The following is a 71307-nucleotide window of genomic DNA, read 5'->3' as shown; positions in this document are numbered from 1 at the left end:
TCTTCCCAAATAGAAACAGTGTGGTCTACCTCAGCAATACAGTGTTCTGGCACCATTTTCTGTCTTTGTTTGGATGTCAATTGCTCTAATAATATAAAACCATAAAACAAAATAAACTTTGAGATTACAGGATTTCTTTGATATTACATGTCTGGCTAACAGTCTATTACTGTTGGAAATCTGAGCAGGAACTCAAGAAGGGAAGAAACCTAGAGGCAGCAGCACAAACAGAAGCCATTGACTAAAGCTACTACTGGATTGTGCCTCATGGCATGCTTATCCTGCTGCATTATAAACACCAGGACCACCTGCCAAGGGGTAGTATTATGCACAATGATTTGAGCACTTCTATAACCATCCTCACTTATGATAATGCCCCACAGTCTTCCTTACAGTTCAGTCTTATCGAGCCACTTTCTCATTGGTTAGTCTCTCTTTCCTGGAAGCAGCCATACACCCACACATTAAGGTAATGAAGAATACAGAAAGCATTAGTGAACCCTCTAATGGCCTCTTCCTCAAAGGGGGCACAGACTATTTTTATGGGTTTTTTTTGAGGAACAGTAGTCAGGAGCTACCAGCAAATTTGTTTCATGAGACAGACAAAAAGCTGTACGTATTGGAAGAAGACAAATTGAGACAGATATTGGCTGACATGGCCATTGACAGGCAGACTTGAAGATATGATATTTAGAACGGGAATACAACAGCTACAGGAGAGAGAATAGGGGCATCCTAAGGCTCCTTGAAAGAACATGACAGTGGAAGACCCTAAGGGCAGCTGAGAGTGAAAGTAAATGACAGATTGATATAGGAGCAAAGAAGCAGTAATCACAGAGATAAACTACAAAAGCAAGAACTTTATAAGAACAGACAAACAGCTGCCATCAAGGGCATGGGAAGGCATCCCAGAGGTTGAAGTCTGCCCTAGGGCTCTAGATAAGACTTTTTATAGGCTCTCCAGGCTCTTTCCCTCCGGAAGTCATCTCCTCCATGATTGGTCCTTCCCCAGGAAGGACCAAGAGGCTGTTTTCCCCCTTTATTATCCACTAGCACTTTCTGAGTGTGACAGTCTCCTGTGGAAGGGAACATCAAGGACAAGCAACATCCCTTATTGATGGGATCTTTTTCCTTTTCTAACCATCACAAGTTCCCCTGAACCCTCTCATAACATCCCTGTTAGAGATGAAGATTGAGTGTCATTATGTTTTTCTAGGTATTTCCTCCTGATAGGAGATGAAGTTTTAAGCATAGACCAGAGAAAGGAAGGCCATCCAAGGATAGTTCTTAGTTACAATCCAGAGTGATACAATAAAATTCTTTGGTTTGCATAGATCCATGGCTCCAGACAGTTATTTGATGACAGTACATTATTTGATATAGGTAACAGTTCTCACCTAGAAATAGTACAAGCATTAGAATAACTATCAGTCCCGTGATTAAAAAAAAAAAACACAAAAAAAACAGTTTTATCTTCCTTAGAGGAAGAATAAAGAATACAGGCTAGAAAATCATCCCAAACCCTCTACAACAGTGGTTCTCAACCTGGGAGTTGGGACCCCCTTGGGGGATGCATATCAGATATTTATGTTATGATTCAGAAAAGTAGAACAATTACAGTTATAAAGTAGTGATGGTATAATGTTATGGATGGTGGTCACCAGAATATGAAGAAATTTATTAAAGGGTCAAAGTGTTAGGAAGGTGAAAGTAGGTTTAGATGTTTAGAGCCACTGCTCCAAAGGTTTCACAGAAATCAAAGATGACTTTGAAGATTTCTTGTGGATTTCATCTGTTGCAAGATGTGCATGAGGAAGAGAGCACAGGTTTGATTCAAGAGGTAAAAACCTACTCATCTCCCAAGTCAAGTTGAAATTTTATCCATCCTATTGTCTGACAGCTATAAATTTCCATAGACGAACACATGCCCACACCACGATTAATGTCATGGAGAATTTAAACATTCAAATGCTTTCCTAGAATCAATGTGTATGCTTGAAGGATCAGATTTCCTGCTGCTGCAATTCCATTCCAGTATTTTACCTACACTAAGATGTTAAATGTAGCTCTTTGCCAAAATGTCTCATCAACTGTGTTGTTGATCCTATTGTTTGTGTTAGGACAATCAAGATAAAGTGCTATACTTTGAATTCCATGAACAAAAATTGAGGTTGAATTGGCAGCCCCAAAGCAGGGAAGGTGCCTGAGTGAGTACATTCGTGAGTCGATGTGAAGAGATTTAAGGCTCTATTCCCTCTCCAGAGTGAACGGGAGAACATTTATGGTTATGTAAAAGATGTCGGTAGAGTGACTACCAGTTCTGAAAATCTAGGACTCCAGATTCTGAAGAAACCATCACCATAAATAAAGCCTCAGTTGATTGACAGTCTAGGAAAGTGGATGTTAGTACAGGCTGAATTTATTCAGAACTCGGGTATATTTTCTCTTCTACCCTTCCCTAGTAAGTAACTCAAGACTAACACAGGTAGGCCTTTCACTAAGATTCCTTTTATCCACTCTTGAGATCATCAATCTGTATTCTGCTTTTACATTACACTTTTCCTCTCTGAGACACATAAAGGAGCTGAATGGACAGTTAGACTTATTGTATTTTTACCCCCATCACTCTTCACAATTAGATTCCTCAGGGGCTCATTTCTGGTATCTTTTCCCTTTGTTTTAGAGTTTATACAGTGGAAGATGTACATTAGCCTTATTCTTGGTTTTGAATGAGTATGAGCAGCAAAAATAGATATGTGGCAGATACATAGCAAAACCTCCTTTAATCTATGCTTATAACCTTCTGGATAAAGTTACAACAAATAATTCTAAATAAAAACAGGCTTCTGTATTTACTGACTGAGAAACTTCTAGGTTGAAGGCCCTCTATGCTTTCTCCACAGATTATGATCCCAGGACCTTTTATTAATGATGAATGATTTTTTGTCAGAAGATAAACAAGAGTAGTTTTTATTTGCAATAAGTTATCCCTTAGCTGTCTTTAGGGGTCATAGTGTCTAGGCTCTTACACTGTTTGTAGTTCTCCTCTTTCCTTGTCACAGTGTCATGCTATGAACTTTGCAGGATATTTTGAGACAGACATGCTTGGACCTGAAATGGGAATGTCAACTCCCATTTTCAGATCCATCTTCTCCCTGAGATTAATTAGCATCAGACAATTCACTAACATTTCCCACGTACAAAGGCATTTGCTTCTCTATAAATCAGAACTCCAAAATGTATTAGAACAAGAAAACTGGCTGTTGATTATGGTGACAATTGGCTGAACACAAAGGGCATCTCTTCTTATGACTTTCCTACCTAGAATTATATACAAGATTATCTGTATGACCAGGCATTGATAAAGGAGGCAGACAAGAGGAAGACAATTTTTCCTTCCCTTCTACAATGCTTCAAGGAATGGAACATTTTTACCTCAATAGGTCAAAATCTTATCCATTCAAAGTTCTTAAGTCAATGTGTGCTTGGCATCTGGGGAAATAATCAGAAGAAGAAATCAGGGGTGTCATAGGGAAAGATGCTCAGCCTTTTCACAAGAAAGTCTCATCTCACAGACAAAATCTAGGACAACAGCATTTAACTGGCATATCTTATTTAACTCAGAGTGATTCTTAAGGTAGATGGCACACAAGACAACTCTAACATCTTTACTTTTCCTTTTCAGTTTCAGGATGGTATATTATAATATTTAGGCTCCCTGTGCAGAGCCTTTCATTTATTTGATACATTTCTTTTTGCTTCTATAGATTAAACAGCCACTTAGTAGCTTCTTATCTATATCATGTCTGGAAATACCATGATGGATTAGCCAGAAGCAAACGTCCAGAACAATCATGCCACCTTAAAATTCACCTTTCCTTTGCTGACGATTATAGTCCAGGAAGTTATGAACATTGCTTTGGCTATACTGCCCAATACAGAATGTACAATCACTTTGCCTTTGGCAATACAGTACTGGTGTGTGATGCCATCTACTCTGGTGCCCCCAAAAAAGCATTACATTTAATTTATGCAACTGAGCAGCAGAGTCTCCAACCCTAAATGTCTAGCATAAGAAAAATAAAGACAACAAACATCAAATGTGCTAATGCCCCTCTCACAATTTTGTGTTACATAGGATTAGTGAAGGGTGGTTAACAGTGAGCAGGCAGGGCTCCTGTGTGAAAGCTCCCAATTCACCAAGACCCATCAGGAGACCCTGCAATCTAACACTCTGCCCTCATACCCATCTGCCAAAGATCCTAGCCACTTCCTGAGGCTTAGAAACCAACCCCCAGCTCTCATCAGGCTTAGTGAGAGAGCTCTCATTAGTCAAAGAGCTGTCATTGGATCAAGAGTAATCTCAGGAGACAGGGAATCTGCCAGCCCTCATTAGTCCAAGAGTGGCTTTCTGAGAAGTAGTATCTGCCACCTCTCATTGGACCAAGATACACTTACTGAAAGATAGAATCTATTGGCTCTGACTGGACCAAGAGCCCTGATAAGGCCAAGAATGGATCCATGAATCACAGAATCAACTAGCTTGGGTCAAGCCAAGAGCAGCTCCCTAAGACACAGAATCTGCCTGTTCCAATTAGATCAAGAGCTAAGGTTAGACTCAGAAGGGCCCCCTGTGAAACAGACACAATAAGCACAAGGGAACCAACAGCAACTCACTCAGACACCGGCACCTCTTATACCTTTTAGAGGAGGAGAAGGGCAGACATCAAAGCAGAAGTACATAAAATAAAACAAACAACAATACTGCATCACCAGAGTCTAGGCCTCCTCCAACAGAAGGACCTGAATATCACAATGTATCAGTAGCAGAAGAGAGCAAACTTAAGAATAGCATCATGAAGATGCTAAAGGCATTTCAAGAAAAAAAATGAAAAATGTAATTGAGGAAAAGACAAACAAAAAAGTGGAAGAAATCAATAAAGAAATTGAGAAAAGGACAAACAAAAAAATTGGAAGAAATGTATAATGAATAATAGGAAAGAAAAATAAAAATTGGAAGAAAGCAATAAATCCCTTTTAAAAAAACCAAGAAAAATCTATTAAACAGGTGAAGGAAATAGTTCAAGACCAGAAAAGGGAAATACAAACAATGAAGAAGACACAAACAGAGTGAAAGCTGGAAATAGAAAATCTGAGTAAACAAACAGGAAACACAGATGCAAGCATAACCAACAGAATACAAGAGATGTACATGAGGATCTCTGGTGTAGAAGATAGAATAGAGGAAATGGATTAGTCAGTCAGAGAAAATACCAAAGCCAAAAAAAGACATAACACAAAATGTCCAAGAAATCTGGGATAACATGAAAAGACCAAACCTAAGAATAATAAGGATAGAGGAAGGAGAACAATAGAAACGCAAAGGCACAGAAAATATATTGAACAAGATCACTGAAGAAAACGTTCCCAACTTAAAGAAATACCTATGAAGATACAAGAAGCCTATATTTGAGCAAAACTGAATACCCCCCCCCCAAAAAAGTCCCCTGGCCACATAATAATTAAGCAACTAAACCTACAGAATAAAGAAAGAATACTAAGAGCAGCAAAGGAAAAAGGCCAAGTGACTTATACAGGCAAACCTATCAGAATAACACCCAGTTTCTCAATGGAGATTTTGACAGCTAGAAGGACGTGAACACATGTAATGCAGATACTAATAGACCATGGATGCCAGCCTAGACTAATATACCCAACAAAGATTTCCATCACCATAGACAGAGTGAACAAGTCATTCTAGGTCAAAACCAGATTTAAACCATACCTATCTACAAATCCAGCCCTACAGAAAGCACCAGAAGGAAAATTCGAATCTAAGGAAGTCAGGTACATCCATGAAAAAACATGCAATAGATAACACCACAACAATAAACCCCAAAGAAGAGAAGTACACATTCACACTACAACCAAAAGATAACAGGAACTAATAATCATTGGTCATTAATGTCCCTTAATATCAATGGACTTAATTCACCCATAAAAAGACAAAGGCTGACAGAATGGATATGAAAGCAGGACTCAACTTTCTGCTGCATACAAGAAACACACCTCAATTTCAAATTTAGATACTACCTCAGAATAAAAGGGTGGGAAAAGTCTTTCCAATTAAATGGTCTTTTTTTTCTTTCATTTTTCTTTATTAGGAAATTTTCTACTCACTCCAAGTGTTATCCACAGACCCCTCCTCCTCCCTCCTCACACCCCCAGCCCTATTTCCCAAGCCACCTCTCCTCCTCACATGTCCCAAATCGAGGTCTCCTATGCATAGTCAACAGAGCCCAGCACACTGAGCCTAGGCAGGTCCAGGACCTTCCCACTGCACCAAGGCTGTGCAGGGTGTCACACCACAGGACCTGGTTCCAGAAGCCTGCCCATGCTCCTGGGACAGATCCTGATCCCCCTGCCTGGGTGCCCCCCAAACAGTTTGAATCAAACAACCGTCGAAAGAAATTTTCAAAGGGCCTAGTCCAGTCCCATGGGTGCTCCACAGACACCAGTCCACAGTTCATGGGCTTGCCCTAGTGTGGCCAGTCATCTCTGCACATCCTCCCTTCATGATCTCGATGTCCCTTGCCTGCAGTATCTCTCCTCTCTCTCACCAATTAGATTACCGGGACTCAGCCTGGTGCCTGGATGTGGATCTTTGCATCTGCCTCCATCAGTCACTAGAAAAAGGCTCTATGATGACATCTAGGTTATGCAACCACTCTGGAAATCAGTATGGTGGTTTCTCAGAAAATTGGGAATAAGTCTTCCTAAAGACCATGTTATACCACTCTTGGTCCAAGAAATGCTCAATCTTACCACAAGAACACATGCTCAACTATGTTCATATCAGCATTATTCATAATAGCAAGAACCTAGAAACAACCTAGATGCCCTTCAACTGAAGAATGAATAAAGAATATATGGCACATATACACAATGGAGTACTACTCTGCAGTAAAAAAAAATGATATCCTGAAATATGCAGGCAAAAGGATGGATCAAGAAAACGTCATCTTGAGTGAGGTAACCCAGACTCAGAAGGACAAACATAGTATGCACTCACTCAAAAGTGGATAGTAGATGTGAGTGAAGGGATGTCCAGACTACAACCCACATCTCCAGAGAGGCTAGCTAACAAGAAAAGACCCTAGGAGGGACACATGGATGACCCTGTGAAGGAGAAGTGGATGAGATCTACATGACTGAAATGGATGAGGGGGTGCCAGAGGGCAAGTAGTGGGTGATGAGAACATAGAGAAATGGGAGGGGAAAGCTGGAACAGGGACAGAGTTGGAGAGTAGGGAGGAAGATAACATGATAGATGAGGATATCACGGCAATAGTAAGAGGCTGGGTGCTGAGGAGGCTCTCAGGATTCGATAAGGATGACCCCACTTGGGAGGCTGGCAGTGGTCTAGAGGGTGTCTGGACTGGTCTATTCTGGTGAATTCCCCAACAGTCATCATAATTCCTATGTCCAGTGATTGGTGGAGGCAGATGCATATATCCATGGACTGGCAACTGGCTAAGCTCTGGGAATCTAATCAATAAGGGAGAGGAGGGATTCTGCATGCAGAGGACATTGGGATCATGATAGGAAGACATGGAGAGATGACTGGTCACACAGGTGGAAGCCCAAGAACTGTAGACTGGTGGCTGTGGAGCCCCCATGGGACTGGACAAGGTCCTCTGGATAGAGAAGGAAGGGGGACATAACCACAGACATTGAGGAAATCCAGAGAATTATAAGGTCATATTTTAAAAACCTCTACTCCACAAAACTGGAAAACCTAAAAGAAATGAACATTTTTCTAGATATGTACCACATACCTAAGTTAACTCAGGACCAGATAAACTATTTAAATAGTCCAATAACCCCTAAGGAAATAGAAACAATCATTAAAAGTCTCTCAACCAAACAAAGCCCAGGACCATATGGTGTCAGCGCAGAATTCTACCAGACCTTCAAAGAAGAGTTAATACCAATTCTCTCTAAATTGTTCCACATAATAGAAACAGAAGGAACATTACCAAACTCCTTCTATGAGGCTACAATTACCCTGATTCCTAAACCAAACAAGGATGCAACAAAGAAAGAGAACTACAGACTGATCTCCCTCATGAATATTGATGCAAAAATACTCAATAAAATACTGGCAAAAAAACTCCAAGAACACATTAGAACAATTATCCACCCTGATCAAGTAGGCTTCATCCCAGGGATGCAAGGGTGGTTCAACATACAAAAGTCCATCAATGTAATACACCATATAAACAAACTCAAAGAAAAAACCACATGATCATCTCACTAGATGCAGAAAAGGCATTTGAAAAAATCCAACACCCCATCATGATAAAAGTCTTGCAGCGATCAGGAATACAGGGAACTTACCTAAACATAATAAAGGGAATTTACAGCAAGCCAACAGCCAACATCAAATTAAATGGAGAGAAACTCAAAGCAATTCCAATAAAATCAGGAACAAGGCAAGGCTGGCCATTCTCTCCATACTTATTCAATATAGTACTTGATGTTCTAGCCAGAGCAATAAGACAACATAAGGAGATTAAGGGCATACAAGTTGGAAAGGAAGAAGTCAAGCTTTCCCTATTTGCAGATGACATGATAGTATATTTGAGTGACCCCAAAGATTCCACCCAGGAACTGGTAAAGCTTATAAACACCTTCAGCAACATAGCAGGATACAAGATCAACTCAAAAAAATCGGTAGCCCTCCTATATTCAATGGACAAAAAAACTAAGAAGGCAATTAGAGATACATCACCCTTTGAGATAGCCACAAATGACATAAAATACCTTGGGCTAAGACTAACCAAGAAATTGAAGGACCTATATGACAAGAATTTTAAGTCCCTGAAAAAAGAAATTGAAGACGATGTCAGAAAATGGAAAGATCTCCCATGCTCATGGATAGGCAGGGTTAACATAGTAAAACTGGCAATCTTACCAAAAGCAATCTACAGATTCAATGCAATCCCCATCAAAATACCAACACAATTCTTCACAGACCTAGAAAGAGTAATACTCAACTTTATATGGAAAAACAAAAAACCCAGGATAGCCAAAAGAATCTTGTACAATAAAACAACCTCTGGAGGCATCACAATCCCTGACTTCAAGCTCTACTATAGAGCTACAGTAATAAAAACAGCTTGGTATTGGTATAAAAACCGACATGTGGACCACTGCTATCGAATTGAAGACCCTTGACATTAACCCACACACCTATGAACATATAATTTTTGACAAAGAAGCCAAAAGTGTACAATGGAAAAAGAAAGCATCTTCAACAAATGGTGCTGGCATAACTGGATATCAACGTGTAGAAGGTTGCAAATAAATTCATATCTGTCACCATACTCAAAACTTAAGTCCAAGTAGGTCAAGGACCTCAACATAAATCCAGCTACTCTGATCCTGATAGAAGAAAAAATAGGAAGGAGTCTTGAAAGCATTGGCATAGGAGATCACTTCCTAAATATAACACCAGTAGCACAGACACTGGGAGAAACAATCAATCAATGGGACCTCTTGAAACTGAGAAGCTTTTGTAGAGGAACGAATATGGTCAACAAGGCAAAGCGACAGCCTACAGAATGGGAAAAGATCTTCACCAACCCCACATGTGACAGAGGACTGATATGCAGAATATATAAGGAAATCAATAAATTAGACATAAAAATGACCAACAGTCCAATTGAGAAATGGGCTTTAGAACTAAACAGAGAATTTTCAACAGAGGAAACTCAAATGGCTGAAAGACATTTAAGGAATTGTTCAACATCCCTAATCATCAGGGAAATGCAAATCAAAACAACTCTGAGATACCACCTTATGCCTGTCAGAATGGCTAAGATTAAAAACACTGAAGACACTTTATGCTGCAGAAGATGTGGAACTAAGGGAACTCTCTTCCACTGCTGGTGGGAATGCAAGCTTGTACAACCACTTTGGAAATCAAAATGGTGCTTTCTTAGAAAATTGGGAATCAATATCCCCCAAGATCCAGCTATACCACACTTGGGCATATACCCAAGAAATGCTCAATCATACCACAGGAACACTTGCTCAGCTATGTTCATATCAGCATTGTTTGTAATAGTCAAAACCTGGAAACAACCTAGATGCCATTCAACTGAAGAATGGATAAACAAATTGTGGCACATATACACAATGGAATACTACTCAGCAGAGAAAAACAATGACATCATGACGTTTGCAGGCAAATGGATGGATCTAGAAAAAAATCATCCTGAGTGAGGTATCCCAGACTCAGAAAGACAAATATGGTGCGTACTCACTCATAGGAGGATGCTAGATGTGGAACAAGGATGACTGGACTGCTACTCACATCACCAATGAGGCTACCTGGAAAACAGGACTCCAAGAAAGACTCGGAGAAATGGACGAGCTCTACATGAACAGCCTGGACATGAGTGGGAGCAATGAAGGGCAAGGGTCAAGGGAAAGAGAGCAGGAGATCCTAGCTGGATCAAGAAAAGAGAGGGAGAACAAAGAATAGGAGACCATGGTATATGAAGACCACATGAGAAAAGGAAGAAACAAAGAGTTAAAGAGGCCCACAGATATCCACAAAGATACCCCCACAAAGACTGCTGGCAATGGTTGAGAGACAGCCAGGACTGACCTACTCTGGTGATGGGATGGCCAAACACCCTAATAGTTGTGCCAGAAACCCCATCCAAAGACTTAGGAATCAGGATGCAGACATCCACAGCTAGGCCCCTGGTGGAGCACTGGGAGTCTAATTAGTGAGAAAGAGGATGGTTTATATGAGCGAGAATTGTTGAAACCAAGGTTGGATAAAGCACAGGGATAAATTGCCAAACGAATTGAAACAAATGAACTATGAACCAAAGGCTGAGGGTCCCCCAACTGGATCAGGCCCTCTGAATAGGTGAGACAGTTGATTGTCTTGATCTGTTTGGGAGGCATCTAGGCAGTGGTACCAGGTCCTGGGCTCATTACATGAGTTAGCTGTTTGAATCCTGGGACTTATGCAGTGATGCTTGGCTTAATATGGGAGGAAGGGACTGGACCTGCCTGGACTGAGTCTATCACGTTGATCCCAGTCCTTGGGGGAGACCTTGATCTGGAGGAGGTTTGAATGTGGAGTGGGCTGGGGGGAAGGGGAGGGGGGCAGGAAGGGAGAGAACAAGGGAATCTGTGGCTATTATGTTGAACTGAATGGTATTGTAAAATAAATAAAAAAAATCACCACAGAAAGCTGTTGTAAGAGTTGAATGACCTGAGCTAGGGCTGAGAGACCAGATGACTCTGTTAAGCAAGCTTCCAGGGAATGCCAACAAGCACACCCATTCTTTGATCTATGCAACCAGATATATGCCTTATGACTCTGAACATGGTGCATGGGTGCTTGGTTGTGGCATAACTATGAAGGAAAGCTATTACCAGAACTTCATGACACAAGGTAGATATTGGAGAAAGTAGATGTCTCTGGAAGGTGAGATATTGGAGAACTCAACAACCCAAATCTGGGTGCATACAGAACTTGGTATGTAGTATGTTCATCACCCAGGTTGGAAGGCTTCTTGAAGAACTAACCAAGATAAGACAGTTCAGGAGCTATACCACCACAGATAGCTATGGGAGTGTGGTGATGTCACTGGTGGGCGAGGTTCCAGGGACTTTCCCAGGTAAGATCAGTGCAACACCTGTAAGTTCAAATCAAGAATTCACAGATGGGCTTGCTCAAGAGAGAACTCACCAGTGAAATCTGGTGTGGCATTTTTTGGCCAGAGCTGGACTGGGATATGAAGTGATGTTGATTGCAGGAAAGGCTATGGGGAGATGACCAGAAAAAGGGGGTGCACAACGTAGACATGCAGAGTTAGGCCTAGGAGAGTGCAGACAGCAGGAGTGAGCTTGGTTCTGGGAGTACAATAGGGAAATCCAGGGTGACCTGTTCAAGGGAGTTGGATATAGTGCTGACAGGGGAGGCTCAGACTTCCTCACAATGTAAACACTTTGCTTGATCTACACATACTTAGCTATCTAGGCCTCTTAGGCATATTGCACATTTGGGCTTACTACAGGGGTAACTCATCAGGAAATTTGGTGAAAGAGCTGTCTGATTAGGACCAGGCTTGAAAGGGTAAACATTGCACAAGCAAGGGAATATCTGTGGACCATTCAAGCAAAGTTGGTACAAGATCTGTGCATAGGAGTTAGGCCTGGCATGTACAGCTTGCATAGGCAGGCTGGGATGTAGGGGAACTACACAGAAATAGCAAGTGCAGGAGCTGCATTATGTGACTTAGGTCTGGGATTTCATAGATGGTTCTGGCAGGAGAAGTTCAGGGAAATTCTATGAGCAAACCTGATGTATAGACTTCATCTAGAGTGTAGGGGTGGTACTGGCTCTTAGGGAATTCACCAGCTACAGTTAAATTATAGATGTAACCAACCATTTTATTAAATAAGAAACACAGAAATAATGCAAAAGAGAAAGCCGAGAGGTCAGAGCACAGAGCCAAAATCTCACCCTTCCGCCTGCGGTGTCCCAGCTTCCCGAATGAGGGCTCCTTTTCCTGTCTGTTAGTCTATTTAAAGAGACAGAACAAGCCACAGCTATCTCGCCTCACCAGTTCCTCAGCTGGTCCTGTTTCCTCAGACTGGAAGCTTCTGTGTCCTCATCCCAATAGCTCTCACCTGAACTGTGTTGCTCCAAAGCCTGAAAGCTTAACCAGCCAAATGCTTCTAGTTTCTGGTCCTCACGCCTTATATATCTTTTTGCTTTCTACCACCACTCCCTGGGATTAAAGGCTGGCTTTCTGGGATTAAAGGCGTGTGCCACCACCGCCACACTTTTGCTATGGCTCTAATAGCTCTGACCCCCGGACAACTTTATTTATTAACATACAATCAAAATCACATTTCAGTATAATTAGATTACCACCACAAAATGAAGAGTCCATGTGACCAGCTCTGGGCCTGGTACAGTGTGGATTGGGCTGGCAGGAGAGATTCTGGAAATCTCACCAGGTAAAGACCGTATCTGAGCTAAGCATCTCAAGGTAGGCCTTTTAGGATAGAGATATTGCAGTTGGGTTTGATTCTGGGGAAGTTCACCTTAGAGAAAGCCACAGCAAGAGATTCACAGTCCATTACTGACAGAACACATAGGTAAGGAACCAAGGCAGAAACTTGGAGACAGGAACTGAAGCACATACCATGAAGGAACACTAAGTTGCTCTCCATGGCTACCTCAGCTTGCTTCCTTATGCAACTCTCGAACACATGTATCACACACAGTGAACTAGATCCTCCCAGGATAATCATTCCTCAAGAGAATGATCCACACACTTTCTATTTTTCTTTGTTTTGCTTTTTTGAGACAGGGTTTTTCTGTGTGCCCTGCCTGTCCTGGAACTTGCTCTGTAGGACAGGCTGGCCTCGAATCCATAGAGAACCACTGCCTCTGCCTTCTAAGTGCTGAGATCAATGGTGTGAACCACCACACCCAGCTTCCACACACTCTCTTAAAGGCCAGTTTCCTGAAGGCATTCACTCAACTAAAGTTTACTCTTTCAGATGAATCAAGACTGCATCAAGGTGACAAAAACCCCAAAAACAAAAAACAAAACAAAAAAACCCTATCCAGCATAGCCAGGTTCCATCCCATTCCATCATAACCTGCCAAAGAATTGGGGAGAATATTCCATGTGGTACTGAATTTTCATTAAGCACAAACTCAAGATTATATGGTAAATAGAATCTTGATTCACAGTTTCAGAACCCCTAAGTTCATGTAATGTATATCATGGCTTGAGACCCATGAAGGCCATCCAGTAATACTAGAAGACCCCTTCATGAAACTGAATATGAACTTGATGCTTCAATGGAGACAGTAGAATGTTGGAAGACAGGCCCTTGATGTGCTTGGCATGGAAAGCTACATGTATATATTGTAGAGAGCTCAAGAAAGAGGCTTCAAGCCGGGCAATGGTGGCACACACCTTTAATCCTCGCTCTCAGGAGGCACAGGCAGGTGAATCTCTATATGTTTGAGGCAAGCCAGTTCTACAGAGTAAGTTCAAGCACACCCGTGACTCTGTTTCACAGAAAAACCCTGTCTCAAAAATCCAAGAAATGAGAGAGAGGGAGAAAGACAGATAGAGACAGAGAGAAAGGAAGGAAGGAAGGAAGGAAGGAAGAAAGAGAGAGAGAGAGAAAGAGAGAAAGAAAGAAAGAAAGAAAGAAAGAAAGAAAGAAAGAAAGAAAGAAAGAAAGAAAGAAAGAAAGAAAGAAAGAAGGAAAGAAAGAAGGAAAGAAGGAAGGAAAGAAGGAAAGAGAGAAAGAAAAAAGGAAAGAGAGAAAGAAGTAAAGGTTATAGTGCTACAGCCAGTAAAACTGGAAGGCCAGGGTTCCTTCAGGCCCTTGACTCCAAAATGATACATACCATCATATCACTAGATGACAGGTATAATATAGAGCTTCGGGATTCAGATTTTTCTCTCTTGGGTGTAGGTCTTCATTCAAGACACTCTTCCCTTACCATGTCCGCACTCCTCCCTTTTATAATGGTAATATTTATTCTGTACCATTTTATTTTTTTTCAACTTTAATAGATAAGACTTTGTATTTATAAAGCGCCTTCTTCAAGAACCTTAAATGCGTTACAGACAGGATCTCGAATTCATCCCCACAATAACCCTGTGAGGTAGGTATTACTCCCATTTACAGGAGGGAACTGAAGCACAGAGAGGGTAAGTGACTTGCCCAAGGTCACACAGTTGAGTTTACCAGAGAGCTAGGACTCCAGCACCTTGCCTCCCAGCTCCCAGCCACATCCCTCATGAAGAGAATCTTTAAGGAAAAGCATCGTTACAGAAAGTATCAGGAGGATTTGAAAGTGAGGTCTTCCTATGGCCATCAAGTTAAGGAAAACCCTCCACTGATGGCTGAGGCCGGAAGGCCACTACAGCACATTTCCTTGCCCCCTTCCTAAGCCACATGGCTCCTGTCTTCAGTGACCTTCTAAAGGTAAAATTCCTTTGACAGAAGCCACATGACCCAGAAGTGGGGCTTAACTTAGAATATTTACTTTTAGTTATGATAATTCATAGAAACTTTTGTTCTAATATACAAAATTTGGGACAGCTGCCCCAGCAAACATGTACATAATTACACAGCAACTAGCCTTGTTCACACCTGCATCTGCCCTCATCATCATCATTGCAGGCAAAGAACGATCACCTTGAAACGTGTGCTGGGGGCGGGTCACCTTCTTTACTTCCTATACCTGATATTCCCAGTCCCCAACCCAAACCCTGTATGTTTTTAAAGTTTACTGATAAAGTTTCTGATAAAATTCAAAATGTTTTACTTAGGTCCTTCTGCACTAAGAATAAAACAGAGTTAGAGCCAACAGCTAGTAAGTGGTCCTCACCCGCAGACTGCCCCGGGCAGACCTGAGCAGGGCGTGGCTGGCTGCCAGGAGCTTAGCAAACTTGCTAGAACTTGCCACCATCCAGAACTTAACTATGTCTTTTCCTGCATATGCCTTAAATTCAAAAAGTGTGTGCAAGCAAACAAGACCGTACTTCAGGGCTGCATGAGGCAGCCTCGAGAACTCAGCCATACTTTATGCTTTTTCTTTGAACACAAAGCTGCAAAAAACGCAGTTCTGGATTCCAACACAATTTTGTTTAAGCCCTCAACATCACGTGCTCTCAATGGCCCTGACCCCCCAACGCTCCTACTTGTGTTCTCTGGGTTAAGCCTGCAGATCACAAACCCCAGCCAGGGTAAGGCTTCAGACACCATAAAATGAGTCTGTCAAAAGGTCATCTTCTTCTCCCAGCACATCTGTCTACGAAGTCCGATTAGCTAAGTGACACTTTTACAATCATGCTTATTGGACGAACAGATGAAGTCATTTACTGAGCTAAAAGGTACAGAAAGTAAATGTTAATAATAGCAGCACAAAACATTTCTTTTTGCTGTTTGCTTCTCAGTCAACAGTTTTAGTAAAATTACCTTAGAAAATTAGGGGCTTATCAGCAGGCCACCACCACCGCATGAAGAATGCAGTGAGATGGACTATCCAGAGCCTGGCTGCTGTGACTTGGACTATAATCCTCAGTTGCTTTCTACAAGTTATATTCAGCCACTGCCAAGCTACTTGATGCTCAGACATACAGGAGACTCCTGTCAGAAGCTTCTGAACACCGTTCTAACAGATGTGCCAGTCAGGAGGGGAGGGGCTTCTTTTCTGGATTACTGGTCTACCTCCCCAAAGTGTCATCTTGCAAAGGGCTCTAGCTGCTCCCGGCTGCTGGGATTCTGAAGAATCTAGCAGTCCATCCCAAGGCTAGAGATCAAAACAACACAGCTGTGAGGAGTTTGGTGTTCTGGCCGACAACATGCCAGCATCACACGGGGTTCCTTGATCATTCTGAAATTAAAGCTTAAAAAAAAGCAAGTGACAAACTATGACAAAGAGCAAACATTCAGCCAGGGACAGCTCCTCCTGACCGTGTCAGCCCGCTCACTGCAATCATCTCATGATTATCTTAGTGATTTCAGCTAGAATTTTCAGTTCACCTTAAAAACAGAAACAAACAACAGACTACTTCTGCCAAAAAACTAATAAAATATGCTGAGATTTGCTGACAGAATCACCAGCACTTCATGTAATGCTCAGACTCCACCAGGTTAATAAAATAAATAAGGAAAATGATCATTACAAAGCCAGTCTTTCCCCTTGGGGAACCAAGAAGCCACTTCTGACCAACTGTTCCCTCTGTGTACACACACTGTACATTATCACACACTTCTCCAGAGAAGCAGAGTATCTTTGACTTCCTGACACCGGGCTCCGTGTCTGCAAGTTCTGTGTATCAGGAAGGCAACTGCGAGTGTTGGGCCCAAGGTGCTTTCCGGTTTGTCTGGAGAGACCACTCAACCACTCCCATCCAATGTGAGCATCCCGTGCGCACACTCCTCCCTTTTATAATGGTAATGTTTACTCTGTACCATTTTATGTTAGAAGTCTGGGAGTCGATTTATGATTGTCCAGGGTCTCACTGTTGAAATCCTGCCAAGTCCCAAAAAAGACACTGGACTCTCAAAGAAACATGGGACTGTTTGAAAGATGGAATAAATGTATTTTGCATAATGAAATGAACTTCAACTTATAGCAACAAGGGGGAGAATATTGTATCTTAAAAGCAATAAACTTGAGGTAGGTGAGATTGCTCACTGTGTAAGAGTGTGTGCCATCAAGCCTTATAATGTGAGATTGAACACAGTGGTGGAGATGATAAAACAAGAAAACCAACTCTGACAAGTGGTCCTGTCTTCTGCATACCACATGGCCCACCAGAGCACAGTGGAGATGCCTGGCCTTTTGTGATCTTCACAACCAGGGAATTAGGATATGGCTACTGCTTTCTAGTAGAGACAGGCTGCAGATGGCAATGGCATCTTCAGTGTACAGCATTGGCTTCTTACTTCAAGAGAGCATCCCATATTGCCAAAAGTGCCAAGGCTGAGACATCCAGCTCTCCCCTCCAGAGATCTGAGTACTTAAGTGTTTCCACACAGGAATGTGGGGTTCTTGTGTATGTGTGTTGAGGTGTCAGTTTACTTACAAACCTCTTTCACCTTGTGTATGTCATGTTTATTTAAGCAACTTACATTTCACCAGTACTCTTGCCTGCTACTGCTTGTTAGCAGTATCCAAAGACATGATCATCACCCACAGAGGTTAGAATGAGAAAACATTTAAAGAAAGGAGTATATTTGACAGGAAGGGAGGATATACAATTTAGATACACCCCAGAAACCAAGTTGATATTTTATTTGGAATGAGTTGGTGATTGCATAGTACTGGTGAAAATGGGCAATTTCTTCAAGGATTCTCTTGGCAGATGTTACAAATGCCAAAGCCCTCACTTCAGGCCTTTTGCTCAGCCAGTTTGGAAGCACATGGTGCCCTCACCCGACTCTGTATTGTCAAGAAGATCATCTCATAGAGGAACGAAATGACACCAAAGAGCGACATTGTGGCTGTCAGGACACCCATTGGGAGCACCTTTGTGCAGTGTTTCTTTATAATGTCTTCTTTCTTTACGGGAAAGTCAGGTGGAAAGTCAAGTGTGGTTTGCCCATACATGTCTACGAGGTGGTTCAAGGTCACAGTAACAAGAGTGAAAAGGCTGCTCACAGCCAAAATTATGGCAGACATCTTGTAGCAAAACAGCTGTATCTCAATGAATGGGTCCTCCATGCAGCTGATCTTAATGGCCACTGAAGTGAAAATCAGGACTAGGATTTTCATCAATATGGCCCATGCTATCAGGACTTGTACATATTGAAATTCCGATGACTTGTTCCAGGTTTCATTGATAGGGGTGTGAACCACCATCCTGGTCATAGACCCAGAGATGTTAAAGTCCTGAGTGTAATAAGCTTCCCAGAGTCCAATTGACACAAATTGCACAAGCTTGTTGTTAAACTCCCACAGGCGCCAGCATTTGCTGTTTGCAAGGATGATTTCAAACACCAAAGCTGATGTACTGCAAATCAGGCCACTGAACTTGAAGATGTACTCCTTCATGTTGGCAAATCTGAAGAAGGCATCAAAGAAGAATAGAGTCAGTGAGAATACAAGGGAAGGCAGGAAAAGAGGAGTCATGGCTTAGAGAGCACTGCGCTCTCGTACCTTTTTCCCTGTTGTCACATGGAGATATTTCAGTGGTCTATGTACAGATTACTATTATGAACACTGTAAATAATAGTAAGAGAAGCTTAAAGATTCCTGAGTATAGTGGGAATAGCTACTTTATGATATTTTGGACAACAATTTCATAATATCCATCAAATGCTGAAATGTTCATATTTGTTGACCAGGTGTTTCAGTGCTTGGAACTGACAGTGATATTGGGGTTGGCAATATCACACTAAGATTATGTTTATTCACCTTCGTTTGTAATATAGAAATATTATGAATAATGTAAATGAGGGTAATAAACAAAAGAATGCTCAAATAAATTATCACTTCTAAAATAATGTGATGAAAGTTCTCATGACAATTAAAAAAGGAAGTAACCTACATGGCCTGCTGAAATCAAAAAATGAAAACTATAATTCACATGGTATATCCAATCATGTGAGAATGCCATTCATACTGCGTTCATGTGTATATAAGTATATACACATATGTGTATACATATGCATATATTTATTCACAAATGTATATTAACCCAAAAGACACAACCAAATAAAGAACTCTAGGTAGATCAATGGAGTAGTGTACACTGTACTTCTTATTAGTATTTTCTGAAATGTAATTATTACTAAAAAAACCAAGAACCACATATATCTCATAATTAAAGCTAGATTGAGAATGACTTTCAAGACATGTAGGTATTTGGGATGGTGATATAGCTTAGTGTTATAGTGATCACCTAAGATGAATAAGACTCTGAACTCATTCCTCAGTATAAGAAAACTAAAATCTCTGTGTAAAATATGAGGTTTCATGGATATTTCCATCATTTGCTCTTCACGTATTCAAATACCTTCTTTGAACATAAAACTAAGCCTCCATGGGTTGCTGGCCAGTAGGGAAAACTCCCCATGGCCAGGCTCCCCTAATCCCCTATCAGACCCTGCAATCTACAAGACCCAAGCCCTACTCCAATACCCATGTGCCTGGGATCCCAGTAACTTCCTGAGACAAGGAATCTTCCAGCTCGCATTGGACCAAGAGGTGAGTGACTCCCCTCCCTCCCAGAGAGTCCTGCCTCTGGGACCCAGACACTGGGAAACAAACAGTCCCCAAGAACCCCCAGACAACTCTTCCCCAGATGCTGGCTAGCAAGGAAAATTTCCTTTGGCCAGGCTTCTCCACTAACCACCTCCCATCGGACCCTATATTCGATACCTCAAGCACTACCCAATACCCATCTGCCTAAAACCCCAGCAACATGCTGAGATAAGGAATCCACCAGCTCTCATTGGTTCAATGGTGACTACCTCAGACACATAATCTGTCAGTTCTCACTGAACCAAGAGAGGCTTTCTAAGACACATATTCCACCAGCTCTAACTATACCAAGAGCCCTGAGAAGACCAAGAGCAACTAGATGAGTCACAGAATCAGCTAGCTTGCATTGGGCCAAGTGATATTTAGAATCTGCCCCCTCCAATTAGACCAAGAGCCAAGACTGGACACAAATGGACCCCCTGAGTCACAGACACAAAAAGCACAGAGTGGACCAATAGCAGCTTGCTCAGACACAGACACCTATTGCACCTATTAGAGGAAGAGATGGGTAGATTTCAATGCAAAAATACATACAACAACATAAAGAACAATATGGCATCAACAGAACCTAGCCCTCTTCTAACAGTAAGACGTAACATAAAAATGTAGAACAATCAGAAGAAAATTACCTTAAAAATAGCTTCATGAAGATGATAGAGGCCTTTCAAGAAAAAATGAAAAATTCCCTTAAAGGAATTGAGGAAAGGACAAACAAAAAAATTGGAAGAATTCAATAAAGAAATAGAGGAAAAGGCAAATGAAAAATAGGAGGAAATCAATAAATCCCTTAAAGAAAGCCAAGAAAACCATGAAAAAGCAATTAAACATGTGAAGGAAACAGTTCAAAACCTGAAAAGGGAAATAGAAACAATGAAGAAGACACAAACTGTAGATGTAACCAATCGTATTATTAAAATAAGAAACACAGAGCCAATGTAAAAGAGAAAGCCGAGAGGTCAGAGCTCAGAGATAAAATCTTACCTCCTGCAGTGCTCCTAGCTTCCCCGAGAGAGAGGGAGGTACTTCCTGTGTCTCTGTTTAAATAATCTTTCTGTTCTGCCTTCTCATTGGTTGTAAACCCAACCACATGACTGCCTCATCACTGCCTGTAAGTACCGCCCTCCAGCTCTTAAAGGCGTATGTCTCCAATACTGGCTGTATCCCTGAACACACAGAAATCTACCTAGCTCTTCTAACCACCACGCTCTTACTATGGCTCTAATAGCTCTGACCCCAGGGCAACTTTATTTATTAATATAAAATTAAAATAACATTTCAGTACAAATAAAATATCACCACATTTCCCCTTTTCTATTTTAATAAAAAGAAAAAAGGCAAAAGGTTTTAACTAACAAAAGAAAAACTATATACAAAAGTACAATAACTATATACAATATATACAAGTAATAAATACCTAAACGATGTCTAGTCCATTTGTATTTGACAAATCAGAGAAAATAATTGCCTTATCTATCCTATTTTAGTAAGTTCAAAATGTATCTAATTCACTTTCTATCCTAATTAATCTTCAACTATAACTAACTAATCTTCAACTCCCTCAGAGACCCAAGAAGGAAATAATATTAGCTAACAAAAATAAAAACAGGAAGTGCACAAAAGCAACTTCCAAAATTTTGTGAGTTGACAGAAACAGCCAGCTGCCTGGACAGTCACCTGAGGTTTCTCCACAGTGTTGGGGCATCATCTTCAGCCTATAGGCTTATGGTATCTGACAGACTCATTTGTGAAGTAGGTTGTACACAAGGTCAACAGTTCAACCTCACATTGGGTGAGAGCAGTCCATATACCAGAAACACCTGAATTCCACTAGTGTCATGTCATGATTCAGGATTTTAAATTCTGGAAATTGTTGATGGTTTTTGAATTCAGCTGTCCATTCTTCTTGGCTGTGTATATATGGCTTCATCTCAGCATCCCCTTCTTCTCCACATCCCTCTATTAAATGCCAGTCTACTATTGAGAGGCGTGAGCTTTAGTTGCTGTTCCATTGCACAACAGAAGCCATCGGCCCACTGCCTGTTCAGCTGCCTTCGAAGAAAAGGGTACTGTACCTTTTCCAGATTGTGAAGGCGACATCAGGGATGGTGCCATATTGTCCTGGCCTCAGAAGATGCCTTTTGATAAAGCCATAACCACACTTGTTTTGGCAGGAATTGGTAGTCCTTTGTTTCGTGTTCTGTCTGTCCATTTTTTCTGTTGATTTGAGGATACTTTGTTGTCCAATGGCTAACTTTTGCCACAATGAAAGTTAACTCCATATGCAGTTTCTTCAATGCCCATATTTTCTCTGAAGTAGATTAGTACTGCCAGGAGCCAACATGTCTCAAAAAAAGAAAAATTTCTAAGTTATTAAAACATTTTAAATGCCATATTCTGTAGATCTCTGAAGGGTTTGAAGATGACCTGTCTAAAATACATCTGCTCAATTTTTAAAAGATATCTAATATGACTACAATTTCTATTGTAATGTCTAACTACTAACTTTCATTTCTTTATATCCTAATAGTTGGTAATAATGTAAAGTATTTAAAACTAGTAATTGTCTTTTTCTTTTCTTTCTTTCTCTTTTTTTTTTTTAAACAAGAACCTTAAATCTAATCTCCTTTGCTTATCCTTTTTCCTAACCCTTGACAACTTGTAACCTACCCCCCTAAATAATGAAAATTATCCCAGACCCAAAACCCATTAAAAAGAACCAAAAAAAAAAAACCACCCGTCCCACACCACCTCTTTGGGAATGTGGGCGTCATTCTTAAAATTGCTTCCTGCTGGGTATGGGCGAAGTTATCTTTATCCTGAAAGAAAAATTTAGGTTAATTGTCAAATTCTAGGAAAGGTAACTATATCCTTCATTATTATCCAGTCTGTGTATAAAGCCAAAGTTCAGGGTTTATCTCAAGTCCTTATTCAAGTAGTCTTTGAGACTGGATCATCTCAGCTAGTCATCTCAAAATTGCTCTGAGCACCTTGTAGTTCAAAGCTGATCTATAGATGATGTTTGTCAGTTCAGTGATATTATTATTGTCCACGTGGAATTGTTGTTGTTATGTTTGTTGTTGTGGGGCCCCATCTTCTTTCCGGAGACTTCAGTTGATGTTAGGCCTGGCCGTGATTTCCTGCAGAAAACTGATAAGAGACTCGAACACAAAGACATATATATGCAGCTAATTGAAGCCTTTTTTCTAGAATTAGTACTCTATATGACCATTCATATCTTAACAAAGTTTAAAATGTATATATATATTAATCTTGTAAATTTTGATATAAAATTTATACTTTAAGAAAAGATTAAAGAATCAGAATAGAATCAAAGAGTTGAGATTAGTAATAGAATAGTCCCTTAATTAATTTGGCTTTTGTCCTGTCCCATAGCAGAAAATGGCTCTTTTATTCTGGCATGATACAGGGAGTTTGTATTTTCATTGTAACAACATGCTTGAGTTTAAAGAAGGAGAGAGCCATTCTCCAACTCCAAAGTCAGCTTTAAATTTTAATTGAACTGGGACTATTAGAAAACCAATAGTGTTAAATCTTTAGAGAAAAGCAGAAACAAACATTTAAGAAGACATAAAATTTTTTAGATAATATATACCCATATGCCATATACTCCCATATACTCTGTTTCCTGGGATAGATGATTTGTCCCTTTTCTTCAGTTGTCTCATTTGTCTTGTGTCCTTCAGATTCCTTAACCTTCATTCTCCTAAAAGACAAAAACAAAAACCTTCCCCCAAGACTAATTTTGGGGATGTTCCTTTTTGGCAAGTTATTATCTGATTAAATGAAAAGACATGTGTTACAGGTACAAGTTAGTTTAAATTGGATGTTCATGCTGATTGATGAACTATCACCTCCTCTAATTAAGAGGTTTTTCTTGTTCAAATCGAACCTTTATCAATTTTGATGGTATCCACAGCTTATCTTCTCCTGTAGAAACAAAAGCAAAACCTCGTCCCCAACATAATACATACCCTGGCTTCCATTCTGAGGTCAGCATATCCTTAAAGTATATAGGCTGATTTAATTCTGTAATTTTTTCTATTACCCAATGTCTCTCTGCAGCTGTTGTTCCTTTCTCATTGGCATTCAGAAAATTCAAAGTTAATAGAGCATTATGCAGTCTATTTCTGGGGGTTTTTGTTACTACTTTCTGTTTATTTAGCATATCCTTTAGAGTTCTGTTTGACCTTTCTATAACTGCTTGACCTGTAGGATTATGTGGTATACCTGTAATATGCTTTATATTGTAATAAGCAAAAAACTGTTTCATTTTAACAGAGACATATGATGGAGCATTGTCAGTTTTAATTTGTGCAGGTATACCCATGATGGCCATAACTTCTAGCAAATGAGTGATTACAGAATCAGCTTTTTCAGAACTCAAAGCAGTTGCCCATTGAAATCCTGAATAAGTATCAATGGTGTGGTGTACATATTTCAATTTTCCAAATTCTGCAAAGTGAAACACATCCATCTGCCAGATTTCATTCCTCTGAGTACCCTTTGGGTTACATCCTGCTGGTAATGGCGTTTGATTATAGAAGGAACAAGTAGGACATTTCTTTACTATTTCTTTGGCTTGTTGCCAGGTTATGGAAAAATCCTTTTTTAAACCTTTACTATTGACATGATGTTTTTTATGAAATTCTGAGGCCTCCAGCACATTTCCTATCAATAATTTATCAATCTCATCATTGCCTTGTGCTAAAGGGCCTGGCAAACCAGTATGAGATCGGATGTGAGTTATATATAAAGGATGACTCCTTTTCCTGATTGTATCTTGTAATTGAATAAATAGTGAAGTTAATTCTGAAGCATCAGGGATAAATTCTGCAGTCTCAATATGTAACACCACTCTTTCAGCATACTGAGAGTCAGTTACTATGTTGAGAGGTTCTGAAAAATCCATTAATACCAACAGAATAGCATACAATTCTGATTTTTGCACTGAATTATAAGGACTTTGTACCACTTTACTTAAATTTTCTGATTTGTAACCTGCCTTTCCTTGTTTATTGGCATCTGTATAAAATGTACGAACTCCAGATATGGGTTTTTGCCGTACACTTCGAGGCAAGATCCAATCAGCTCTCTTTATAATATCAATTCTGTTGCTTTTGGGATATTTGCTGTTAATTTCTCCAAAAAAATTACTGCAAGCTCTTTGCCAAGGTTCACTTTCTGTCCATAATTTTTCAATGTCCTCCTTGGTTAAAGGTACAACAATTTCTGCTGGGTCTATTCCTGCTAACTGATGAAGTCTCAATTTTCCTTTCCAAATCAAGTCAGAGATTTTTTCCCCATAAGTTTTTAATTTTTTATTTGGTTTATTTGGTAAAAATATCCATTCCAATATAATATCTTCCCTCTGCATTAATATTCCAGTAAGGGAATGCCTAGAAGGTAAAATAACCAAAATGCAATCCAGCTTTGGATCAATACGATCCACGTGCCCTTCATGTACTTTCTTTTCTACCAAGGCCAATTCTTTCTCAGCTTCAGGTGATAATTCTCTTGGACTATTTAAGTCCTTGTCACCTTCTAAGGTTTTGAACAAATTAGTCAGTTCATCATTTTTTACCCCAACAATAGTTCGTAGATGAGAAATATCTCCAAATAATCTTTGAAAGTCATTAAGAGTCTGTAGTCTATCTCTCCTAATTTGCACCTTTTGGGGTCTAATTTTTTGTAGCTCTATTTTATATCCTAAATAATTAATAGAATCTCCTCTTTGTATTTTTTCAGGAGCAATTTGTAATCCCCAGCAAGGCAAAATTTTCTTTACTTCTTCAAACATTATTTCTAAAGTATCTGCATTTGAGTCAGCTAGTAAAATATCGTCCATATAATGATAAATTATAGATTTAGGAAATTTTTTACGTATCACTTCCAATGGCTGTTGTACAAAATATTGGCACAGAGTTGGGCTATTCAACATTCCCTGTGGGAGGACCCTCCATTGAAATCTTTTAACCGGTTGAGAATTATTATAAGTAAGCACTGTGAAAGCAAATCTTTCTCTGTCTTTTTCTTGTAAGGGTATTGAAAAGAAACAGTCTTTTAAATCAATAACTATGAGAGGCCATCCTTTTGGTAACAGAGTAGGCAAAGGAATTCCAGATTGTAGAGAGCCCATCGGCCGAATTACTTTGTTAATTGCTCTAAGGTCTGTTACCATTCTCCATTTACCAGATTTCTTTTTAATAACAAATACAGGAGAATTCCAAGGGCTGGTTGACTGTTCAATATGCTGAGCATTTAGCTGTTCTTCTACCAGCTCTTCTAAAGCCTGGAGTTTCTCTGTTGTTAAAGGCCATTGCTGAACCCATACAGGCTTGTCTGTTAACCATTTTAAAGGTAGAGCTGTTGGTATTTTTGGAGGATTATCAGTTGTTGTGCCCTGTTCTTGTATAATATGGATGGCTGGTGACCACTCAAAATAATGCCTTCTAATATTTCTCTCAGCAACATGGGCTAGTTTATGATTTGTTTCTGAGATTGGAGGGATTTTAATCTAAGTATTCCATTGTTGCAACAAGTCTCGACCCCACAGGTTCATAGTTATGTTAGCGACATATGGTTTTAATTTTCCTCTCTGTCCTTCTGGACCTATACATTCCAGCCATCTTGCACTCTGTTTCACTCCAGATAATGTCCCAATTCCTAACAGTTGAACGTTTACCTCCTGAAGAGGCCAAGCTGGATGCCAAAATTCTGGTGCAATTATGGTAATGTCCGCACCTGTGTCTACCAGACCAGACAACAAAACACCATTTATTTTTATCGTTAATTTTGGTCTCTGATCATTAATAGAAGTTTGCCAAAAAATTTTCTTTATGTTTTCTCCTGAATTTTCTATTCTCTCTTTTTCATCATCCTGACCAGCATGATTTATTCCAATAGTCATTTGGTTATTTAATCGCTCAGAGCAGGGATTTCCTCTACAGCTGCAGGAAAGGTTTGAACTGGTTTTGCTATGGGGGCCTGCATGAGGCCCCTCCGGGAGTTTCCCGAAAACTGAGGCAAAGGATTACCCTGTCTGTCCTTTGTTGATCTACATTCGTTGGTCCAGTGTTTTCCCTTACCACACCTTCTGCATACTCCAGAAGGAAGGGGCATTCTGTTGCCATTGTTCCTTGAAGAAACACTGCTTCTAGGAATGACCTGTTTACAGTCCCTTTTCAAATGTCCTTGCTTTCCACACCCAAAACATCTAACACTCCTCAAACCTTTTGAAATTACTTCTCCTACCCACGTATCATGCTCATCAACCTCAACATTAATTGTTTCTCTAATCCAATCTTCCAAAGGTGCAGATCTTGCCCTTAACGGCCTGATTATTCTTTTGCATGCTGCATTCGCATTCTCAAATGCCAAAGCTTCAATTATTGCCTTACTAGCTTCTGATCCTGAGACCATTCTGTTTACTGCTGAAGCCAGTCTTTCTAAAAAATCTGTGAAAGATTCTTTTGGGCCTTGCATAACCTTTGTGAATGACTCAGGTTTTTTTCCTGGTTCATCAACTCTGTCCCATGCATTCAAGGCTGCCATTCGACATAAAATTACGGTTTGAACATCATATAAACATTGTGTTTGTATTGAAGCATATTGGCCTTCTCCAATAAGCTGATCCTGACAAACTTGTATTCCTTTATCCCTCCATTGTGTTTCTACGTTTCTAGCTTCCTCCTTAAACCACGTTAGAAATTGAATTCTCTGGCTGGGTTCCAGAACAGCTTGTGCAAGGTCCCGCCAGTCCTGTGGTATAATCCTATTATATGTTGACCAAGAGTTTAACATTTGCTTTACATATGGGGAATGCATGCCATAAGATACTATTGCCTCCTTAAACCTTTTGAAATCCATCAGTTCAATTGGAGCCCAGATATTTTGTGTAGCCATTTGATCAGGCATCTGCTGTACGGTTACAGGATAAATTAAGGATGACTGTGTGAAAACAGGCTTTCTTTCTGTAACCTTATGATCCAAACTTGAACCAACTTCACTGTTAAAATTAACAGGTTTTTCTAAAGCTGTTATCCTGGCACTTAAATCGACTATCTTTTTAAATAGTAAAATGAGAATAAGCATGGTGATAAACTGCATAATTCGATCAACATTAATCTTCTCATATAGTTGTTCCATTGTCAGACTGACTAAAATTTCAAAAACCCAATTTTCTTCCAATGTACACAGAAAACCCATTTTTTTTTTAAATGTGGAAAAAATTTGTCGTTTAAATAGTTTCCTTTATGACTTACCAAATCTGCGTAGAACAGTAGAAATCCGAGCGAATTTCAAAACAGCCACCTAGTGTCCTAGGTGTGAATCCAGAGAGAGAGAGAGAGAGAGAGAGAGAGAGAGAGAGAGAGAGAGAGAGACAGAAACAGAGAGACAGAGAGAAAGCAAGAGAGAAAGCAAAAGCAAAAGTGAAAGTGAAAGTGAAAGTGAAAGCGAAGGGGTAGCCAGCTAAAGCTTAAAGCCAGCCACTTGTTCCCTCTTGAGCCGAGTCAAGGCTTGGCTTTACAGGCAGGGGCCCTGTTTAGCAGGGCAGGCCTGAGCTGTTTGTAGCACTGGCTTTAAGCAAGCAGCTCACAGTCCAGCCTGAGCCCAAGCAGACCTGGACCGGGGCTAGGGAGCCGGGTGCTCTGGCTAGGGAGCCGGCCCCAAGCAGTTTTTAATGGATTCTTGTCACGTTGGGCACCAGATGTAGATGTAACCAATCGTATTATTAAAATAAGAAACACAGAGCCAATGTAAAAGAGAAAGCCGAGAGGTCAGAGCTCAGAGATAAAATCTTACCTCCTGCAGTGCTCCTAGCTTCCCTGAGAGAGAGGGAGGTACTTCCTGTGTCTCTGTTTAAATAATCTTTCTGTTCTGCCTTCTCATTGGTTGTAAACCCAACCACATGACTGCCTCATCACTGCCTGTAAGTACCGCCCTCCAGCTCTTAAAGGCGTATGTCTCCAATACTGGCTGTATCCCTGAACACACAGAAAACTACCTAGCTCTTCTAACCACCACGCTCTTACTATGGCTCTAATAGCTCTGACCCCAGGGCAACTTTATTTATTAACATAAAATTAAAATAACATTTCAGTACAAATAAAATATCACCACAACAAACAGAGGGAATGTTGGAAATAGAAAATATGAGTAAACAAACAGGAAACACAGATGCAAGTAACCAGCAGAATACAAGGATCTAGAAAAGGGAGGGAGAACAAGGCATAGGAGACCATGGTAAATGAAGACCACATGAGAAAAGGAAGAAACAAAGTGCTAAAGAGGCCCACAGAAATCCAAAGAGATGCCCCCACAAAGACTGCTGGCAATGGTCGAGAGACACCTGGGACTGACCTACTCTGGAATGGTCAAACACCCTAATAGTTGTGCCATAAACCCCATCCAAGGACTGAGGAATCTGGATGCAGACATCCACGGCTAGGCCCTGGGTGGAGCTCTGGGAGTCTATTTAGTGAGAAAGAGAAGGGTTTATATGAGCGAGAATTGTTGAAATCAAGGTTGGATAAAGCACAGGGACAAATAACCAAACAAATGGAAACACATGAACTATGAACCAAAGGCTGAGGGGCCCCCAACTGGATCAGGCCCTCTGAATAGGTGAGACAGTTGATTGGCTTGATCTGTTTGGGAGGCATCTAGGCAGTGATACCAGGTTCTGGGCTAGTTGCATGACTTAGCTGTTTGAAACCTGGGACTTATGCAGGGACGCTTGGCTTAATCTGGGAGGAGGGGACTGGACCTACCTGGACTGAGTCTATGGGGTCGATCCCAGTCCTTGGGGGAGACCTTGATCTGGAGGAGGTGGGAATATAGGATGTGCTGGGGGAAATGAAAGGGGGCAGGAAGGGAGAGAACAAGGGAATGTGGCTATTATGTAGAACTGAATAGCACTGTAAAATAAAAAAAAATCCATAATTAGATTATTTTAAACTGCAAAAACAAGAGGAAATGAAAAACTCCATTAAAGAGGAAATAAAAATTTCCCTTAAAGAGAAAATGAAAAACTCCATTAAGAAGGAAATGAAAAACTGCCATAAAAAATGGCAAAAAAAAACAAACAAAAAATGGGAAGAAATCAAAGAAATCCAAGAAAAAGCAATTAAACAGATGAAAGAAAAATTCCAAGATCTGCAAAATGAATTTGAGACAATAAAGAAAACACATGCTGAGGGAATGTTAGAAATAGAAATCCTGACTAAACGAACAGGTAGTACAGAAACAAGCATAACCAACCGATTGCAAGTGATGGAACAGAGAATCTCTGACACTGAAGACACAATAGAGAAAATAGATTCTTCAGTCAAAAAAAAAAACACTAAAGACAAAAACATCTTAACACAAAACGTACAGGAAATTTGGGACCCCATGAAAAGACCAAACCTAAGTATAATAGGGATAGAAGAAGAGTACCAACTCAAAGGCACAGAAAATATATTCAACAAAATCATAGAAGAAAACTTTCCTAACCCAAAGAAAGAAATACCTATTAAGATACAAGAAGCTTACAGAATACTGAATAGGCTGGATCCAAAAAAAGTCCCCTCACCACATAATAATCAAAACACTAAACACACAGAACAAAGAAAAAATATTAAGAGCCACAAAGGAAAAAGACCAAGTAATATATAAAGGCAAACCCATCAGAATAACACCAGACATCTCAATAGAGACTATGAAAGCTAGAAGATCATTAGACCTCAACAACAACAAAAATTATAGAAAACCCACAAACTCATGGAAACTGAATAATGCCTACCTGAAACATCAATGGCTCAAGGAAGAAATAAAGAAATAAATTAAAGATTTCCTAGAATTCAATGAAAAGTAACGTACAACATACCGAAACTTATGGGACACTATGAAAGCAGTGCTGAGAGGAAAATTCATAGCTCTAAATACACACATAAAGAAGATGGAGCAGTCCCATACCAGTGAATTAACAGCACAACTGAAAGCTCTAGAACAAAAAGAAACAAACTCACCCAGGAGAAACAGACACCAGGAAATATTCAAACTGAGGGCTGAAATCAATGAAATAGAGAACAAGAGAACAATACAAAAAATCAAAGAAACAAAGAGTTGGTTCTTTAAAAAAATCAACAAGATAGACAAACCCCTAGCCAAATTAACAAAAAGGCAAAGATAGAGCACCCAAATTAACAAAATCAGAAATGAAAAGGGAGACATAACAAGAGACAAGGAAGAAGTCCAGAGAATCATCAGATCATACTTCAAAAACCTGTACTCCACATAAATGGAAAACCAGGAAGAAATGGACAATTTTCTGGATAAATACCACATACCAAATTAAATCAAGACTAGATAAACCATTTAAATAGACCAATAACCCCTAAAGTAATAGAAACAGTCATCAAAAGTCTCCCAACCAAAAAAAGCCCAGGACCAGATGGTTTCAGTGCAGAATTCTACCAGACTTTCAAAGAATAACTAATACCAATACTCTTCAAAGTGATCCACACAATAGAAACAGAAGGAACACTACCAAACTCTTTTTATGAGGCTACAATTACCCTGATTTCCAAACCACACAAAGATGCGACAAAGAAAGAGAACTCCAGACCGAACTCCCTCATGAACATTGATGCAAAAATACTCAACAAAATATTGGCAAACCAAATCCAAGGATACATCAAAACAATTATCCATCACGACCAAGTAGGATCCATCCTAGGGATGCAAGGATGGTTCAACATACGAAAATCTGTCAGTGTAATACACAATATAAACAAACTGAAAGATGCTGAAAAAGCCTTTGACAAAATCCAACACCCCTTCATGATAAAGGTCTTAGAAAGATCAGGAATACAAGGAACATTTCTAAACATAATAAAGGCAACTTATAGCAAGACAACAGCCAACATCAAATTAAATGGAGAGAAACTCAAAGTGATAGTACTAAATTCAGGAACAAAATAAGGCTGTCCACTCTCCCCATATTTATTCAATATAGTAATAGAAGTTCTAGCTAGAGCAATAAGACGACAAAAGGAGATCAAAGGGATACAAATTGGAGAGGAAGAAGTCAAACTTTCATTATTTGCAGATGATATGATAGTATACATATGTGACCCCAAAAACTCTACCAGGGAATTCCTACAGCTGATAAACTCCTTCAGTAAAGTGGCAGGATACAAGATCAACTCAAATAAAATCAGTACCCCTCCTATACACACATGTTAAAACGGCTGAGAAAGAAGTCAGAGAAACAGCACCCTTTACAATAGCAACAAATAATAGAAAATACCTTGGGATAACACTAACTAAACAAGTGAAGGACCTTTTTGATAAGAACTTTAAATCTCTAAAGAAAGAAATTGAAGAAGATATCAGAAAATGGAAGGATCTCCCATGCTAAGGAATAGGTAGGATTAACATAGTAAAAATGGCAATCTTACCAAAAGCATTTCTACAGATTCAATGCAATCCCCATCAAAATCCCAACACAATTCTTCACAGACTTGGAAAGAAAAATACTCACCTTCATATGGAAAAACAAAAGACCCTGGATAGCTAAAAGGATCGTATATGATAAAGCAACTTTTGAAGGCATCACCATCCCTGACCTCAAACTCTACTATAGAGCTATAGTATTAAAAACAGCTTGGTAATGGTATAAAAACTGACATATGGACCAATGGAATCGAGTTGAAGACCCTGACTATCCATGCACATGTGAACACCTGGTTTTTGACAAAGGAGCCAAAACTATACAATGGAAAAAAGAAAGTATCTTCAAAAAATGGTGCTGGTATAACTGGATGTTATTATTGAAAAGATTACAAATAGATCCATATCTGTCACCATGCACTAAACTCAAGTCCAAGTGGATCAAAGACCTGAACATAAATCCAGTTACACTAAACTTAATAGAAAAGAAAGTAGGAAGCACTCTTGAACGCATTGGCACCAGAGACCATTTCCTAAATAAAACACCAACAACACAGACCCGGAGCACAATAATTAATAAAGGGGACCTCTCAAAATTGAGAAGCATTGCAGGGCAAAAGACACAGTCAATAAGACAAAAAGACATCCAACAGTATGGGAAAAGATCTTCACCAACCCCACATCTGACAGAGGATTGATCTCCACAGTATATAAAGAACTCAAGAAACTAGACATCAAAATACTAAACAGTCCAATTATAAATGGACTAAAGAGCTAAACAGAGAATTCACAAAACAAGAATCACAAATGGCTGAAAGACATTTAAAGAAATGCTCAACATCCTTAATCATCAGAGAAATGCAAATCAAAACGACTCTGAGATACCACCTTACACCTGTCAGAATGGCAAAGATCAAAAACACCAATGACAGTCAATGATGGAGAGGATGTGGAGCAAAGGGAACACTCCTCCACTGTTGGTGGGAATGTAAGCTTGTACAAACACTGTGGAAGTCAGTATGGTGGTTTCTCAGAAAATTAGGAATCGAACTACCTCAAGAGCCAGCCATCCCACTCTTGGGCATATACCCAAGGAATGCTGATTCATACCATAAAGATACATTCTCAGCTATGTTCATAGCAGCACTATTTGTAATAGCCAGAACCTGGTAACAACCTAGATGCCCGCAACAGAAGAATGGATGAAAAAAAATGTGGTACATAAACACAATGGAGTACTACTCAGCAGAGAAAAACAATGAAAGCATGAAATTTTCAGGCAAATGGATGGAACTAGAAAAAATCATCCTGAGTGAGGTAATCCAAACCCAGAAGGACAGTAATGGTATGTACTCACTCATAAGTGGATTCTAGATATAAAAGAAAGAACAATCAGACCACAACCCATAGAAGCATGGGGGCTATGTATATAGCATAGAGGTCCCTAGGACGACTGTGGCTTATAATAAATTTCAGTTTTACAAAAAAAGAAATTTATAAAAGGAATTATGACAATGACCAGTAAAGTGAGAGAAAAATCTAAGAAAGAATCTCTTTCAAAGGTAATTTGCAGAATATTTCAAGGAGGTTTCTAGAATTTTATGTGAGATGAAAAGTAAAGAATTACTCACTGATCTTGGCAGCACTATGTGTGTTGCTATGTTATTCAGGGATCTTCAGAGAAATGGAGCTATTGGTGTGTGTGCTTATGTTATCAGACTGATCTTAAGTGTGTGGCTCATGGGACTGTACAAACTGGCAAGTCCAAAATCTTCAGGGTAATAGTTGACCTGAAAAATCAGGAAAAAGTTGCTATTTGAGTGAGAAAGTAACCCAACAGAGGGAATTCTCTTGCTGAAGACACTAGTCTCTTGAGAGGAAAGCCTTCATTGAATGAGGTCCATCCACATTATGAAGATCAATCTGCTTAACCCAAGGTAAAGTTATTGGTTTATGTTAAGTTCATAGAAGAAATATATTTATACTGTGCTATGAAAGCTGCCAGTGGTAAAAAGCAATCAATACTCCCACCAAGCTTTAAAGCCTATGAACCACAACAATGACCAGTCAGGCAAGGTACCCTCAATGGCACAATAGTGACACTTTTATCTTGAGAGTAACCAACAGCTTTTTAATTGAGTCCAATACCTCCATGGTAGTGGGGCATTCATGCCTAAAACTGTAAACCTAGCCAATCACAAATGGTTAGAGAGGCCATAGACTCTACTACTGCTATCTCCTAATACAGTATGATTCCTAACTTCATTCTGAACACTTACCCTTGTATCTACAGAAGAGTATCTCTGACCCCTGATCAAAGAAGCTTCTTCTTACAACAGATAGGGCTATTACAGAGATCCACAAATCAGAGAATTTGTTGAAATCAGAGGGTAGGTGACCTTAGGGTACCCAACTATGATTGATACATCAATGACACAATTTTTATACCTAAAGCTCAGGAAAAATCATGGAAGAAAGAAGTGGAAAAATTATAAGAGCCAGAGAGACCAGAGGTTAAATATCAAGCAGCTCTCCAGAGAAGTGATGGGACTATTAAAAGTCTTTGACACATTCAATACCCTTTCATGATAAAATGCCCTCGGGAAAATGTAACCAGAGGGAACTTGAACAACTTCATAAAGAACATGTGCAGAATGGTTACAGGTGACATCACAGTGCTGAAAGAGGAAGCGGTTTCCTTTGGAGGTCAGGAACATGACTGTGAAGGTGGAATGTTCCCAGTCATATTGGACACATTAATAGACATTCTGGAAACTACAACAGGCAAGGAGAACAAATAAAAGCCACAACAAGCAATAAGAAAGAAACTGTCTTTAATTGAAGAGCATTTTATTATCAAAACAGAACATAAGAAATCTCAAAAAAAATTACCAACCCTCCTATGACTAAGTTATAGATACAAAAAACAAACAAACAATCAAAAAACAAAAACAAAAAAACCCCAAACCACATTTTTTCTCTATAATAACAATAAACATTATGGGACTAAAATTAAAAACACAACAAAAATAAAAAAAGAAAATACCAAAGCCAAAAAAGTAATAACACAAAATGTCCAGCAAATCTTGGACACCATGAAAAGACAAACCTAAGAATAATAGGGATAGAAACAGGAGAAGAATACGAAATCAAAGGCACAGAAAATTTATTCAACAAAATCATGGAAGAAAACTTTCCCAACTTAAAGAAGGAAATACCTATGGAGATGCAATAAGCTTATAGAACACCAAACAAACTGTGCCCCCCCCAAAAATGTCCCCTCACCACATAATAATTAAACCACTAAACATACATAATAACGAAAGAATATTAAGAGCAGCTAAGATAAAAGGCCAAGAGACTTACGAAGGCAGACCCATCAGAATAACACCCTACTTCTCAATGGAGACTTTGAAAGCCAGAAGGACATGGACAGATGTAATGCAGACACTAAGAGACCATGGATGCCAGCCTAGACTAACATAACCAACAAAACTTTAAAATAACCATAAACAGAGTGAGTAAGACATTCCCAAACAAAACCAGATTTAAACAATACCTATCCACAAATCCAGCCCTACTGAAAGCACTAAAAGGAAAATACCAACCTAAGGAAATCAGATACAACCATGAAACACAGGCAATAGATAATCCCACAGCAGTAAATCCCAAAGAAGAGAAATACACACACACTACCACCAAAAGATAACAGGAATTAATAATCACTGGTCTTTAATATCCCTTAATATCAATGGTCTTAATTCACCTATAAAAGACACAGACTAGTAGAATGGATATGAAAGCAGACCCATCTTTCTGCTCCGTACAAGAAACACACCTCAATTTCAAAGGTAGACATTACCTCAACGTAAAAGGATGGGAAGTCTTTCCAATCAAATGGACTTAAGAAACAAGCTGGTATAGCTATCCTAATATCTAACAAAATAGACTTCAAACTAAAATCAATCAAGAGTGATTGAGATGGGCATTACATACTCATCACAGGAATCCACTAAGACGAAGTTTCAATTCTGAACATTTATACCACAAATACAAGGGCACCCACATATGAAAAAAATCATTAAAGCTTAAATCACACATCAAACCAAACACATTAATAGTGAGAGACTTCACCACCCTACACTCACCACTGGACAGATCTGCAAAATCGAAACTTAACAGAGAAATAAGGGGCTTAAATGATGTTGACTCAAATAGACTTAATTGATATCTACAGAACATTCCAACCTAACACAAAATACCTTCTTCTCAGCACCTGATGGTACTTTCTATAAAATCAACCACATACTTGGTCACAAAGCAAATCTCAACAGATACAAAAAAATTGGAATAACCTCCTATATTCTATCAGATCACCATGGTTTAAAGTTAGATTTCAACAACAACAAAAATTACAGAAAGCCTACAATCTCATGGAAACTGAATAATGCTCAAACGAATCACCAATGGGTTAAAGAAGAAATAAGAAAGAAATTAAAGACTTCCTAGAATTCAATGAAAATCAATGTACTACATACCCAGACTATGGGACACTATGAAAGCAGTGCGAAAGGGAAAATTCATAGCTCTAAATGCCCACATGATGAAGTTGGAGAAATCTCACATCAGTGACTTAACAACACACCTGAAAGCTCTAGAACAAGAAAAAGCAAAGTCACACAGGAGGAATAGATGCAAGGAAATTATCAAATTAAGATCTGAAATCAATAAAATAGAAACAAAGAGAACAATACAAAGAATAAATGAAACAAAGAGTTGTTCTTTGAGAAAACCAACAAGATAGACAAGCCCTTATCCAGACTAACCCAAAGGCAGAGAGAGAGAGCATCGAAATTAATAAAATCAGAAATAAAAAGGTAGATGTAACAACTGACAATGAGGAAATCCAGAAAATCATCAGGTCATACTTCAAAAACCTGTACTCCACAAAATTGGAAAATCTAAATGAAACGGACAATTTTCTGGATAGGTACCACAGACCGAAGTTAAATCAAGACCAGATGAACTATTTAAATAGACCAATAACCCCTAAAGAAATACAAACAATCATTAAGAGGCTCCCAACCTAAAAAAGCCCAGGACCAGATGGTTTCAATTTAGAATTCTAACATATTGTCAAAGGGGCATTAATACCAATACTCTTCAAATTGTTCCACACAATAGAAACAGAAGGTGGTTTTTGACAAAGGAGCCAAAACTATACAATGAAAAATAGAAAGTATCTTCAACGAAAGGTGCTGGCATAACTGGATGTCAACATGTAGGAGGCTGCAAATAGATCCATATCTGTCACTATGCACAAAACTTAAGTCCATGTGGATCAAAGACCTCAACATAAATTGGGTTACTCTGAATCTGATTGAAGAAAAAGTAGGAAGTAGTCTTGAAAACATTGACACCAGAGATCACTTCCTAAATATAACAACAGTAGCACAGATACTGAGAACAACAATTAATACATGGGACCTCTTGAAACTTAGAAGCTATTGTAGGGCAAAGGACACAGTCAATAAGACAAAACGACAGACTACAGAATGGGAAAAGCTCTTCACTAACCCCACATCTGACAGAAGGCTGATATCCGGAATGCATAAAGAACTCAAGACACTAGACATCCAAATACCCAACAGTCCCAATTAAAAAGTGGGCCATACAGCGAAACAAAGAATTCTCAACAGAAGACTCTCGAATGGCTGAAATACATTTAAGGAACTGCTCAATATCCTTAGTCATCAGGGAAATGCAAATCAAAACGATTCTGAGATACCATCTTACACCCATCAGAATGGCTAAGATCAAAATCCCTGAATACAGATTATGTTGGAGAGGATGTGGATCAAGGGGAACACTCCTACACTGTTGGTGGGAATGAAAACTTGTACAACCACTTTGCAAATCAATATGGCACTTTCTTAGAAAATTGGAAATCAACCTCCCTCAAGACCCAGCTATACCACTCTTGGGCATATACCCAAGGAATTCTCAATCATACCACAACTACACATACTCAACTATGTTCATAGTAGCTTTATTTCTAATATCCAGAACCTGGAAACAATCGAGATGCCCTTTAACTGAAGAATGGATAAAAAAAAATGTTGTATATATACACAATGGAGCACTACTCAGCAGAGAAAAACAATGACATCATGAGGTTTGCAGGCAAATGGATGGAACTAGAAAAAAAATCTGAGTGAAGTAACCCAGACTCAGAAAGACAAACATGGTATGTACTCTCTCATAAGTGGATACTAGATGTAAAGCAAAGATAACCAGACTGCAACTCACAACTCTATAGAGGCTACCTAGTAAAGAGGACTTTAAGAAAGACACAGGTATTGCCAAGTGACAGAAAAATGGATGAGATCTACTGAGCAAACTGGGATTGGGGGGGTAATGGAGCGCAAGGGTAGTGGGAAAGTGCACTTAGGGGAATGGGAGGTCCTAGCTGGATCAGGAACAGAGTGGGAGTACAAGCAAAGTGATACCACGATAAATGAAGACCCCCATGGGAATAGGAAGAAACAGAGTGCTAGGGAGGTCCCTAGAAATCCACAAATATACCTCCCCTATAAACTACTGGCAAGAGTAAAGAGAGTTAGATGACCTCCACTTGTGATGGGATGGCTGAATACCCTAACTGTCATGATAGAACTCTCATCCAGTGACTGATGGAAGCAGATGCAGAGATTCATGGCCAAACCCCAGGTGGAGCTCCGGGAGATCAACCAGCGAGGAAGAGGAGGGATTATATGAGCAAGAGATATTGAGACCAGGATTGAAAGAAGCACAGGGACAAATAGACAAACTAACGGAAACACAGGAACTGTGAACCAATAGCTGAGGAGCTCCCATGGAACTGGAGCAGGCCCTCTGGATAAGTGAGACAATTGATGAGCTTGAACTGTTTAGTAGGCCCCTAGGCAGTGGAACTGGGACCTGTCCTTGGTGCATGAGTTGGCTTTTTGGAAACCAGGGCCTATTCTGAGACACTTTGCTCAGTCTTGGTGCAGGGGACTGGACCTGCCTCAGCTGGATATACCAGGCTGGGATGTATCCCCATGGAAGACCTTGCCTTGGAGGATATGGGAATTGGTGGGTTGTTGTGGTGGAATGAAGGGGGGTTGGAGGAGGGAGGACAGGTTAATCCATGGCTGATATGTAAAATTAAGTTAATTATAAAATAAAAATATTTATTTAAAAAAGTTCTCAAACACACACATCACTGCAAAAAAAAAAAAGAATCCTGTACAATAAAACCACCTCTGGAGGTATCACCATCCCTGACTTCAAGCACTACTATGGAGCTATAGTAATAAAAAGAGATTGGTCTTGGCATGAAAACCATCATGTGGATGAATGAAGTTGGACTGAAGACACTGATATTAACCTACACTACTATGAGCACCTGATTTTTGACAAAGAAGCCAAAACTGTACAATGGAAAATAGAAAGCATCTTCAACAAATTGTGCTGGCATACCTGGATGTCAAGATGAAAATTTTAGATAGATTCATATCTATCACAATGCACAAAACTTAAGTCCAAGTGGATCGAAGGCCTCAATATAAAACCAGTTACACTGAACCTGATAGAAGAGAAAGTAGAAAATAATCTTGAATGCATTGGCACAGGAGTTCACTTCCTTAATATAACACCAGCAGCACAGACACTGAGAACAACAATTAATAAGTGGGACTTCCTGAAACTGAGAAGCTTCTGTAAGGCTTAGGATACAGTAAATAAGACAAACCAACAGCCTACAGAGTGGGAAAATATTTTCTACAACCCACATATGACAGAGAGCAGATCTCCAAATTATATCGAGAACTCAAGAAGCTAGACAACAAGATAATAAAAAATCCAATTAAAAATTGTCTAGAGCTAAAGAGTGAATTCTCAAAGGAAGAATTTCAAATGGCCAAAAGACATTTAAGGAATTGCTCAGCATCCTTAATTATCAGGAGATGTAAATCAAAACGACTCTGAGATACCATCTTACATCCATCAGAGTGGCTAAGACCAAAAATCCTGAAGACAGGTTATGTTAGAGAGGATGTGGATCAAGGGGGAAACTCCTCCACTGTTGGTGGGAGTGCAAACTGGTACAGCTACTTTGAAAATCAGTATGGTGGTTTCTCAGAATATTGGGAACCAATCTTCCTCTTGTGAAAATAACCAAGAAATACACAATCATACCACAAGGACACATGTTCTTATGTTCATATCAGCATTATTCATAATAGCCAGAACCTGGAAACAACCTAGATGCCCCTCAACTTAAGAATGGATAAAGAGAATGTGGTATATATATACACAGTGGGGTATTACTCAGCAGAAAAAAAAAACAATGACATCCTGAGGTGTGCAGGCAAATGGATGGAACTAGAAAATATCGTCCTGAGTGAGGTAACCCAGAAGGACTCAGAAGGACAAACATGGTATGTACTCCCTCATAAGTGGATACTATATATAAAGCAAAGTGTAATGAGGCAACAACCCACAACTCCAAAGAAGCTAACTAAAAGGGCAGAATCAAAGAGGGAAGCACGGACTGCCCTGAAAGGGGAAATAGGTGAGATCTTCATCAGTAAACTGAGAATCAGGAGTGGGCCATGGAGGGTAGGGGATAGGGGATGAGAGCATAATGGAATGGGATGATTGAACTGGAAAAAGGATAGAGGGGAAATGCAATGAAATAAATACGAGAAAGAGAAAGAGAGACAGAGAGGGGAGAGAGAGAGAGAAAGAGAGAGAGAGAGAGAGAGAGAGAGAGAGAGAGAGAGAGAGAGAGAGAGAGAGAGAGAGAGAGAGATCATGGGGATAGAAAAAGCCTGGTGCTAGGGAAGTTGCTAGGAATTCCCATGGATGACCCCAGTCTGGGCTACTAGCACTAGTGGAGAGGGTGCCTGAACTGACCTGGCTTGCCCCAGAGATCAGACCGCTGAATACCCTAACTGTTATCACAGAAATTTTCTCCAATGATTGATGGAAGCAGATGCAGAGATCCACAGCCAATTACTAGACAGAGCTCCAGGAGTCCAGTCAAAGAGAGAGAGAAGAGGGATTCAATGAGCAAGTGGATCAGGATCATGATGGGGAAACATTCAGGGACGACCAAAACCACACTAGAGGGAACTCATGAAAGTTGGATCAATGGCTATGGAGCCTACATGGGATGGACACCCTTTGCATAGTGAGACAGTTGTGTAGCTTGATCTGCCTGGGAGGCCCCCTGGCAGTAGGATCAGAATCCATCTCTGTTGATTGAACAGTAGTCCACTACCTATGATGGTGCAGTCTTGAGGCAGGGGGAAAAGCTTGGACTTGCCTCTACTAAATGTACCTCCACATGGAAGGCCTTACCTTCTTGTGGGAGGGAGTGGGGGATGGGTTGGAAGGGGAGGCTGGGGGGGCCAGAAGAAGGAAAGAGGGTGATCTTTGATTGGTGTGTGAAATGAATGAAAAATGTTCTTAATAAAAAACTAAGACTCCACATTAACTCTCTGCACAAACTTATTTAAATCACTCATCAATTCAAATCCTCAGATGTAGTGTTATCATGGAAAAAAATTACCTGAGGGATGATAATTTATCAGAAAGAAAAGAGAGAAAGTCATTAACTCACTAGGCATGTAGATAATGTCATTACCACTGTCCCTGAAGAAGGTTTGAGGGACCGACAAATGGGATCTCTTGCCAGGAAACCTTCCCTAGCCGCTATGCTTGGCTTCACCATCTCTATGAGATGTACTTTCTAACTTAGTGGAGGTAGTAGCTGTTCTACTAAGGAAGTTCCATCAGCAAGATGGGTCTTCAATTGATAGTAGCATGGGTAACACTCTGCCCACATCCTCTTCCTTGCCAAGGCACATTTGAGGCAGTGGACTACAGGAATGTGGAGTTTTATGGAAGAAGTGGAAACAGGATGAAGATTGCTGTTGTTCCAAAACACTGAGCTAGCTTGTCAGGTTCTGTTTCTGCCTATATTTGAAAGCCATGGAGTGGATTCCTGTGTTTCATAAAGACTGTATGTGAAAGCCTCCATATAATGTAAGGTTTTTACCTTTGTGTATTCTGGATAAGTAGATCCATTTGGACGGTAGCAAGACCACAGATGGTCTTCTCAGTAATAGGAAATGCCCATTAATGGAGTCAGAGGAAGAACAGAAACACCTTCAGAAAAAGAAGTTCTGTTAGGCAGACATTTCAGCTGAGAGCAGTATTGTCCCCAACCCCTGGATGCCACAATCCTTTCCATTCCCCTCCTGATCTTGGCTTAGTTGGATTCTTATTTTAACACGTCAGGAGTATTGGTACATCTGTTATTACTGGCCCTGCAATGTTACCCACCCAATCATTATTCTTATTTTGTAGTTAAGGAAACAACACAGGAAAGCTCATTCATACACTCAACTTCAGGAAGCTACAAAGACAGCAGTGCAAACGCTGGCTTCCTGTATTCACACACACGGCTTCCAGGCACTTATGATATTCAGCAAGACTTACACATACTTAATCGCATGTCAATGACCCTCTCTGGCATTCTGTGCCCTGTGAAATTGAATGTGATTAATAAAACCACCGGGAAATGGAAAATACTTGCCTCTTTTTCTCTTCTACAAAGGTAAGTGACTGCTAGTTGTCAGAGAAGTAACTCACTTTAAAAATTCTTATGTTTCCATGGCTACTAAGGCTGAATGGTGCACTATGACCACTGAATATACAGTCATAATGGACCAACATTTTAAACAGCCCTCTGATGTGTTAATAGCCTTTTTAAAAAGTAATTTACTTTTGAATTTATGCATGAATTAGTCATTATAACTCCTGGTGGCTTTACCAAAAAAAAAAAAAAAACAACTGATGAAAACAAAAGAAAAAATACTGCCACTGCCATAGTGGAAGGGAAGAAAGACGTTCAATTATAAAAGCAAATGTCTTCACTGGAGAGTATGGTGCCACCTTGCTTCCATAAACCTCTTAGATACAGAAACAGATTATATATGGGAAGTCCATAGCTACTAAGATCTTGGGAGATTTTGTTTCCCAAAAGCAACTTGGAGAGGCAATGATTATGTGGCTTATATTTCCAAGACCTTTATCATGAAGGGGTGTTGGATTTTGTGAAAGGCCTTTTCAGCATCTAGTGAGAAGATTATGTGGTTTTTTTCTTTCAGATTTTTTATATGGTGTATTATCTTGACACACTTTCATATGTTGAACAACCCTTGCATCTCTGGGATGAATCCTACTTAATCATAGTGGATAATTGTTTTGATGTGTACTTGGAGTCTGTTTGCCAGTATTTTATTGAGTATTTTTGCATCAATGTTCATGAGCAAGATTGGTGTGTAGTCCTCTTTCTTTGTTGTATCTTTGTTTGTTTTGGAATCAGGGTAATTTTAGCCTTATAGAAGGTGTGTGGTAACGTTCCTTCTGTTTCTCTTGTGTGGATGAATTTAAGGAGAATTGGTAGTATCCCTTTAAAGATCTGATAGAATTCTGCGCTGAAACCATCTGGTCCTGGGCTTTTTTATAGTTGGGAGACTTTTAATGACTGTTTCTATTTCCTTAAGAGCTATTGGTCTATTTAAATAGTTTATCTGGTCTTGATTTAACTTTGGTATGTGGTGCCTATGCAGAAAATTATCCACTTCTTTTCAATTTTCTAATTTTGTGGAGTACAGGTTTTTGAAGTATGAGCTGATGGTTCTCTGGATTTCCTCAGTGTCATATATTATGTCTCCCTTTTTATTTTGGATTTTGATAATTTGGATGCTCTCTCTCTCTGCCTTTTGGTTACTTTGCATAAGGGTTAGAGTATCTTGTTGATTTTCTCAAAGAACAAACTCTTTGCTTCATTAATTCTTTGTATTGTTCTCCTTGTTTCTATTTTTTTTTAACTCAGCCCTCAACTTGATTATTTCCTGGCACCTATTCTTCCTGGGTGAATTTGCTTCTTCTTGTTCTAGAGCTTTCAGTTGTGCTGTTAAGTTGATAGTGTGAGATTTCTCCAACTTCTTTATGTTGGCATTTAGTGCTATGAATTTTCCTCTTAGCATTGCACTCATAGCATTCCATAGTTTTGGGTATATGGTGTATTTATTTTCATTGATCTCTAGGAAATCTTTAGTTTCTTTCTTTGTTTCTTCCTTGACCCATTGATGATTTATTTGAGCATTATTAAGTTTCCATGAGATTGTATGTTTTCTGTAATTTTTTTTTTGTTGAAATCTAACTTTAAACCATGGTGGTCTGATAGAACACAGGAGGTTAATCCAATTTTTTTGTATAGGTTGAGATTTGCTTTTTGACTGAGTATGTGTTAGATTTTAGAGAAAGTTCCATGGGGGTCCTGAGAGGAAGGTATATTCTTTTTGGTTAAGATGGAATGTTCTGTAGATATCTATTAAGTCCATTTGAGTCATAACATCAGTTAAGCTCCTTGTTTCTCTGTTAACTTTCAATTTTGCAGAACTGTCCATTGATGAGTGTGGGGTGGTGAAGTCTCCCACTATTAATGTGTGGGGTTCTATGTGTATTTAAGCTTTCCTAATGTTTCTTTTATATATGTGGGTTTCCTTGTCTTTGGGGCATAAATGTTCAGAATTGAAACTTCATTTTGGTGGATCTTCACTGTGAGGGATATGTAAGGTCCTTCTTCATCTCTTTTGATTGATTTTAGTTTGAAGTCTATTTTGTTAGATATTAGGATGGCTACGCCACTTTGCTTCTTAAGACTGTTTTATTGGAAAGTCTTTTCTGAGCCTTTTTTTTTAAATTTTACAATACTATTCAGTTCTACATAATAAGCCCAGATTCCCTTGTTCTCTCCCTTCCTGCCCCCCACCCCTTCCACCTGTACACCCCACATTCCCAACTCCTCCAGATCAAGGTCTCCCCCAAGGACTGGGATTGACCTGATAGACTCAGTCCAGGCAGGTCCAGTCCCCTCCTCCAAGATTGAGCCAAGCGTCCCTGCATAAATCCCAGGTTTCAAACAGCTAACTCATGCAACGAGCCCAGGTCCTGGTACCACTGCCTAGATGCCTCCCAATCAGATCAAGCCAATTGACTGTCTCACCTATTCAGAGGGCCTGATCCAGTTGGGGGCCCCTTCGCATTTGGTTCATAGTTCATGTGTTTCCATTCATTTGGTTATTTGTACCTGTGCTTTATCCAACCTTGGTTTCAACAATTCTCGCTCATATAAACCCTCCTCTTTCTCACTAATTAGACTCCCAGTGCTCCACCCAGAGCCTAGCTGTGGATGTCTGCATCCAGATTCCTCAGTCCTTGGATGGGGATTATGGCACAACTATTAGGGTGTTTGGCCATCCCATCACCAGAGCAGGTCAGTCCCGGCTGTCTCTCAACCATTGCCAGCAGTCTTTTGTGGGGGTATCTTTGTGGATTTCTGTGGGCCTCTCCAGCTCTTTGTTTCTTCCTTTTCTCATGTGGTCTTCATTTACCATGGTCTCTCACTCCTTTTTCTCCCTCTCATTTCTTGATCCAGCTAGGATCTCCCACTCTCTTTCCCTCAACCCTCGTCCTTCACAGCTCCCACTCATGTCCAGGCTGTTCATGTAGAGCTCATCCATTTCTCCGAGTCTTTCTTGGGGTCCTGTTTTTCAGGTAGCGTCACTGGTGATGTGAGTAACAGTCCAGTCATCCTTGTTCCACATCTAGCATCTTCCTATGAGTGAGTACATACCATATTTGTCTTTCTGAGTCTGGGTTACCTCACTCAGGATGATTTTTTCTAGATCCATCCATTTGCCTGCAAACCTCATGATGTCATTGTTTTTCTCTGCTGAGTATTATTCCATCGTGTATATGTGCCACAATTTATTTATCCATTCTTCAGTTGAAGGGCATCTAGGTTTTTTCCAGGTTTTGGTTATTACAAACAATGCAGATATGAACATAGCTGAGCAAGTGCTCTTGTGGTATTAATGAGCATTTCTTTGGTATATGCCCAGGAGTGGTGTAGCTGGATCTTGGGGGAGATTGATTCCCAATTTTCTAAGAAAGCGCCATATTGATTTCCAAAGTGGTTGTACAAACTTGCATTCCCACCAGCAGTGGAGGAGAGTTCTCCTAGTTTCACATCCTCTCCATCGTAAGGTATGTTCAGTGTTTTTGATCTTAGCCATTCTGAAGACATAAGGTGGCATCTCAGAGTTGTTTTGATTTGCATTTCCATGATGATAAGGGATGTTGAGCAATTCCTTAAATGTCTTTCAGCCATTTGAGTTTCCTGTGTTGAGAATTCTCTCTTTAGTTCTAAAGCCCATTTCTCAATTGGACTGTTGGTCGTTTTGATGTCTAATTTCTTGAGTTCCTTATATATTCTACATATCAGTCCTCTGTCACATGTAGAGTTGGTGAAGATCTTTTCCCATTCTGTAGGCTGTCGCTTTGCCTTGTAGACCGTATCCTTTGCTCTACAAAAGCTTCTCAGTTTCAAGAGGTCCCATTGATTGATTGTTGTCTCAGTGTCTGTGCTACTGGTATTATATTTAGGAAGTGATCTCCTATGCCAATGCATTCAAGACTCCTTCCTACCTTTTCTTCTAGCAGGATCAGAGTAGCTGGATTTATGTTGAGGTCCTTGATCCACTTGGATTTAAATTTTGTGAATGGCGGCAGATATGAATCTATTTGCAGCCTTCTACACATTGATATCCAGTTATGCCAGCACCATTTGTTGAAGATGCTTTCTTTTTTCCATTGTACACTTTTGGCTTATAAAAAATTATATGTTCATAGGTGCGTGGGTTAATGTCAGGGTCTTCAATTCCATTCCATTGGTCCACATGTCGGTTTTTATGCCAATACCAAGCTTTTTGTCTTACTGTAGCTCAATAGTAGAGCTTGAAGTCAGGGAATGTGATGCCTCCAGAGGCTGTTTTATTGCACAGGATTCTTTTGGCTCTCCTTGGGTTTTTGTTTTTCCATATGAAGTTCAGTAGTATTCTTTCCAGGTCTGTGAAGAATTGTGTTGGTATTTTGATGGGATTGCATTAAATTTGTAGATTGCTTTTGGTAAGATTGCCATTTTTTCTATGTTAACCCTGCCTATCCATGAGCATGGGATATCTTTCCATTTTCTGACATCTTCTTCAATTTCTTTTTTCAGGGACTTAAAGTTCTTGTCATATAGTTCCTTCACTTGCTTGGTTAGTGTTACCCCAAGGTATTTCATGTCATTTGTGGCTATTGTAAAGGATGTATCTCTAATTGCCTTCTCAGTTTCTTTGTCCATTGTATATAGGAGGGCTACTGATTTTTTTTGACTTGATCTTGTATCCTGCTATGTTGCTGAAGATTTTTTGAGTTGATCTTGTATCCTGCTATGTTGCTGAAGGTGTTTATAAGCTTTACCAGTTCCTGGGTGGAATCTTTGGTGTCACTCAAGTATACTATCATGTCATCTGCAAATAGGGAAAGCTTGACTTCTTCCTTTCCAATTTGTATGACCTTAATCTCCTTATGTTGTCTTATTGCTCTGGCTAGAACATCAAGTACTATATTGAATAAGTATGGGGAGAGTGGACAGCCTTGCCTTGTTCCTGATTTTATTGGAATTGCTTTGAGTTTCTCTCCATTTAATTTGATGTTGGCTGTTGGCTTGCTGTAAATTGCATTTATTATGTTTAGGTATGTTCCCTTTATTCCTGATCGCTCCAAGTCTTTTATCATGAAGGGGTGTTGGATTTTGTCAAATGGCTTTTCTGCATCTAGTGAGATGATCATGTGGTTTTTTTCTTTGAGTTTGTTTATATGGTGTATTACATTGATGGACTTTTGTATGTTGAACTACCCTTGCTCCCTGGGATGAAGCCTACTTGCTCATTGTGAATAACTGTTCTGATGTGTTCTTGGAGTCTGTTTGCCAGTATTTTGTTGAGTATTTTAGCATCAATGTTCATGAGGGAGATCGCTTTGTAGTTCTCTTTCTTTGTTACATCCTTGTTTGGTTTAGGAATCAGGGTAATTGTAGCTTCATAGAAGGAATTTGGTAATGTTCCTTCTGTTTCTATTATGTGGAACAATTTAGAGAGTATTGGTACTAAGTCTTCTTTGAAGGTCTGGTAGAATTCTGCGCTGAAACTATATGGTCCTGGGCTTTGTTTGGTTGAGAGACTTTTAATGATTGTTTCTATTTCCTTAGGGGTTATTGGACTATTTAAGTAGTTTATCTGGTCTTGAGTTAACTTAGGTATGTGGTACCTATCTAGAAAAATGTTCATTTCTTTTAAGTTTTCCAGTTTTGTGGAGTAAAGGTTTTTGAAATATGATCTTTTATTTCTCTAGATTTCCTCAGTGTCTGATGTTATGTCCCCTTTTTCATTTCTGATTTTGTTGATTTGGATGCTCTCTCTCTGTCTTTTCATTAGTTTGGTTAAGGGCTTGTCTACCTTGTTGATTTTTTCAAAGAACCAACTCTTAGTTTCATTAATTTTTTGTATTATTCTCTTAGTTTCTAATTTATTAATTTCACCTCTCACTTTGATAATTTCCTTGCGTCTATTCTTCCTGGGAGACTTTGCTTCTTCTTGTTCTAGAGCTTTCAGGTTTTGATGTTAAGCCACTAGTGTGGGATCTCTCCAACTTCTTTATGTGGGCATTTAGTGCTATGAATTTCCCTCTTAACACTGCTTTCATAGTGTCCCACATGTTTGGGTATGTTGTTTCTTCATTTTCATTGACCTCTAGGAAGTCTTTAATTTCTTTCTTTATTTCTTCCTTAACCCATTGGTGATTCAGTTGAGCATTATTTAGTTTCCATGAGACTGTAGGTTTTCTGTAGTTTTTGTTGTTGTTGAAATCTAACTTTAAACCACGGTGGTCTGATAGAACACAGGAGGTTATTCCAATTGTTTTGTATCTGTTGCGATTTGCTTTGTGGCCAAGTATGTGTTCGATTTTAGAGAAAGTTCCATGGGGTGCTGAGAAGAAGTTTTATTCTTTCTTGTTAGGATGGAATGTTCTGTAGATATCTATTAGTTCCAATTGGGTCATGACATCAGTTAAGTCCTTTATTTCTCTGTTAAGTTTCGATTTGGGAGATCTGTCCAGTGGTGAAAGTGGGTTGCTGAGATCTCCCACTATTAATGTGAGGGGTTTTATATGAGGTTTAAGCTTTAGTAATGTTTCTTTTACATATGTGGGTGCCCTTGTGGTTGGGGCATAAATGTTCAGAATTGAAACTTCATCTTGGTGGATCATTCCTGTGATGAGGATGTAATGCCCTTCTTGATCTCATTTGATTGATTTTAGTTTAAAGTCTATTTTTTTGGATATCAGGATGGCTACACCCACTTGTTTCTTAAGACCATTTGACTGGAAAGTCTTTTCCCAGCCTTTTATTCTTAGGTGGTGTCTGTCTTTGAATTTGAGATGGGTCCTGCTTTTGTATCCATTCTGTCAGCCTATGTCTTTTCATAGGTTAATTAAGTCCGTTGATATTAAAGGATATTAACGACCAGTGTTTGTTCATCCCTGTTATTTTTGGTGGTAGTGTGTGTATCCTTCTCTTTTTTGTGGTTTACTGTTGTGGCTTTTTCTATTGCCTGTGTTTTCGAGTGTGTATCTGACTTCCTTCAGTTGGAATTTTCCTTCTAGTGCTTTCTGTAGGGCTGTGTTTGTGGATAGGTATTGTTTAAATCTGGCTTTGTCTTCGAATGTCTTGTTCCTTCCGTCTATGATGATTGAAAGTTTTGCTGGATATATTAGTCTGGGCTGACATCCATGGTCTCTTAGTGTCTGCATTACATCTGTCCAGGTCCTTCTTGCTTTCAAAGTCTCCATTGAGAAATCAGGTGTTATTCTGATGGGATTTCCTTTATAGGTCACTTGGCCTTTTTCCTTTGCTGCTCTTAATATTCTTTCTTTATTCTGTACATTTAGTTGTTTAATTATTATATGTCAAGGGGACTTTTTTGGGGGTCTAGTCTGTTTGGTGTTCTATAGGCTTCTTGTATCTTCATAGACATTTCCTTCTTTAAGTTGGGAAAGTTTTCTTCTATAATTTTGTTGAATATATTTTCTGTGCCTTTGAGTTGGTATTCTTCACCTTCTTGTATCCCTATAATTCGTATGTTTAGTCTTTTCATGGTGTCCCAAATTTCTTGGACATTTTGGTTCATGACTTTGTTGGCTTTAGTGTTTCCTTCGACTGATGAAACTATTTCTTCTACTGTACCTTCAATGCCAGAGATCCTCTCTTCCATCTCTTGCATTCTGTTGGTTATACTTGCATCTGAAGTTCCTGATCATTTACTCAGGTTTTCTATTTCCAGCATTCCCTCTGTTTGTGTCTTCTTTATTTTTTCAATTTCCCTTTTCAAGTCTTGGACTGTTTCCTTTATTTGTTTCATTGCTTTTTCATGATTTTCTTTCAGTACTTTATTGTTTTCTTCCAGTATTTTACTGTTTTCTCCCAGTACTTTATTATTTTCTTCCAGGACTTTATTGTTTTCTTCCAGGACTTCATTATTTTCTTGCAGGACTTTATAGTTTTCTTCTAATTTGTTTGCCCTTTCCTCTAGTTGTTTACAGCGTTCTTCCAATTTTCTTGTCTTTTCTTCTACACAAGCCTTTACCTTCTTCATGATGTTACTCATAAGGCTACTTTCTTCTGCTTCTTCCAATTTTTGATGTTCAGGTCTAGATGTTGGAGGCAGGCTAGGTTCTGGTGATGCTGTATTGCTCTTCATTTTGTTGTATGTACTTCTGCCTTGACGTCTGCCCGTCTCCTTGTGGTTTGTTCTTGTTCTTATCAGTGTACTTGGTTCAGAAAGAGCTGACAGATTCAGGAAGTCTCTCTTGTGCAGATGTGAGTTCTCTTGCCCAAATGCGAACTCACGGGCAGGATGAAAGCTCTTATCTGGACCGGAAGTCTCTGGTCCAGAAGGGAAGTATGGAGCAGGATGGGAGCTGGGGGCCAGTCTCTAAGTCTCAGGAAGTGGCTGGGGTCTCAGTCAGATGGGGGTGGGGGCAGGGTGCGGAGATTGCTGGGGCTGCTGGGGGGGGCTTGGAAAAAGGGATCCCTCCTTGTGGGGCTAGAAGGGGACCTGCCCGGTGGCCAGAACCTCGGGCCAAGTTGGGCAGGTCTTCCCAGAGTGGCTGGTGCCCAGGGATGGGGTCCAGGTTGGGCCCGGATACTCACCTCTGGTCCAGAAGGGAAGTCGGGGGCAGGATGGGAGCTGGGGGCTGGTCTCTAAGTCTCAGGAAGTGGCTGGGGTCTTGGGCAGATGGGCCTGGGGGGCAGGGCATGGAGATGCAGGGGCTGCTGGGGGGGCTTGGAAAAGAGGATACCTCCCGGTGGGGCAAGTAGCGGACCTGCCCGGTGGCCAGAACCTGGGATCAAGTTGGGCAGGTCTTCCCGGAGTGGCTGGTGCCCAGGGATGGGCTCTGGATTGGGCCTGGATACTCACCTCTGGTCCATAAGGGAAGTTGGGGCTTTTCTGAGCCTTTTATACTGAGGTAGTATCTCTCTTTGAAATTGAGGTGTGTTTCTTTTATGCAACATTAATGTGGGTCCTGTTTTCATATCCATTCTGTTAGCCTGAGTCGCTTTACAGGTGAATGAAGTCCACTGATATTAATGGATATTAATGACCAGTGACTCTCTCAACTATTGCCAGTTGTCTATGGTAGAGTCATCCTTGTGGTTTCCTGGGAATCTCTTTAATATTCTTTTTTCCCTATTCTGTGGTGGTATTGTGTTCACCAAAATATTGTGTACCTTAATAAACTTACCTGGGGTCAGAGAACAGACAAGCCACTAGTTAGTCAGTGATAGCACACGCCTTTAATCCTAGCATTCCAGAAATAGAAATCCCTCTGGATCTCTGTGAGTTCAAGGCCACATTGGAAATAGCCAAGCATGGTGACTCACGCCTTTAATCCCAGAAAGCCAGCCTTTAATCCCAGGGAGTGGTGGTAGAAAGTAGAAAGATATATAAGGCGTGAGGACCAGAAACTAGAGGCTTTTGGCTGGTTAAGCTTTTGGCTGGTTAAGCATTTGGCTGGTTAAGCATTTGGCTGGTTAAGCGTTTGGCTGGTTAAGCATGTGGCTGGTTAAGCTTCAGGCTTTGGAGCAGCAGTTCAGCTGAGATTCATTCTGGATGAGTACACAGAGGCCTCCAGTCTGAGGAAACAGGACCAACTGAGGAACTGGTGAGGTGAGATAACTGTGGCATATTCTGTCTCTCTGATCTACCAGCATGGACTCCAATAACTCGTCTCAGGTTTGATTTTATTAATAAGAACGTTGAAGATTCATGCTACACTATTCCCATGGTGTCTTAATTTTTCATCGTATGTCATTCCCAACTATCCCACCCTATTCCATTTTAACCTTGAACCTTCTACTCCTCTAATTTCTCATTCCCTGTCCCTTGCCCTCCATTACCCCCCCCCTTTGCCCCAAGTTTGCTCATGTAGATCTCATCCATTTCTCCATTATTGGGCAATCAATGCACCCTTGCTAAGTTCTTCCTTACTAGATAGCCTCTCTGGAGCTGTGGATTGTAGTCTGGTTATCATTTGCTTTATATCTAGTATCCACTTATGACTGAGTACATACCATGTTTGTCCTTCTGAGTCCTTCTGGGTATACCTCACTCAGGATGATATTTTCTAGTTTCATCCATTTGTCTTCAAACCTCATGATGTCATTGTATTTTTCTGCTGAGTAGTACACCACTGTGTGTATATATATATATATATATATATATATATATATATATATATATATATCACATTCTCTTTATCCATTCTTAAGTTGAGGGGCATCTAGGTTGTTTCCAAGTTCTGGTTATTAGAAATAATGCTGCTATTAACATAGTTGAGCATGTGTCTTTGTGGTATGATTGGGCATTCCTTGGGTATATACCAATGGCTTAAAGTTAGATTTCAACAACAACAAAATTTACAGAAATCCTACAGTCTCAAAGAAATTGAACAATGCCCAAATGAAGCACCAATGGGTAAAGAAAGAAATAAAGAAATTAAAGATTTCCTAGAGATCAATGAAAATGAAAGTACAACATACCCAAATTTATGGGACATTAAGAAAGCAGTGCTAAGAGGAAAATTCATACCACTAAATGCCCACATGGAGAAGATGAAGAAAGTTCACACTAGTGACTTAATAGCACACCTGAAAGCTCTAGAACAAGAAGAATCAAACTCACCCAGGAGAAATTGATAACAGGAAATAATCAAATTGAGTGCTGAAATCAATGAAATTGAAACAAAGAGAACAATACAAATAATCAATAAATAAAGAGTTGGTTCTTTGAGAAAATCAACAGGATGGACAAGCCCTTATCCACAGTAACCAAAAAGCAGAGAGAGGGAGAGAGCATCCAAATCAACAGAATTAGAAATGAAAATGGAGACATAACAACAGACAATGAGGAAATCCAGAGAATCATCAGGTCTTACTAAAAAAACTGAACTACACAAAATTGAAAACTCTGAAAGAAAAGGAAATTTTTCTAGATAGATACCACATACAAAATTTAAATCAAGACCACATAAACTATTTAAATAGGCCAATAACCCTTAAGGAAATAGAAACAGTCACTAAAAGTGTCCCAACCAGAAAAATCCCAGAACAGATGGCTTCAGGGTAGAAATCTACCAGAATTTCAAAGAAGAGCTAATTCTAACACTCTTCAAATTGTCCCACACAATAGAAACAGAAGGAATATTATCAAACCCTTTTTATGAGGCTACAGTTACCATGATACCCAAACACAAATATGCAACAAAGAAAGTGAATTACAGTATCAAAAGGCTCTAGAAAACATCCAAAATCTTTGTTCAAAATCTTTATAAAATATTCGATGTCTCATAAATATGGGTTTCTGTAAAATTAAAAAGAATAAAAGCAAGTTGAATACATTCTTTTCCCCATGGAGGGCATTGGAATACAGTTACAATTAAATCAAAGCAAAACAAATAGCTGATTGCCCTGTATCTGGTGTTCATCCAGGACCTCCTGGGCTCCAAAGGACATAGTAAGTTCCTGTTCTCCAGATTTGCAATCCATAGCATGCACCTTATATCTCATAGGCTCAGTCTGGTTCTACTGCACACCTGTTTTTGTATTTGGTGGTCATACCATGGTAGTGGCATGTCCACTAATTTGAGGTCTCCAATGGAAGTGGACTGCATTTTACCAATAGCCAGTCTTGTGCCTTATTCAGAGACTTTAACGCTGCCAGATTGTGCCCAGAATGCAATCTTCTTGTTAACTATTTAATCCTGGAGTTTGAACCTCCATAAAGGCTGCACATTCAACAAAGGATTTTTATGCTCCTCAGAGTCCTGAGCCTCTGATTCTATACCTTTCCTTTGCTGAAAATTATGGTTCAGACAGTTAAGAACATTGCTTTGGCTATACTGCCCAATACAATATGTACAACCACTTTGCATTTGGCAATTCTGTACTGCTGCCTGGTCCCATCTACTCTGGTGCCTCAAAACCCTGTAGATGTATCCAACAGTCTTATTAAATAAGAAACACAGAAACAATGTAAAAGAGAAAGCCGAGAGGTAAGAGCTCAGAGCTAAAATCTTACCCTTCTGCCTGCGGTGTCCCAGCTTCCCGAAAGAGAGCAATATCCTGTCTGTTCGTCTATTTATAGTATTTTGTTCTGCCTTCTCATTGGTTGTAAACCCAAACACGTAACTGCCTCGTCACTGTCTAAATGTACAGCCCCCTAGGTCTTAAAGGCATATGTCTCCAATGCTGGCTGTATCCCTGAACATACAGAGATCTATGGGGTTAAAGGCATGTGCCACCACCGCCACACTCTTGCTATGGCTCTAATAGCTCTGACCACTGGGCAACTTTATTTATTAACATACAATCGAAATCACATTTCAGTACAATTAGATTACCACCACATTTCCCCTCTTCTATCTTAATGAAAAGAAAAAAAAACAAAAGTTTATAACTAATAAAAGAAAAACTATATACAAAATTACAATAAGTATATACAATATATACAAGTAATAAATACCTAAACAGGTATTTGACAAATCAGAGAAAATAATTCCATCATCTATCCTATTTTGGTAAATCCAAGATGTATCTAATGTACTTTCTATCCTAATTAATTTTCAACTATAACTAACTAATCTTCAACCATGACTAACTAATCTTCAACTCCCTCAGAGACCCAAGAAGGAAATAATATTAGCTAACAAAAATAAAAACAGGAAGTGTATGCAAGCCACTTCCAAAAAATTTGTGAGTTGACAGAAACAGCCAGCTGCCTGGGCAGTCACCTGAGGTTTCTCCACAGTGTTGGGGCATCATCTTCAGCCTATAGGCTTAGTGTATCTGACAGACTCATTTGTGAAGTAGGTTGTACACAAGGTCAGCAGTTCAACCTCACATTGGGTGAGAGCAGTCCACGTACCAGAAACACCTGAATTCCACTAGTGTCATGTCATGATTCAGGATTTTAAATTCTGGAAATTGTTGACAGTTTTTGAATTCAGCTGTCCATTCTTCTTGGCTGTGTATATATGACTTCATCTCAGCATCCCCTTCTTCTCCACATCCCTCTATTAAATGCCAGTCTACTATCGAGAGGTGTGAGTTTTCAGCTGCTGTTCCATTGCACAACAGAAGCCATCGGCCCTCTGCCTGTTAAGCTGCCTTCGAAGAAAAGGGCACCGTACCTTTTCCGGATGTGAAGGCCACTTCAGGGATGGGGCCATATTGTCCTGGCCTCAGAAGATGCCTCTTGATAAAGTCATAACCACACTCGTTTTTGCAAGAATCAGTAGTCCTTTGTTTCATGTCCTGTCTGTCCATTTTGTCCTGTTGATTTGAGGATTCTTTGTTGTCCAGTGGCTAAATTTTGCCACAATGAAAGTTGACTCCATATGCAGTTTCTTCAATGCCCATATTTTCTCTGAAGTAGATTGGTACTGCCAGGAGCCGACATGTCTCAAAAAAGAAAAATTTTCTAAGTTATTAAAACATTTTAAATGCCATATTCTGTAGATCTCTGAAGGGTTTGAAGATGACCTGTCTGAAACGTCTCTGCTCAATTTTTTTTTTTTGGTTTTTTTTTTTTCGAGACAGGGTTTCTCTGTGTAGCTTTGCGCCTTTCCTGGAACTCACTTGGTAGCCCAGGCTGGCCTCGAACTCACAGAGATCCACCTGCCTCTGCCTCCCGAGTGCTGGCTCTGCTCAATTTTTAAAACATATCTAATATGACTACAAGTTCTATTGTAATGTCTAACTACTAACTTTCATTTCTTTATATCCTAATAGTTGGTAATATTAACATTCAAGGATCAGAAATTTGCAATACATTGTTAAATGAATGGTATGAATACAATTAGAAATATACATATAGCATTTTCTAACAATACCAATTTCAAATTTGTATACAATATAAAACAATCCAATCCAATGTAAAGTATTTAAAACTAGTAATTGTCTTTTTCTTTTCTTTCTTTCTTTTCCTTCCTTTTTTTAAAAACAAGAACCTTAAATCTAATCTCCTTTGCTTAGCCTTTTTCCTAACCCTTGACAACAACTTGTAACCAAGCCCCTTAAATACTGAAAATTATCCCAGACCCAAAACCCATTAAAAAGACCAAAAAACCTCCCGCCCCACACCACCTCTTTGGGAATGTGGGCGTCGTATTCTTAAAATTGCTTCCTGCTGGGTATGGGCGAAGTTTTCTTTATCCTGAAAGAAAAATTTGAGGTTAATTGTCAAATTCTAGGAAAGGTAACTATATCCTTCATTATCCAGTCTGTGTATAATGCCAAAGTTCAGGGTTTATCTCAAGTCCTTATTCAAGTAGTCTTTGAGACTGTATCATCTCAGCTAGTCATCTCAAAATTGCTTTGAGCTCCTTGTAGTTCAAAGCTGATCTGTGGATGATGTTTGTCAGCTTATTGATATTATTATTGTCCACGTGGCATTGTTGTTGTTGTGGGGCCCCATCTTCTTCCTGAAGACTTCAGTTGATGTTAGTCCTGGCCGTGATTTCCTGCAGAAAACTGATAAGAGACTCGAACACAAAAACATATATATGCAGCTAGCCTTTTTTCTAGAATTATTTAGTACTCTATATAGTACTCTACATGACCATTCATACCTTAACAAAGTTTAATATATATATATATATATATATATATATATATATATATATATATATATATATATATATATATATATATATTAATCTTGTAAATTTTGATATAAAATTTATACTTTAAGAAAAGTTTAAAGAATCAGAATAGAATCAAAGAGTTGCGATTAGTAATAGAATAGTTCCTTAATAAATTTTGCTTTTGTCCTGTACCATAGCAGAAGATGGCTCTTTTATTCTGGCATGATACAGGAAGTTTGCATTTTCCTTTTAACAACACGCTTGAGTTTAAAGAAGGAGAGAGCCATTCTCCAACTCCAAAGTCAGCTTTAAATTTTAATTGAACTGGGACTATTAGAAGACCAATAGTGTTAAATCTTTAGAGAAAAGCAGAAACAAACATTTAAGAAGACATAAATTTTTTTTAGATTATATATACCCATACGCCGTTTCACTCTGTTTCCTGGGATAGATGATTTGTCCCTTTTCTTCAGTTGTCTCATTTGTCTTGTGTTTTTCAGATTCCTTAACCTTCATTCTCCTAAAAGACAAAAACAAAAACCTTTCCCCAAGACTAATTTTGGGGATGTTTCCTTTTGGCATGTTATTATCTGATTAAATGAAAAGGCATGTATTACTGGTACAAGTTAGTTTAAATTGGATGTTCATGCTGGTTGATGAACTATCACCTCCTCTAATTAAGAGGTCTCCCTTGTTCAAATCGAACCTTTATCAATTTTGATGGTACCCACAGCTTATCTTCTCCTGTAGAAACAAAAGCAAAACCTCGTCCCCAATGTAATACATACCCTGGTTTCCATTCTGAGGTCAGCACATCCTTAAAGTATATAGGCTGATTTAATTCTGTAGTTTTTTCTATTATCCAGTGTCTCTCTGCAGCTCTTGTTCCTTTCTCATTGGCATTCAGAAAATTCAAAGTTAGAAAAGCATTATGCAGTCTATTTCTGGGGGTTTTTGTTACCCCTTTCTGTTTATTTAGCATATCCTTTAGAGTTCTGTTTGATCTTTCTATAACTGCTTGACCTGTAGGATTATGTGGTATGCCTGTAATATGCTTTATATTGTAATAAGCAAAAAACTGTTTCATTTTAACAGTGACATATGATGGAGCATTGTCAGTTTTGATTTGTGCAGGTATACCCATGATGGCCATAACTTCTAGCAAATGAGTGATTGCAGAATCAGGTTTTTCAGAAATCAAAGCAGTTGCCCATTGAAATCCTGAATAAGTATCGATGGTGTGCTGTACATATTTCAATTTTCCAAATTCTGCAAAGTGAAACATGTCCATCTGCTAGATTTCATTTCTCTGAGTACCCTTTGGGTTACATCCTGCTGGTAATAGCATTTGATTGTAGAAGGAACAAGTAGGACATTTCTTTACTATTTCTTTGGCTTGTTGCCAGGTTATGGAAAAATCCTTTTTTAAGCCTTTACTATTGACATGATGTTTTTTTATGAAATTCGGAGGCCTCCAGCACATTTCCTATCAATAATTTATCAATCTCATCATTGCCTTGTGCTAGAGGGCCTGGCAGACCAGTATGGGATCTAATGTGAGTTATATATAAAGGATGATTTCTTTTCCTGATTGTATCTTGTAATTGAATAAATAGTGAAGTTAATTCTGAAGCATCAGGGATAAATTCTGCAGTCTCAATATGTAACACCACTCTTTCAGCATACTGAGAGTCAGTTACTATGTTGAGAGGTTCTGAAAAATCCATTAATACTAACAGAATAGCATACAATTCTGATTTTTGAACTGAATTATACGGACTTGGAACCATTTTACTTAAATTTTCTGATTTGTAACCTGCCTTACCTTCACTGTTGGCATCTGTATAAAATGTACGAACTCCAGATATGGGATTTTGCCATACAATTCGAGGCAAGATCCAATCAGCTCTCTTTATAAGATCAATTCTGTTGCTTTTGGGATATTTGCTGTTAATTTCTCCCAAAAAATTACTGGAAGCTCTTTGCCAAGGTTCATTTTCTATCCATATTTTTTCAGTGTCCTCCTTAGTTAATGGTATGTCAATTTCTGCTGGGTCTATGCCTGCTAACTGATGAAGTCTCAATTTTCCTCTGTAAATCAAGTCAGAGATTTTTTCCACATAAGTTTTAATTTTTTATTTGGTTTATTTGGTAAAAATATCCATTCCAATATGATATCTTCCCTCTGCATTAATATTCTAGTAGGAGAATGCCTAGAAGGTAAAATAACCAAAATACAATCCAGCTTTGGATCATTACGATCCACGTGTCCTTCATGCACTTTCTTTTCTACCAATGCCAATTCTTTCTCAACTTCAGGTGATAATTCTCTTGGACTATTTAAGTCCTTGTTACCTTCTAAGGTTTTGAACAAATTAGTCAGTTCATCATTTTTTACCCCAACAATAGTTTGAAGATGAGAAATATCTCCAAATAATCTTTGAAAGTCATTAAGAGTCTGTAGTCTATCTCTCCTAATTTGCACTTTTGGGGGTCTAATTTTTTGTAGCTCTATTTTATATCCTAAATAATTAATAGAATCTCCTCTTTGTATTTTTTCAGGAGCAATTTGTAATCCCCAGCAAGGCAAAATTTTCTTTATTTCTTCAAACATTCTTTCTAAAGTATCTGCATTTGAGTCAGCTAGTAAAATATCATCCATATAATGATAAATTATAGAATTAGGAAATTTTTTACATATCACTTTCCAATGGCTGTTGTACAAAGTATTGGCACAGAGTTGGGCTATTCAACATTCCCTGTGGGAGGACCCTCCATTGAAATCTTTTAACCGGTTGAGAATTATTATAAGTAGGCACTGTGAAAGCAAATCTTTCTCTGTCTTTTTCTTGTAAGGGTATTGAAAAGAAACAGTCTTTTAAATCAATAACTATGAGAGGCCATCCTTTTGGTAACAGAGTAGGCAAAGGAATTCCAGATTGTAGAGAGCCCATCGGCTGAATTACTTTGTTAATTGCTCTAAGGTCTGTTACCATTCTCCATTTACCAGATTTCTTTTTAATAACAAATACAGGAGAATTCCAAGGGCTGGTTGACTGTTCAATATGCTGAGCATTTAGCTGTTCTTCTACCAGCTCTTCTAAAGCCTGGAGTTTCTCTGTTGTTAAAGGCCATTGCTGGACCCATACAGGCTTGTCTGTTAACCATTTTAAAGGTAGAGCTGTTGGTGTCTTTGGAAGATCATCAGTTATTGTGCCCTGTTCTTGTGTAATATGGATGGCCGGTGACCACTCATTAGAATAATAACTTCTAATATTTCTCTCAGTAACATGTGCTAGTTTATGATTTGTTTCTGAGATTGGAGGGATGTTAATCTGAGTATTCCATTGTTGCAACATGTCTCGACCCCACAGGTTCATAGTTATGTTAGCCACATATGGTTTTAATTTTCCTCTCTGTCTTTCTGGACCTATACATTTGAGCCATCTTGCACTCTGTTTCACCTGAGATATTGTCCCAATTCCTAACAGTTGAACATTTACCTCCTGAAGAGGCCAAGTTGGATGCCAAAATTCTGGTGCAATTATGGAAATGTCCGCACCTGTGTCTACCAGACCAGACAACAAAACACCATTTATTTTTATCGTTAATTTTGGTCTCTGTTCATTAATAAAAGTTTGCCAAAAAATTTTCTTTATGTTTTCTCCTGAATTTTCTATTCTCTCTATTTCATCATCCTGACCAGCATGATTTATTCCAATAGACATTTGGTTATTTAATCGCTCAGAGCAGGGATTTCCTCTATGGCTGCAGGAAAGGTTTGAACTGGATTTGCAATGGGGGCCTGCACGAGGCCCCTCTGGGAGTTTCCCGAAGACTGAGGCAAAGGATTACCCTTTGTTGATCTACATTCATTGTTCCAGTGTTTTCCCTTACCACACCTTCTGCTTACTCCAGAAGGAAGGGGCATTCTGTTGCCATTGTTCCTTGAAGAAACATTGTTTCTAGGAATGACCTGTCTACAGTCCCTTTTCAAATGTCCTTGCTTTCCACATCCAAAACATCTAACACTCCTCAAACCCTTTGAAATTACTTCTCCTACCCACGTATCATCATGCTCATCAGCCTCAACATTAATTGTTTCTCTAATCCAATCTTCCAAAGGTGCAGATCTTGCCCTTAATGGCCTGATTATTCTTTTGCATGCTGCATTCGCATTCTCAAAGGCCAAAGATTCAATTATTGCCTTACTAGCTTCTGAATCCGAGACCATTCTCTTTACTGCTAAAGCCAGTCTTTGTAAAAAATCTGTAAAAGACTCTTTTGGGCCTTGCATCACCTTTGTAAATGACTCAGATTTTTTTCCTGGTTCCTCAACTCTGTCCCATGCATTCAAGGCTGCCGTTCGACATTAAATTAGGGTTTGGACATCATATAAACATTGTGTTTGTACTGAAGCATATTGGCCTTCTCCAATAAGCTGATCCTGGCAAACTTGTATTCCTTTATCCCTCCATTGTCTTTCTATGTTTTTAGCCTCATCCTTAAATCAGGTCAGAAACTGAAGTCTCTGGCTGGGTTCCAGAACTCCTTGAGCAAGGTCCCGCCAGTCCTGTGGTACAATCCTATTATATATTGACCAAGAGTTTAACATTTGCTTTACATATGGGGAATGCATGCCATAAGATACTATTGCCTCCTTAAACCTTTTTAAAACCAACATTTCAATTGGAGCACAAATATTTTGTGTAGCCATTTGATCAGGCATCTGCTGTACAGTTACAGGATAAATTAAGAGTGACTGTGTGAAAACAGGCTTTCTTTCTATAACCTTATGATCCAAACTTGAAACAACTTCGCTGTTAATTTCTTCTGTCTGAATTTTTACAGGTTTAACAAGGTTTTCTAAAGCTGTTATCCTGGCACTTAAATTGACTATCTTTTTAAATATTAAAAGGAGGATTAGCATAGTGATAAACTGTATAATTCCACCCATACTAATCTTCTCATATAGTTGTTCCATTGTCAGACTGCCTAAAATTTCGAACAAAACCCAATTTTCTTCCAATGTACACATAAAACCCATTTTTTTAATGTGGAAAAAAATAGTTTCCTTTAAAATATCTGATATGTTGTTACTTACCAAATCTGCGTAGAACAGTAGAAATCCGAGGGGATTTTCAAAACAGCCACCTATGTCCAAGGTGTAAATCCAGAGAGGGAGAGAGAGAGAGAGAGAGAGAGAGAGAGAGAGAGAGAGAGAGAGAACGCACAAGAAAGCGTAGCCGGCTAAAGCTTAAATTCAGCCATGTGTTCCTTCTTGTGCCGAGTCAAGGCTTGGGTCTGGCTTCCTTATGCTCGAACCACGTGTGTTGACTTTACAGGCAGGGCCCTGTTCGGCAGGGCAGGTCTGAGTTGTTTGTAGCACCGGCTTTAAGCAAGCAGCTCACAGATAGTCGAGCCTGAGGTCAAGCAGACCTAGACCAAGGCTAGGAAGCCGCCGCTCAGACTAGGAAGCCTCTGCTCGCACTAAGAAGCTGCCGCTCGGACTAAGAAGCTGGCCACTCGGCCTGCCGCCCTTGCAGGAAAGCGGACCTGCCCCTAAGCCAAGAGGTTTTTAATGGATTCTTGTCACTTTGGGCGCCAGATGTAAATGTATCCAACAGTCTTATTAAATAGGAAACACAGAAACAATGTAAAAGAGAAAGCCGAGAGGTCAGAGCTCAGAGCTAAAATCTCACCCTTCCGCCTGCAGTGTCCCAGCTTCCCGAAAGAGAGCTATATCCTGTCTGTTCATCTATTTATAGTATTTTGTTCTGCCTTCTCATTGGCTGTAAACCCAAAGACGTGACTGCCTCATCACTGTCTGAATGTACAGCTCCCTAGGTCTTAAAGGCATATGTCTCCAATGTTGGCTGTATCCCTGAACATAAAGAGATCTATGGGATTAAAGGCGTGTGCCACCACACCACACTCTTGCTATGGCTCTAATAGCTCTGACCCCCGGGCAACTTTATTTATTAACATACAATCAAAATCACATTTCAGTACAATTAGATTACCACCACAAAACCCATTACATTTAATTCATCCAAATGAGCAGCAGAGTCTCCAACCCTATCTGTCTGGCATAAGAAAAATAAAGACAACAAACTTCAAATGTGCTAGTGCCCCTCTCACAATTTTGTGTTACATAGTATTAGTGAAGGACGTTTAACAGCCAGCAGGCAGGGCTACTGTGGGAAAGCTACCAATTCACCAAGACCCATCAGCAGACCCTGCAATCTAAAACTCTGCCCTCATACCCATCTGCCCAGGATCCTAGAAACTTCCTGAGGCTTTGAAACCAACCCTCAGCTCTCAGTGGGCTTAGGGAGAGAGCTCTCATGAGTCAGAGAGCTGTCATTGGACCAAGAGTAACCTCAGGAGACAGGGAATCTGCCAGCGCTCATTAGAACAAGAGTGGCTTTCTGAGAAGTAGTATCTGCCACCTCTCATTGGACCAAGATAGGCTTCCTGAAAGACAGAATCTATTGGCTCTGACTGGACCAAGAGCCCTGATAAGACCAAGTATGGAACCAGGAGTCACAGAATCAACTAGCTTGGGTCAACCCAAGAGCAGCTCCCTAAGACACAGAATCTGCATGTTCCAATTAGACCAAGAGCTAAGGCTAGACCCAGAAGGGCCCCCTGAGAAACAGATACAACAAGCACAGAGGGAACCAACAGCAACTCGCTCAGACACAGGCACCTCTTATACCTATTAGAGGAGGAGAAGGACAGACGTCAAAGCAGAAGTACATAAAAGAATACAAAGAACAATACAGCATCACCAGAACCTAGCCCTCCTCCAACAGCAGGACCTTAATGTCACAATGTATCAGAAGCAGAAGAGAGCAACCTTAAGAATAACATCATGAAGATGATAAAGGCATTTGAAGAAAAAGTGTAACTGAAGGAAAGGCATAGAAAAAGTGGAAAAAATCAATAAAGGAATTAAGAAAAAGACAAAAATGGAAGAAATCTATAAAGAATAAGAGGAAAAGACAAATAAAAATTGGAAAAAAGCAATAAATCCCTTTTAATAAACCATGAAGAGCAATGAAACAGGTGAGGGAAACAGTTCAGGACCAGAAAAGGGAAAGAGAAACAATGAAGAAGACACAAACAGAGGGAAAGCTGGAAATAGAAAATCTGAGTAAACAAACAGGAAACACAGATGCAAGCATAACCAACAGAATATAAGAAATGAGAGCGAAGATCTCTGGTGTAAAAGATAGAATAGAGGAAATGGATTAGTCAGTCAAAGAAAATATCAAAGCCAAAAAGACATTACACAAAATGTCCAAGAAATCTGGGATACAATGAAAAGACCAAACCTAAGAATAATGATAGAGGGAGGAGAAGAATACCAACTCAAAGGCACAGAAAATATATTGAACAAGATCACAGAAGAAAACGTTCCCAACTTAAGAAATACATATGAAGAAACCAGAAGCCTATAGAATAGCAAACCGAATAGACCCTCCCCCCAAAAAAAATGCCCTGGCCACATCATAATTAAACAACTAAACCTACAGAATAAAGAAAGAATAAGAGCAGCAAAGGAAAAAAGCCAAGTGACTTATACAGGGAAACCCATCAGAATAACACCCAGTTTCTCAATGGAGACATTGAAAGCCAGAAGGACCTAGACAGATGTAATGCAGACACTAAGAGACCATGGATACCAGCCTAGACTGATATACCCAGCAAAATTTGCAATCATCATAGACAGAGTGAACAAGACATTCCAAGACAAAACCAGATTTAAACCATACCTATCTACAAATCCAGCCCTACAGAAAGCACTAGAAGGAAAATTCCAACCTATGGAAGTCAGATACATCCATGAAAAAATAGGTAATAGATAACACCAGTGTTGTAAATCCCAAAGAAGAGAAGTACACATTCATACTACCACCAAAAGATAACAGGAACTAACAGTCATTGGTCATTAATATCCCTTAATATCAATTCACCTTAAATTAAATTAAATGGACCTAATTCACCTATAAAAAGACACAGGCTGACAGAATGGATATGAAAGCAGGACTCATCTTTCTGCTGCATATAAGAAACATACTTCAATTTCAAAATTAGACACTACCTCAGAATAAAAGGGTGGGAAAAGTCTTTCCAATTAAATGGTCTTTTTTTTTTCATTTTTCTTTATTAAGAAATTTTCTACTCACTCCACATGTTATCCACAGATTCCTCCTCTTCTCTCCTCACACACCCAGCCTTCTTGCCCAAGCCACCTGGCTTCCCCACTTCCCCAAAATCGAGGTCCCCTATGCAGAGTCAGCAGAGCCCAGCACACTGAGCCTAGGCACGTCCAGGCTCTTCCCACTGCACCAAGGCTGTGCAAGTTGTCACACCACAGGACCTGGTTCCAGAAGCCTGCCTATAGACTAGGGACAGATCATGATCCCCCTGCCTGGGTGCCCCACAGACAGTTTGAGCCAAACAACCATCTTCCATTTCCAGTGCCATGGGTGCTCCACAGACACCAGTGCACAGTTCATGGGCTTCCACTAGTGTGGCAAGTCATCTCTGCACATCCTCCCATCATAATCTCTATGTCTCTTGCAGGGTGCTGAGGAGGGTCTCAGGATTCGACAAGGATGATCCCTGGCAGGCTGGCCGTGGTCAAGAGGGTACCTGGACTGGTCTATTCTGGTGAATACCCCAACAGTCATTATAGAGTCTTTGTCCAGTGAATGGTGGAGTCAGATGCAGATATCCATGCACAGGCACATGGCTAAGCTCTGGGAATCTAATCAATAAGAGAGAGGAGGGATTCTCCATGCAGGGGACATTGAGATCATGATAGGAAGACATGGAGAGATGACTCGCCACACTGGTGGAAGCCCAAGAACTGTAGACTGGTGGCTGTGGAGTCCCCATGTGACTGGACTAGGCCCTCTGGATACAGAAGGAAGTTGTTCGATTCAAACTGTTTTTGGTTTTACCCATAAGGGCAGATTGGGAAATGTCCCTGGTGCATGGGAAAGCTTCTGGGAGCCAAGTGTCTGTGGTGTGACACCTTGCACAGCCTTGATGCAGTGGGGCGGGGCTTGGAGTTGCCTAGGCTCAGTATGCCAGGCTCTGCTGACTCTGCATGGGAGACCTTGATTTATGGGTTGTGGGGATATGTGGTGTCTTGGGAGGACGGGCTGGGGGGTTGGAGGAGGGAGGAGATGAGATCTGTGGGTGGTATGTAGAGTGAGTAGAATATTTCTTAATAAAGAAAAATGAAAATTGAAAAACTTTAATTAATACATAAAATGTAAAATAGAAAAACAAAAAACTGAATGGCCAATAGCAGAGTCGGGATAGGCAGGGTTGGTTGAAAGAAAGAAAAAGAGACCAGGGCCAGCCAGTGCCCAGCCAATCAGATACAGAGGAAGCAGGAAAACAGGATGGACAGTACACAGATGAGGTAAACGAGCCTCAGGGTGACACATAGATTAATAGAAATATGTTAATTTAAGTTTGAAAACAAGCTAGCTTGAAATAGTCCTAAGCTAAGACTGCACATTTATAATTAATAAATAATAAGTCTCTGTGTTATGATTTGGGGCTGGCATAGCAAGAAACCTCCTACAGTATATGTTCTGTACACTCAAAACAGGGCTGGATAGTGTGCAAGATGGTACAGGGAAAACTAGTTCTAGAAGATCTCACTAGGAAAACCCAGTCCAGGAGGTATATGTATAGAGCCAGGGCATATGAGGTAGAATGGGGCAGATTGCTTTGCTTCTTGGAGAACTCACCTCAGAAATCCTCCACTGGCTCCTTGAAAGGGAGCAATGGCTGGGAGAAGAGAATTGTGACAGATTTCAAGTTTCATTGGAAAGTCTTAGGGAAAGCCAGTGTGTGGTCTCTGCATTCAGAACAAGGCCTGGGGCTGAAGGGGGCACAGCTATAGGTGGTTCTGGGGGCACTTGCCAGGTAAAGTTGGTGCACATACTGCTTGAACACAGCTTGATTCCAGAGTGGAGTTTATATGCTGACAGCAGAGCATCTCACCAGGCAAGTCTGCTATGCATGGTGTAGAGTATGGAGGTCAAGGCACCAGATCAGTTCTCAGGGTACTCAGCAGAGAAAGTAAGTGAAGTAACTGAGTCTTAACTGGCCTTCAGAGCAAGGCCAATGTGTATATGCATAGCCCAGGCAGGAGAGATTCTGTAGAACATCACTATGTAAATTAGTGCAAGTTTGGTGCGTCTACAACTTGGGGGTGTGTTAATAGCATAGACAGGCTTGGCTCCAGGAGTGACCACGGAATGCTAATGCAGGAGCTCAGTTATGGGTACTAAGCCTCCGAGTTTGCATAAGGCACTGGCATGAAACCTATGAGGAGCACACCAGGCAAAACTGCAATCAGGACATCAGGAGATGCTGTGAAAATGGCACAGGCAGCCTTGATTCTCAGAATCCTTTTCAGGGAAATCCAGTTCAATGACTGTGAGACAGAAGAAGCTTGACTTAGAAGTGTGGTGATATAGAGGCCTTGCAAGATCCTGTGGTGTTTCATCAGACAAGCCAGTACATATAGAGCTAAGAATGTGGGTCCATGATTCCACAGGTTCCAGAGAAACTCATGAAGGTAACCCAAGCAGGAGACAAGTAACCCAAGTCTTTAACTAGGACTAGAATGAGGGGGTAGTTCTTGTGGATGTGTTTCTGGGGAGCTCAGCAGTCAATACCTGTGTGCTATCTTCACACACAGAACTAGGTTTGGGAGGATGCAGGTGCTTCTGGCAGACTTGGTTCAGTAACAGGTTGTTTATGCACTTCCCATTGATCTCCACAACTCACTCTTAGAAATCCACCCTGATTTTGATATCAGTGTGTTCTGGAAGCTGCCTTGCAGCAGAAAGTATACGTTTTCTTCATTGCTTATTATACCACAGATACATTATGTAGTACAAAGAGGTAAGGTTTAAAATGAAGTCAAAATTTCCTTCTCTTTTTACCATTCATTTACATACTTTGGATATTTTTAGCTATATGCTTACAGTATGGTATGTTCTCAAGATGTGATCATAGTAAGAAATAACATTGTGTAAATTTACATAGCTTTTATCAGTTTGTAAGAACTTAAGAGTTACCTGGAAAGAAAAATCTTAATTAAGGGATTCTCTCCATAAATTGCCTATAGTCAAGTCTATAGTATATTTGCTTGGTTATTATTTTTTTTATTATTATTTATTTTACAATGCTATTCAGTTCCACATAATAGCCACAGATTCCCTTTCTCTCTCCCCCTGCCCCCTCCCCTTTTCCCCAGCACACCCCCCATTCCCACCTCCTCCAGATCAAGGCCACCCACGAGGACTGGGATCAACCCCACAGACTCAGTCCAGGCAGGTCCAGTCCCCTCCTCCCAATTGAGCCAAGCATCCCTGCATAAGTCCCAGGTTTCAAACAGCTAACTCATGCAACTAGCCCAGGACCTGGTACCACTGCCTAGATGCCTCCCAAACAAATCAAGTCAATCAATTGTCTCACCTATTCAGAGGGCCTGATCCAGTTGGGGGCCCCTCAGCCTTTGGTTCATAGTTCATGTGTTTCCATTCATTTGGTTATCTGTCCCTGTGCTTTATCCAAACCTGGTTTCAACAATTCTCACTCATATAAAACCTTCTCTTTCTCACTAATTAGACTCCTAGCTGTGGATGTCTGCATCCAGATTCCTCAGTCCCTGGATGGGTTTTATGACACAACCATTAGGGTGTTTGGCAATGCCATCACCAGAGTAGGTCCTTCCCGTCTGTCTCTAGACCACTGCCAGCAGTCCTTTGTGGGGGTATCACTGTGGATTTCTGTGGGCCTCTTCAGCTCTTTGCTTCTTCCTTTTCTCATGTGGTCTTCATTTACCATGGTCTCCTATTCCTTGTTCTCCCTCTCTTTTCTTGATCAAGCTAGGATCTCCCGCTCTCTTTCCCTCAAGCCTTGCACTTCATTGCTCCCAATCATGTCCAGGCTGTTCATGTAGATCTTATCCATTTCTCCGTGTCTTTCTTGGGGTCCCATTTTCCAGGTAGCCTCACTGGTGATGTGAGTAGCAGACCAGTCATCCTTGTTCTACATCTGGCATCTTCCTATGATTGAGGCTGTCCACTCTCCCCATACTTTTTCAATATAGTACTTGAAGTTCTAGCCAGAGCAATAAGACAACATAAGGAGATTTAGGGCATACAAATTGGAAAGGAAGAAGTCAAGCTTTCACTATTTGCAGATGACATGATAGTATACTTGAGTGACTCCAAAGATTCCTCTGAAGAACTGGTAAAGCTTACAAACACCTTCAGCAACATAGCAGGATACAAGATCAACTCAAAAAATCTTCAGCAACATAGCAGGATACAAGATCAAGTCAAAAAAATCAGTAGCCCTCCTATATACAATGGACAAAGAAACTGAGAAGGCAATTAGAGATACATCACCCTTTGCAATAGCCACAAATGACATGAAATACCTTGGGCTAACACTAACCAAGCAAGTGAAGGACCTATATGACAAGAACTTTAAGTCCCTGAAAAAAGAAATTGAAGAAGATGTCAGAAAATGGAAAGATCTCCCATGCTCATGGATAGGCAGGGTTAACATAGTAAAAATGGCAATCTTACCAAAAGAAATCTACAGATTCAATGCAATTCCCATCAAAATACCAACACAATTCTTCACAGTCCTGGAAAGGTTAGTAATTTTTAGATTAGTATCTTATGTAGGATGTCCTGGCAGAAGGTCAGCAGTAGAAAACCTGGGCCTCTGGTAATGGATGATATAAAAATGCACATTAAGTAAGCTATGGGTGGGGCAACTCAGTAAGCAGTGTTTTTCCATGTCTCCTGCTTGATTCATATTCTGTCTGGTTTCTGCCTTGAGTGCCTGCCCTAATCTGTTGAGATGATGCAATATGATGTGGCAATGTGAGCTACATGCAGCATTTCATCTCCAACTTGAATTTGGTCATCGTGATTTTACCACAGCAATAGAAACCCTAACTAGTATCATCAAAGTAACAGTTTGAAGTAAAACATAGAAAGATAAAAGGAGGATAATTTTCTATTCAAAACAAAGTACCACATGAATTTACATACATATAAACTGTTATTACTGACAATATATACTTTGTGTCTCTATCTAAGATGTTTCTACAAGGTAAGGTGGTCTCAAAGTCTCCAATGAAGACACTTGGCCTAAAGTGAAACTTCTATCCTTCCACCACACAGACACTGGAGGGCAAGGAATGGGGGATGAAGGCTTACTTTTTTTCTTTTTTTCAAATAACTATCTCTGTTATGCCCATTAGGCATTGTAGTACTTATTTGATGCATGATTTCAAAATGGAAATTACTCTTTCAAAGACTATTCACATACAAAGGGAAATTAAGTACACTGGTCCGTCCTTTATGGCCAAATACGGCTATGAAGCTGTGTTCTTTGCTCATAATCCACCATTCAGCTCTAGTAGCCATGGAAACAAGAATTTTTAAAGTGAGTTAATTCTCTGTCAACTGGCAGTCACTATCATTTAGTCTTACTAGAAGAGAAAAAGAGGCAAGTATTTTGCATTCCCAGGTGGTTTGATTAATCACATTCAATTTCACAGGACAAAGCATGCCAGAAAGGGCCATTGACATGTGGGTAAGTGTGTGTAAATGCTGTTCAATATCGTAAGTGTCTAGAAGCCCCATGTGAGACTGCAGGTAGTCATTGAGCTGCCTGGTGGGTTTTAGTTGTGTGGGTCCTTGATGTTGAGTTTATGAATTAACCTCTCTCTGTTGTTTCCT

At 39.7% G+C, this 71307-nt stretch overlaps 1 protein-coding gene across 1 annotated transcript; it reads right to left on the bottom strand.

Moving 5' to 3' along the window:
• Window positions 1–17773: 17773 nt before the first annotated feature.
• Window positions 17774–42506, bottom strand: LOC143270863 (uncharacterized). The gene is made up of 2 exons (XM_076562084.1): window positions 42393–42506; window positions 17774–18647 (listed from the first exon to the last, which is right to left on the bottom strand). Exons 1-2 carry the CDS (start codon window positions 42419–42421, stop codon window positions 17975–17977), a joined length of 702 nt encoding a protein of 233 aa, XP_076418199.1. The 5' UTR covers window positions 42422–42506; the 3' UTR covers window positions 17774–17974.
• Window positions 42507–71307: the final 28801 nt, after the last annotated feature.

This window comes from Peromyscus maniculatus, chromosome X, assembly GCF_049852395.1.
Source record: "Peromyscus maniculatus bairdii isolate BWxNUB_F1_BW_parent chromosome X, HU_Pman_BW_mat_3.1, whole genome shotgun sequence".
NCBI lineage: Eukaryota > Metazoa > Chordata > Mammalia > Rodentia > Cricetidae > Peromyscus > Peromyscus maniculatus.
This window is presented reverse-complemented; position numbering and strand designations above follow the sequence as displayed.

Bases quoted from the DNA above. Each gene is read 5' to 3' on its own strand.
- LOC143270863 (XM_076562084.1), bottom strand. From the start codon at position 42,421: ATGGATCTACTTATCCAGAATACACAAAG. The intron at 18,648-42,392 runs GTAAAAACCTTA...TGCCTTCTTCAG, and splicing joins CTTATCCAGAATACACAAAG to ATTTGCCAACATGAAGGAGT.